The sequence below is a fragment of the Cornus florida genome, unplaced genomic scaffold, assembly GCF_030987335.1.
Source record: "Cornus florida cultivar Cherokee Brave unplaced genomic scaffold, ASM3098733v1 CherokeeBrave_3.0.0_Hap2_Chr02, whole genome shotgun sequence".
In the NCBI taxonomy this organism is placed as follows: Eukaryota; Viridiplantae; Streptophyta; class Magnoliopsida; order Cornales; family Cornaceae; genus Cornus; species Cornus florida.
In genome coordinates, this window is record NW_026775572.1 from 21,140,836 (window position 1) to 21,212,924 (window position 72,089).

At 31.8% G+C, this 72,089-nt stretch overlaps 4 protein-coding genes across 9 annotated transcripts; 2 read left to right on the forward strand and 2 right to left on the reverse strand.

Annotated features, from left to right (window-relative positions):
• Positions 1 to 5,950: 5,950 nt before the first annotated feature.
• On the reverse strand, positions 5,951 to 6,439 carry LOC132286083 (pathogenesis-related protein 1A-like). Its single transcript, XM_059788344.1, has one exon. It carries the CDS (start codon positions 6,437 to 6,439, stop codon positions 5,951 to 5,953), a length of 489 nt encoding a protein of 162 aa, XP_059644327.1.
• Positions 6,440 to 14,498: 8,059 nt separating this feature from the next.
• On the forward strand, positions 14,499 to 19,112 carry LOC132286086 (squalene monooxygenase SE1-like). The gene is made up of 8 exons (XM_059788354.1): positions 14,499 to 14,735; positions 15,880 to 15,991; positions 16,196 to 16,370; positions 16,975 to 17,143; positions 17,375 to 17,593; positions 17,964 to 18,239; positions 18,489 to 18,767; positions 18,920 to 19,112. The coding sequence occupies exons 1-8, from the start codon at positions 14,499 to 14,501 to the stop codon at positions 19,022 to 19,024; spliced, it is 1,572 nt and encodes a 523-aa protein (XP_059644337.1). The 3' UTR covers positions 19,025 to 19,112.
• Positions 19,113 to 26,303: 7,191 nt separating this feature from the next.
• LOC132294179 (uncharacterized) lies at positions 26,304 to 36,849 on the reverse strand. Of its 6 annotated transcripts, XM_059791942.1 has the most exons (11): positions 36,359 to 36,842; positions 34,511 to 34,932; positions 34,167 to 34,433; positions 33,734 to 34,075; positions 33,483 to 33,641; positions 30,622 to 30,982; positions 30,278 to 30,544; positions 29,832 to 30,186; positions 29,581 to 29,739; positions 28,377 to 28,494; positions 26,304 to 27,130 (listed from the first exon to the last, which is right to left on the reverse strand). In XM_059791942.1, the coding sequence occupies exons 2-4, from the start codon at positions 34,864 to 34,866 to the stop codon at positions 33,769 to 33,771; spliced, it is 930 nt and encodes a 309-aa protein (XP_059647925.1). In that variant the 5' UTR covers positions 34,867 to 34,932; positions 36,359 to 36,842; the 3' UTR covers positions 26,304 to 27,130; positions 28,377 to 28,494; positions 29,581 to 29,739; positions 29,832 to 30,186; positions 30,278 to 30,544; positions 30,622 to 30,982; positions 33,483 to 33,641; positions 33,734 to 33,768. The 6 variants fall into 6 exon arrangements, with proteins under 6 accessions (XP_059647925.1, XP_059647924.1, XP_059647922.1 ...); XM_059791941.1 differs by lacking the exon at positions 28,377 to 28,494 and having other exon boundaries at positions 30,622 to 31,043; positions 36,359 to 36,849; XM_059791939.1 differs by lacking the exon at positions 28,377 to 28,494 and having other exon boundaries at positions 36,359 to 36,848.
• A 6,275-nt stretch (positions 36,850 to 43,124) lies between these two features.
• Positions 43,125 to 43,774, forward strand: LOC132295800 (uncharacterized). Its single transcript, XM_059794080.1, has 2 exons — positions 43,125 to 43,434; positions 43,524 to 43,774. The coding sequence occupies exons 1-2, from the start codon at positions 43,125 to 43,127 to the stop codon at positions 43,772 to 43,774; spliced, it is 561 nt and encodes a 186-aa protein (XP_059650063.1).
• The last annotated feature ends 28,315 nt before the right edge of the window (positions 43,775 to 72,089 follow it).

Below are 72,089 nucleotides of genomic sequence, written 5' to 3' on the forward strand. Positions count from 1 at the left end.
AAATTTAAATAGTGGGCTCAAAGAATTAGCTCCTATATTTTATCCTTATCTAATCTTCTTCAATTTTTCGTCCTTCCCTCGATCACCTTTTTTTTTTTTTTTTTTATAGAGTAATGATAATCGTCACAAAAACTATTCAAATCTGAATTGGGCTATAGTTAAAAAAGAAAGAGTCCTCTATTACCTTATATAACTAACTTAAAGGGAAAATAATGAAAGAAAAAAAGAAAAGAAAATATGGTGCTTCCACCTTTCCCTCACAAATAAGAAACTAAAAACGTTCCAAAATTAGAGAAAGAAAGAAAGAAAATAATCACAAACTGGAAATTATTTATTCCAGTGTTTCATATTTCTAAATTCAGAAAATAAAAATTCATTAGGAAGATTGAAGCAAAATAAAATAATTACAAACCGGAAGTATTTGTTCCTGTATTCCATATTTCTAAATAAAAATTCATACAACTATAAAGTTTCAATATATCAAATCATTTTAGCTTATTTGGAGAGTTTTTAGTTTCTCTTAGATAATAATTTTAGAAATATGGAACACGGAAATTAATTTCGGATTTGTGATTATTTTCTTTCTCTCTCCCTCCAATTTTGGAGAGTTTTTAGTTTCCTATTTGTGAGAGGAGATAGGAAGCACTACGTTTTTTTTTTTTTCGTTTTTTTTCCTTTCAATTATACCATATAAGGAGTCATGCAATTTAGCCCGAAAAATAAAAACTTACTGTTTCACCGAATCTACCATGTGTCAAATATAATGGGATCCATTTTAAAATATAAGGTAATTAATTATTTAGAAAGTTTAATTCCTTTTCTACGTTTCATCTTAATATAGTATATTTATATTTGTAGTGAATTAAAGTTTCAACCATCATGTACATCAAATTGTATATGTGTTATATATATATATATACAGAATTGTTCACTTGCTCCCTGGTGTGCAAGAAAACGTATGCACACCTCAAGTATTAACCGTTATATTACATTAGACAGTTAAAAAGGTAGTTTATTATTTTATATCCAATGATTAAGATCACACCAGTGAGCAGGTGAACAGTCATATATATATATATATTACATTGCATCTTTCTAAGAACTCTTGAGATACTTAAGATTGCATCTCCTATGTATAATTAGATTCTGTATATCTCGTTATATATAAAAGATTGTATCTTTGGTCATTAATATCTATCTATTACTTTGATAGGTATTTATTCATTGCAATAATCAAAAATAATAATGTATGTGACTCCCATAAACAAAAACAAATAGAAGAATTTAAAGAAAAATTACAATCATTAATATCTATCTATTACTTTGATAGGTATTTATTCATTGCAATAATCAAAAATAATAATGTATGTGACTCCCATAAACAAAAACAAATAGAAGAATTTAAAGAAAAATTACAAAGCATTGAAAAATTGTAAAACATTGAGTTTTTGTTCTAAATTTTGTACAAATCAAATTCTTATATTTGAGTACAGTAAACGTTGTGAAAATTATACCACGTCAACTAGCCAAGTCGGGGAGTTTTTGCATTTTTAAACTCTATCATGGCCTAGCCAAGTTAAAATTTATTTTTTTATATTATTACTTTTATAAATTTTTTATTTCCTTATTAGACCCAACCAAAAGCAAAATTTAAATAGTGTGCTCAAATAATTAAGTCCGATTTTCTATCTTACCTCTACTTCTTTTATTCTTCCTAATACAAGAATTTATTAAGCAACTTAATAAAAAGCAAGAAGGATGCTTTTTAAATAAAAATAATTAATTATTATTGACATTACATATTAAAAAGTCACTTAGTCCCGGGACATAGTGGCATTGTCTGGGATTTAAATCGCACCCTTGATTTGAATAGTGCGTTTATTATGGAATCGATATACGTGACCTAAGAGAAAAATAAAATAAAATAATTAAAAGGTCACTTTATATATATATTTTTTTACCTAATGACTCAAATTATCTTAAGCCGCCCGAAAGATTATCTGTGTATTGTCAAAGGAAAGATTTATGAGTCTTACACGTGTCATGTGTGTATTTATATAAGCATTAGTTCTAGAACTAATAGAATAATTGCATTACTTCCTGTCTTTTTCCATAGAAGGTAAAAAAATAATAATAATAAATAATAAATAAATAAATAAAAATTGAAGAAGTCCCATTTTTTTAAATTTTTTGTTTATAAAAAACTGACAACTAATCCTATGCGATTAATTCGTGTAGAGAATAGAGAGACAGAATGTAGCAGAGAATGAGAGGAATGAAGGAGTGACCTAATAGAATAATTGCATTACTTCCTGTCTTTTTCCATAGAAGGTAAAAAAATAATAATAATAAATAATAAATAAATAAATAAAAATTGAAGAAGTCCCATTTTTTTTAGTTTTTTGTTTATAAAAAACTGACAACTAATCCTATGCGATTAATTCGTGTAGAGAATAGAGAGACAGAATGTAGCAGAGAATGAGAGGAATGAAGGAGTGAACTGTCTGTTTTGTTGCCCGAACAGCATGTCATGAAAGTACGCCTGTGATTGGTGAAGGGCAGCCACGCCATGCAAGTACCCAACAGGTCCAGAGGCACACACCTTCACGGGATACATAATTAAATAAATATACAAATAATTCTCGGGATCAAGAAAAAAAAATTTGCGCTTGTTGGCCCATTAAAATAAAATATTTTTATTTGTGTGATATAATATAATTAATAAATGGCACAGATAACAAAGTATTAAATGTGCAGGGAAGTTTTTTAAATCATCATCATCGATCTTGTGTCTTCTATGTATTTACATGAATACAACCTAAATTGTCTAGGTGAGTATTTTTTATGCAATTATTGATTTATATTTACTAATAATTTTTTTTTTTTTTTTTTTTTTTTTTTTTACAAGACAAGAAGTATTAGAAGTTAGAAGTATTAGAAATTAGATTAGTAAATGTAAATAGTCGAAACAGGAGGCATTAACCCATTAGGTTATAGAGACATCTTCAATAATTTCATATGCATGGCCTCTTATGAATATTTTAATAAAAATATAATTAAATTATATTAATGATAAATGTTATTAATATTATATCTATATTTATATTATATTTATGGTGATCATTATTTCAATCATAAATTTTATTATTATTATATTTTATCCGCTGCATATTAATCTATATCTATATTATTATTAAAAGTATACAGAATTTCAATACATTATTGTATTTCAGTACATTACATTAAAAGTGTTTCAGTACATTATTTTTTAATAACAAATTTATATGTTCTCTATGTATTAGCACAAATTAACTATTTATTAGGATTAAATGCAAAAAAAAACTCTTGAACTATTCGCATTTCTGCAAAAACCCCCCATGAACTACAGCAGTTGTAATAAAACCCCTAAACTTACAATTTTGTAACAGATCGCCCCTCCGTAGACACTCCGATGGAATATTACTCTTAAGGTGAACATGTGATGTCACGTGACCCTCTTTATCAAATTTAAAGATTATACTGCCCTTATAAAATAAAAGGACTATAATGCCCTTTTCTTACCGTTTGACCCAATTAAATACATTATATATATCGACACACACACCTAAACAAACCCTAAACTAAATCCCCAAATTCCCAAATTTTGTTCTCTCTCTTAATCGTCTTGGTGGTGTTTTGCTTTGAAAATCGAAAGATCTTGGTCAATTTTTGTTCCTATTCTTTCTTTATATCTCTCGAGAAAAGCCAACAGTTGCATGAGGAGTTCTAAGTGACGTGGGTTTTTAATGATAAATTACTTGTAATAGTACAAATTCTTGTAGGATAAGATTATGTTGAGAGTGTTGAACCTTAAATACTGTGATAGATTCTCAAGTATTCAATTAATTGCTAATTTAATTTAGAAAGATAAATTGTTTGTTTTGACTGTATTTAAATAATTAAGAAAAATAAAAATAAACAAATGCATCAAAGATTGAAATTAAGAGAAAAATACTTAGGGCTTGATTTCACCACGAATTTTATTAGATGGTCAATTACTTCAAGTTTAAAGGTTTTAAAATATTAGGAAAATTATATTTTGGTGACCAAAATTAAACATAATTGCTATATAGTGATCTTAAAGTCAAGAAAAGGTGAATAGTGACCAATCTTGAAACTTAATTAATATTAAGTGTCCATTTAAGGATAAACATTTTAAAAATAAATTTTAGATGACAAAATTGCCATCCAATATAAATAATAAGTCATTAAATTCATCATCCTCCTACTCTCTCTCTCTCCAATCCAACGTTTTCTTTTTTTCCTTTTTAGTTTATAATTTACCAATTTAAAAAATTAAGATTTCTTTACCAACATTATCTTTTTTTCACCCTTTATCTATTTTAAATAAGTATTTATTTAGGTTAATGTAGAGGGTAAATTTGTCTACTTACATAATAATATATTATAAAAAGGCTATTTAGGTAATAAACCATCAAATGGTCACTTAATATCAATTAAGTTTCAAAATTGGTCACTATTCACCTTTTTTTGACTTTAAGGTCATTATATAGCAATTATGTTTAATTTTTATCACCAAAATATAATTTTCCCAATAATATTTATGCATGATTAGAAAATAAATAAATTAATATCCAATTTAATTCAATTTCAAACAAACAAATCATGAATTTACATATGCAATTTTTGGATTTTTTTTTTAATTTTTTATTTTCTTTTGTTAGGGCACCTATACGTGGTTGCAAAGTCTTATATGTGGGTCCCATCCTAAGGACCGAGAATTACTACGTTCTTGAAATGGACGCAAATTGCACCACTCCATGAGTACACGCACCAACATTTATCAAAAGTAAAATTAAAATGCAATATTCTTATAAACATGAAAACACATGTTTACTCTGTAGTCTATCAACTCTCATCACGATTCCGGGAAAATAATAACAACAATAATAAATAAATAAGAAAAAGAAAAAACTCTCATCACTATAGTGCTATTAATTTCGCACATTTTTGTATGAAGCATCAACATTGAGTTTCCATTTTGTATTAATTTAAATTTTATATTAAGGCATTATTTTCTTCAATTTATATTAAGAGGTATTTTTGTCATTATAACATTAATTTGCAACAAATTGTATAATTAGGGGTCATCTCAAATGTATTTTTACAAGAGTTTAGTGCTAAAAATTAAAAATAGATAGAATTTTATGCAATTTTCCCTAAATAAATAAAAAATTATGTCATATTTGCTTTAGAACGTAAACATAAAGTTTACGCCATCATCTACGAGTAAGAATTTACTCTCAAAGTTTTAATTCGCGCATTGCAACAACATTGTGTTTAGCTTATAAATTGAGGGTTTGAAATAATAAGAAAAGCATGGTCAGATTACTTTCTTCCTACATTCAGTTTAATGAAAAATAGCACATTCTGAACTTGAGTTCTTTTAATATTACTTCTACAGTTTTAGGCAGTTATTTTTGTTTTACATCGTAATTCTTTTTAGTAACTATATATGCCAGTGTTACTAATTTTTGAACATTTTAGGAAGTGATTTTGGTTTTATATTGTAATTCTTTTGTCACAAAACTTTTAAATAAATTAAAAAAATTTCGATTTCAATTTCAATTTCAGAACTCCAATTTGATATTCCCAACAAAAGAGTTTCACACATATATCTCATGATCACAAGTCACAACACAGTAGTTTCTTCTACCCTATATTTTTCGGTATTCTTTCTCAACTCTATTTTGCTAATGACAAGGTAAATTTAATGAACATGTCAACCAAGCTTAATATAAGAAAAATGATAACAATTTTGCATGGACTCAAGCATATAGCTAGTCATACAGCATTTTATTTCTGGTCCATGACACATAGTTGCTATTACATTTTCACTTTCATCGGTCATCACACAGCTAATATATATCTTTATATATATATATATATATTAGTAAGGGCGCTCTCCTTCATAATTTCCTGGAGGATCATAGTTGCAAGTGACAAACCACCAACCATTGTGGCACTGAACTCTAGCACACCCAAGATGGACCGAGTTGCGCCAAACCACTTGAGTGTAGTGCAAGCACTCATCACCCACGCATGAATTGGAGTCATAGTCATAGTTTGCCTTCTCTCCCACCCAAAGCTGCACTGCCTCCACCGCGGTGAAGTCACCGGAACCCTCAGCAATGTTTTCTCCGTAGGGCCCTCTCGAGTGTTCCAATTCGCAATTACCCACCCTCTTGGTGGCGTAATTTCCGGCATAAGCAGCCACCGTGTCATTCCAAGCAAGAGGTGCCACCCCGACTTGGGCACGGACGGAGTTGTGGGCAGCAAGGTAGTCAAGGTGGGAGTTTTGGGCTAGGGAGACATGAGCCATGGTCAAGACCAAGGCCATGAAGTAAAGAGTGACTAGTGAAATTTTAGTGGGTCTCATTCTCACTTTTTGTGCAAATATGGATATACGGTTCACGGGTATTTATAGATTGGATAGTAAATAGATATTTTATTGTTGATTGAAAGAAACTATAGTGAGCCCGGTTCAATGCCGTCTTTTGTGGTAATTAACATTGAAAAGAAGAGGTAACAAGAATTAAATAACCAAATTTATGCATGAAAATGATCGAGGTGGTTCACATGTCTAGCTATAACCTAGCATGTTCTTGGAAATATTTTCTGTAGTAATTGTCAAAAGATTAAGACTTCTGTCATGTGCGATATAATGGATATCATTGCCATTGACATTATATATATATATATATATATATATATATATATATATATATAGTGGTGTAGCCACATAGGGACAAGTGAGGACAACTGTCCCCACTGAATTTTTAATTTTATATAGAAAGATTTTTATATTCGTATAATTGTCCCCACTAAAAGTTGACATTACACATAATCTTTTCAAAAAATATGATATTAAAAGAATATAATTTTTTCAAAAAATATGATATTTTTTTTCACTTTCTTAAAATATTATATTTTTTCACACTTTCTCCAAAAATACAATATATTCTTTCTAACTTTTGATTCTACCACAAACAAATGCGTTGTTAATTTTCAAAAATTTACAAAATCTAAACAAATACGGCAGTGGGAGACAGATAATCTAATATATAATTTTTTTTCATCTAAATTTACTATTATTATGCCATGAACATTTTTAAAACTCGACTGCGTGCTTTCAAAATATGAAAAATATTCTGAAATATTAAGTACTGTTTAATTTTTACATATATTATTTTGGTTCAAATAATATATATATATATATATATATATATATATATATATATATATATTATTGCGGTTAAAAATTGCCCCCACTGAAGAAAATTTCTGGCTACGCCACTGTATATATATATATATATATTTTTCTAGTTGGTACTCACTTACACTTGTCTCTTCTGAGACTTGAATTCCTAACTTCTCTTTAAAAAGTAAGAAACTGATGCTGCCCGTTGGTGTGTGCGCGTGTGTGCATGCGTGCGCGCGCGCTAAAACTTGAAAAAGCCAACAAATTCCTCCTGTCTTTTTCCATAAAAGTTAAATAAATAAATAAAAACATAAAAGTAATTATTTAAAAGATAATGCTTAACTACTCGTCGGTGAGTAGCTTCACCGTACTAACCTTTTATGTGTCCCAATAAAAAATAACATATCAACTTTAATAACAAAATCAGTAAAATAATAAAAAATAAAAAGAAAATCGGATTAACCCGTTTTAATTGGGTAATAACCCTTTTTTTTTATCCTTTTTTCATGGCTTCCCAAACCCACGCCCTCCTCTCTCCACTGTTCTTTTTCTTCTCACCCCTATGTGACATCATCAATATATCAATGAGCAAGTATGTTTAATTTGTATTTGAGTTATTTTTTTTTTCCTCTCGTGCTCTATTGAACATCATTACTCAACAGACAAACAAAAATTGTAAGTTCAACTAGATCTTGACATCATTACTCAACAGACAAACAAAAATTGTAAGTTCAACTAGATCTTGTAGTGGAAATATGGTTTATTTATTTATTTTTCTTAATTTCTGTTCTTGATAGGCCAGATTGAGTTTTATAAAAGAGGAAAGATTATGTGTGGTATCAAATGAACCAAATATATTAATTAATAGGCAAGCACGAGCTATAGGTACAACTGGGACTTCTTTTGCCAACTACATGATCAGAAGTTTAACTATTGATACTATTTGACCACTTTTACTCTGATTCATGGTTGATATATGCTTTATAGTATAAATTTTTTTTTATAGATACAATGGACCATTGAATAAAACATATAGAGTTTTTCAATTAAGATCGATCCAGCTTTTTTTGTTTTTTTTATTATTATTTTGCTAATTTTGTTATTAAAATTGACCTGATATTTTTTTATTTATTAGGACACATAAAAGTTCAGTATGATAAAATTAATTATCGGTGAGTAAGTAAGCATTGCCTTTATTTAAATAAGTAAGCATTATCTTTATTTAAATGATAAAAGGCTGATTTATTTATTCTTTTTAATAAAAAAAATTAGGTAATAACTTAGAGAACTAGTCCCATGTGGGCTAAGACTAAAGTCATGAAACTATGCCTGTGATTCCCTTCACGGGGTACATGATTAAATAAACAAATATATAATAATCCTCAGGACCATCACCATCTCGTGTGTGTATATATGCACATGTATTACATGAATACAACCTAAACTGTGTCTTCACGGGGTGACGTAGATTGATTTACACATGAGGTATTTTTCTGCAATTATTGATTTATATATACCAATAATTTCGTATGCAGGGAAGTGAACTTAAGTTATATAAATTTTTTGTAGGACAATGTTACTAGTATTGTTTCAATTTTCAATGTGTTCTTATCAGTTGACTGTTAAATCACAAATGAACTCTTTTCCTTTTTTTTTTTAATTTTTTTTTATAAAAAAAAAAAAGGTAAGCTTGTATTAGAAGGAGGAAAGAATTTATAAGGAAGTCCAAATAGGACAAACACTGACTGCCTAAGCAGAAACAAAGCAAAAGCAGATCAGCATCTGCAAGCTGAACGAAAACTACAAGCAGCTCAACAACTTTCAAGTTACATGCACGATTTTTTTGTAGTTACAACCATAATGAACACCAACTCTCAGTGGAAAGCCAGAGAGTGAGCATTTGCAAAGTAGCAGCCATCATCAGGGAAGGAGTTAGGATTTCAAGTTCGGAGGGCACCTTGCAATATATATATATATATATATATATATATATATATAAACATAATAAATATAAAATATATTCAAATATGAATGCTAAAAAGAAGAATTTTAAGTAAAAAAAAAAAACTTTAAGGCTCCGTTTATTTGGATGTGAAATATTTTTCAGAAAATATGATTTTTATTTTTTGGTGTTTGGTTGCCGTAAAATATTTACGAAGACAAAAAAATATTAAAATTTAATAAAAATAATTTATCTATTAATTTTCGACAAGTTATTTTACATCTTCCGCCCGATGAACTCAATCTTAACATTGCCTTAAATCTTTGTCAAATATCAAAAAAGTAAAAATAAAATAATATTTTATCTAAAAAAAGAAAATATTTTACTAAAAAAATATTTTACATCGAAACAAACCGAGCCTAATCTCACACTTCCATTTTTACAAATACCACTAGCTTATCTTTATAGTATCCAATATGTGTCTATCTATTTTCTATTCTCATATTTGGGATGACTGAAGGTAAAATACTTAAAAATAATTAACAAAACTCAAGTAGAATGTAAAGAAATAATGACTTTATTGCAACAAAGAATTTTTTTTCAAACTTGAAAATCTCACCAAAACGCATGGATTCTAATCTTTTGACTTCCATAATTACTACCATAATTAACTAATATGCTTCACGCCAGTTGCTCAACATGATGCCACATGACCCATGCATTATAGAGATACAAAATTTATATATATGGTGAATTGGCAAAAAAATAAATGAGACACAACAACATAAATCTACCTAAAAATTGAATTGATTTGTTGAAGCCCGTCATCTTTTAAAGCCCATCATCTTTGGTGGCGGGTGGGTGAAGTAAGAAAAAAAGACGGTTTGGAGATAGACATTAATTAGGGGTACTTTTTACATTTTGATTTTATGATATTTTGGATTAAAATATATTAAAAAAATGAGGGTGTATATAATATTTCGCATCTTTTTAATGGTGTCAAAAGTAAAATTGGATCTAAGTAATAATAATTTTCGAAATGTATTTATTTAGGGAAAAAAAATTCAAAAAGTATTTTAATGTGATATTTGGCCAAACTTTAAGGCTTGTCACTTAAATTAACCCTCTCTTTAATTGTAGTTGTTAGGGTTTCTTTCATTGTCCATTGAACTAAATGAATAACTGCCAATTGGGTATCATTCGATGGTCTAGTTACTAAAGCCATAACTTTTGAACTGACTGTGTCAATGTTAGAATTTCCTTTCCCTACTCTGCAAATATATATGTGTGTGTGTGTGTGTGTGATTCACAAGAATGCCAATATATAATAGGGCAAAGTGAAAGAAAAAAAACGTGATTTACATCCGAATTTGCAAATAACCCCTTTAAGTATATTTTATACATTTCTCATGAACTATCACATTTTGTTATGAAATGCCAAATGTCTAGACTATTTTTTTTTATTAAATGACCATAATACATTTTCTTAATGAATTGTATTTAATCTATTTTTCTTATTGAAATAAATTATATATATAAAAAAAATATATTAGTTTTGATGATATATTCTTCATTAAATTTGCAAAAAATTATCATTAACTTTTAAAATAAATTATTTAAATAAAAATCTTAAGTAGACAATTTTAAAACAATTTAAGTAATTTCTTAATTTTTCATGAATATATTGAATGAAAAAAAAGGTATCTTTTATTTAAGTAATTTTGTATGAATATCATGTATGAAAAATAAGGATTTTTTTAATTAATTTTTTACAGCAAAAAGGTTTAATCGGAATATAATAAGTTTTATGATAAATAGTAAAGCTTTAATAATAAGTTAAACTTACAAATATTTTTTCCATTTTTATGATAAATACAGTAGTTACTAATAATAAAATCAAGGTAAATAATATAATTAATGTTAGATGAAAGAAAAAATAATACAAGTAATTTAATAAGACGAAAAATTTAATGAGAAGGGTAAAATAATTTTTTGTGATAAATTGGTCTTTAATTATAACAAAATTATAATTTAAGAAAACAATTTGTAATTCAGAGAAATTATTTGCAAAAGAATAATAGTCAAGTAATTTTTTTATTTTTTTATTTTTTTTCACCCTACGTACTACTATATGCCCAACACAACACCATTTGGCAACATGTTCATTGGGCAATCAATTAAAAATTAATAAATCATAGTGGAAAATGAGAAAATCATAAAAGGGAACACAAATGCAGTACCTCGAAGCGAATAAGGTGACACAAATTCAGTAAAGGATTACGCATCATCAAACCATTAACATGGACTTTCATTTAATCAAATAATGAAAAAAATATATGTATATACACACCAAAAGTTTACATGTTGATTCAACCACGTGTTGAAAAACCAAACTTATCAAAAGAGTGACTGGATATGGAAAAATATATATTTACAGGGTAAATATAGGCTCTGATTATTTAGGGAAAAAAATATATATATATGCTCTGATCTTGTATGAGGTTTGGTCAATATACACTAACCCCTCTTGTTTGTTCTGACCTCTTATGTTAGACTTGTTGGGTTTATAATTATATTTTTATCCTTATACATATTGTATTTTATTGCAATAAATATGTCTTCCACGTGTAAAATTGCAATTTGAAAGTTACAAAATTGTTGACATGCCACTAAAAATAATCTAATTGTTAGATGAATGTACACCATCTTATTATTCAATTGTCTAAGAGGTAAAGTGATCTAGCCCTTTAGGGTAATCGAAGAATATTAATGATTCGTTAAAGCTAATTAAGTTGATCTTGTTCCGCTCAACAAAAATTATTTTGAAAAATTGTTTCTGCTTTATTTATTTCAGCCTACCCAACAATTATTTTACACACAAATCTCAAGGGAAATAAGTGTAATTTGGGAAACAAGAAAAATGTTAGTGTATATTTAAGAAACCTCTGGGGAGATTAGTGTAATTTATCCAAAAATATATTTAAAATAAACATTGTGGATGAAAATGGGAAAAAATCTAATACTCATTTGAAGAAACCTAAACAATTAATTATTCAAACATAAAAATTTTAAAAAGATAATTTTCAAAAATTGCCTTCTGCAGATAACATTAAGAGTATATCAGTGAAGGGCAGTAAGTGTAATTTTTTCTAGAAAAAAAAAAAAAAAAAAAAAACAATGATAGTTACAAGTATAATAAAATCAGAAGAAACTATTAATTTTGAAAAATCAGAAGAAACTTTTAGAGTTGTGTGATAAATTGTGAAATTTTTGTCTAACAAAGAATTGCGTTTGGATACTATATAAATAGAGAAGAATTTGGGTAGAGTGAGAAAAAAAGAAGTATGGGGCTGAAATAGTAAATTTTGTAGGGAGAGAAGAGTTTATGTAATCTGCGTCGTCTGTTGTCTTAATAGGCAAAAAGTGAGCCGTCTTGCTCATGTACCCGTAGCTCGGGAAAAACAGAGTGAATGAGTGAAAAAAAAGACTGAATATATATTGTTCAATGTGGTCTGGTTTAAGGACCAGGACCAAAGTAGTATGGAACAATAGGCAAATGAAAAAAATAAAAAATAAAAAGAACTTCAACCAATCTGATTTTTTTTTGACCAAGTGCTTACTTGACACAAGCTCACCTAATGTCAACTATACAGTTGTTCAATGATTTGTTTACTAGTGTCTTAATTTGGGGATTGTTTTTCTTTCTTTTGTCCATTTGTCAATTCAACCTTTCACTGCCTCTGGTTTGCTTCCCCTGTTTTTGAAAACCTTGAAAGTATGTTTATTGATGATTATTTTAATATATGTTAAGCCCAAATAATCAACTTATTAATAGTATGATTAAGCAAATTTTTTTTTATTATTTTTTTTTTGTTAATAAGTCACCAATACTATATGACATGTACACCTGAAAAGAGGTTTTTGTTGTAGATTATATTAATAAACTCCTCCCATTACCATATTGATAGGCATTATAAGTTTCACAACACCCGGTAAATTCATGGACCACTATATTTTTAGAGATTACCTATTCAAATTTGATATGGGCCAAATATAAATAAGTGTTTGTAAAACTATTTATAAAATAAAATAAAATATTAAAAAAGTATGAAACACCACAATTAATTTGGTATAAATTTATATAACTACTTAGGTAAAGAATTGATTATAATGTATTTCCAAACGTTGACTTGACCTTACCTTCTTCAAAGTGTTCAAGCCACCACTAATGCACTTATTCTGTAATTTATGACTATTTATATGAAACTTGTTTTCTAATTTGTTTATCACCCCCAGTTTCTTTCCCATGGTTTTCTTTTTGTCTTGTTTTATGCCCCAAAGGACCAAATTATATTGACCAATCCAATTCTAAAATGATTATTTTCTCCAGCGCAATCTTTTGACTAAACAATTAATTATTCAAACATACAAATTTTATAAAGATAATTTTCAAAATTGCCTTCTGCAGATAACATTAAGAGTATATCAGTGAAGGGCAGCGAGTGTAATTTTTCCTAGAAAAAAAAAAAAAAATGATAGTTACAAGTATTATAAAATCAGAAGAAACTATTAATTTTGAAAAATATAGTGAATCAATAGTGCTTAACTATTTTTTTTTTTTTTCAAGGCTTATTAAATGTTGTAATTACTCTGTTATCATGTTTTTTTTTTTTTTTATTGTTTTTTTTTATGTGGTTGATCCTCACTGAATTAAAACTCTACATATAAATTATTCTGAATCATGCTTACATAATAAGAAATTAATTATACCCAATACAAATTCTCAAGAATTAGGTTGAATTGCGTTTACTAGGAATCAAAACATGAGTCAAAAAATATATTCAGTTAATAAATAAACGTTTATTATTCAATATTAAAATTGTTTATTTTGAATATACGGAATAAAAAAATCAACGAGCTTGTGGTCTATTGGTTTTGAATTCTTACCTCTCAAAGAGAGGTCAGGAGTTCAAATCTTTGTAGACGCAATTGTGTAAAATAATTTTCATTGTTATTTATTTTTATCACTTATTTTGTGAAAAATGGGTAACAAGTCAACCTTAATTTTTATTATTTTTTATGTAAATGAAGTTGGTTGAAAATTGACTCTTTCAAAAATAATAAAAAATACACAGCGGGCATTGATGAATATTTGTACCACACTAAATTGTCACATTACCATTTTATTTTTTTGGCCAAGAGAGAGAGAGTGGTGATGTCTATAAAATGCGCCATTCAAGTTGAAACATTCACTCGGCCATTGTGAACTCGCAAGAGAAACAAGGATCAATGAAGATGATTGATCAGTATGTTTTGGAATTGGCCATTGCTTCTTTAGTTGGCTTTGTTCTGCTTTACATTTTACAACGAAAGAGAAAGAACAAGAGAGCTTCAATGAATTTTCAACGACATGACGAACGCATCTACCACTCTGAAAATGGTGAATGTCGGCCGGAGGACACTGCAAGAACCGATGTCATCGTTGTCGGCGCCGGCGTTGTTGGTTCTGCTCTCGCTTATTCGCTTGCCAAAGTAACTCTCTCTCTCTCTCTCTCTCTACTTAACTGAATTTTGAAATTTAGTGTTGGATTTATCAAGATTTTAGGTGGGTGGCTCAATCATGTATGTATATGTGCTAATATGTGCATATTATATGAGTTGCATTCTCATTTTTGATGGATGAATATGGCAATTGTTGTTAAAGATTTTATGATTATATAAAAATGCATAATGAGTTGTTCATTTTAAGGTTCTCAATTGTTGTATGTGCGAAATTTGATAGTATAATTATTAATTGCTGGGGTTCTAACTGTTGTGAAATTTAGAAAATAGATCAAACACACAAAAAAATAGACAGACTTTACTTGGTTCGCCAAAAAACTAGAGTTATGTTCACTGGTTGCAAGGATTTCACTGTCTTCACAAAAAGGGTGTGCTAGGACAACATAACAAATGCAGAATATACAAAGATACTCCCCAAAAATTTCGGGTTGGGGGCAAGCCCCGAACCCCCACCTTCGGGCAAGGGGGCGTTGCCTCCCACAAACCCCATCAAACTTTCCGCCAAGTTGGGCTAAGAAGTTGGGCTCCACACTACCCATTACCAACAGTGCCCCTTTTTAGGTTCTATTATGTTCTCATAAATTCATTGAACTGTAATGGAAACTGTCTAAAGACTTGCACAATTCATTTGCCCTAAGTTTTAGCATTTTAGGATATCCAGCGCCCATTATTATTATTCCACTTTTATTGCTGGCGTAGTCCTTTTATTCAATTAGTCTGAATTCAAACCCTTAAATATGGATCAACTGCACATACATTCGAGTTGTAGTCAATCTCATAACCATAATTTAAATCTTTCATAAATGGCTTTATTTTGGGTGGTGATTAATTTTGAAAGCTTTAACATGTGAATTATCTCGGGAAGGGAATCTCTCTCTAGCTTTTGTTGTTGTCATTAAATTTTTTCTAAGTAGTTGACCATTTAGGGGCGAGTAAACATTCACAGTATCTGGTATATATGACCATCAGTTCTAAATGTAATCCCAGAAGATGGGTGGAATCAAAGCTAGGAAAGCATTATGATCAGCCTTGTTCTGATTATGGTCTATTTCATTTTTGCCCTGTTGATTTTCTCTTTGTAATATGTAACTTTTCCTTCTATTAAATGTTTAAGGATGGACGCCGCGTGCATGTGATTGAGAAAGACTTGACAGAACCTGACAGGATTGTTGGTGAATTGCTACAGCCCGGGGGTTATCTGAAACTAATTGAGTTGGGTCTTGAGGGTAAGAAAACTGTTGTGAAATGAACCTTATATTTGATAATGGCAACTTTATGAAGTGAAATATTTGAACTACTGTAGTTAATTTGTTACATATAGTTTCAATTTCATACCAAACTAGTTGATATCATATATGAATTTATTAGCTTACTCCTTCTCTTCGAATTATACATTGGTTTGATACACAAAGTCATGTATATTGCTGCAGACTCTGTGAATGAAATTGATGCTCAACGAGTGTATGGATATGCTCTTTTCAAGGACGGAGAAAATACTAGAATGTCATACCCCTTGGAAAAATTTCATTCAGATGTGGCTGGGAGAAGCTTTCACCACGGGCGTTTCATACGACGGATGAGGGAAAAAGCTGCTACTCTTTCCAAGTATCTTCTCTTCCCCTTCAAGGATGCTCCTTTCACTAAATTAATTGTATTATATCCGTCCAACAATAGGCCATAAGTCTATAACTACGTATTCTATGTTTCTGATAAATTTGGAGTTCCACGCAAACCTTATCCAAGCTTTAGTACTCCAATCTTCTTTAAAATACTGCAAGTTCTGGCTGTCAAGTATTGCCAGTGTGTTTGGTCAAAAAAAGTTATTTTGTTTAATCTATTGGTATCCTGCTTCACACATTGATTTTGTTTTAGGGAATTATGTACATTTAAAGCTTCAACACTTTCACTTCTTAGTAGCTCACTGGTACAATTTCTCTTTGGCTTGCCACTATCTCTAAATTAACTGTGAATTTCATTTAGCTTTAAAAAATAAAAAATTAAAAAATAGGACTCCAAAGCTATTGCATTGAGAGGCAGGGCTTACCGGTACAATAAAGCAAGCACTTGATATTGACATGAGGCTGCCTCTTTTCAATGTTGGAAGCGAATGTTGCGTGAACCTGTTCCTTGCTTTGTTTGATTCCTTAGGCACATAATACGAGCTAATGGAAAAGCTAATTCATGTTCCTGTTTTTTATTTTGTGTTCAGTGTAAGACTAGAGCAAGGCACAGTGACATCTCTGCTTGAAGACGATGGGACCATCAAAGGGGTGCAATACAAGACTAAGACCGGTCAGGAAATGACCGCACATGCTCCTCTAACAATTGTTTGTGATGGTTGTTTTTCAAATTTGCGGCGCTCTCTTTGCAAACCAAAGGTGAAGCTGCCATCTTGATCTTCTCACAACAACATGATTTGTTTACTCACTCTAGTCAGCCCTATGAAATAGAATTTATTGGATAAGCTATTACTATGTTCTGTTGTTGCTTATATGGAAGTCATTCAAATTTGTCTGAACCATATATTCTGCTGCAAATTTTTAAGCATGCATAGTGTTCCGTTTTCCTTTTTTTGTATGAGACGAACATAATGGTGTTACATTCTACAGGTTGATGTGCCCTCTTGTTTTGTTGGTTTGGTCTTGGAGAATTGTCAACTTCCATATGCAAATCATGGGCATGTTATTCTAGCAGACCCTTCCCCCATCTTGTTTTATCCTATTAGTAGCACCGAGATTCGCTGTTTAGTTGATGTACCCGGACAGAAGGTACCTTCCATTTCTAATGGTGAAATGGCTCATCATTTGAAAACTAAGGTGGCTCCCCAGGTATCTATAATTTGCTCAATCTATTAACTTACCTCTTGTTTTGCTTTGACCATGATGCGCGTTTATTCTTCATCAAGGATTCCGGGGCATCAAAGGAAATTTAACCCATTCTACCTTATTCCTATCTTGTTTTACAATGGATACGTTTGCTTGAAAACTTGAATTTTAGGTTTTCATGAAGCCATCAAATTTCATTTATTTCAAATAACTTTTGGTGATTTGGGAATGACTTTAATTCACATAATGATCATGTTCACTCTTCAATCGTCTTCTGTATTTTGTTTACCATTAATTCTTTCATTTGTTCCTCTCATCCCTGGATTAAAGTGCGTTGATATCAATGTCTGAGCAAAGGATTTATGTATTTCAGATTCCCCCTCAACTATATAGTGCCTTTATATCAGCAATTGACAAAGGAAACATAAGAACAATGCTCAATAGAACTATGCCAGCTGCTCCATGTCCCACTCCTGGTGCCCTATTGATGGGGGATGCATTTAACATGCGGCATCCTTTAACGGGAGGAGGAATGACTGTAGCTTTATCAGATATTGTTTTACTGCGGGATCTTCTTAGACCTCTGCGCGATCTAAATGATGCATCTGCCTTGTGCAAATATCTTGAATCTTTTTACACGTTGCGTAAGGTATGCATCTTATATACATTCCCCTTGTGATATTGTCCTAGTTCATTTTCCATCGTACATCTGATTATATGTCCAGATTTTATGGTATTATTTATGGAAGTAAAAAATATGAGCATTTGTATGGACTAGCTATACACATGAAATTAACAAGGAGGTTGTTTAATAAATGGACAGTGTGGCTAATGAAGCCTTATTTCAACAAAGATGGTAAAATCATAAAGTTACTAAATGGAATGGTACTGTTTGCAGCCTGTGGCATCTACAATAAACACATTGGCAGGTGCTCTGTACAAGGTTTTTTGTGCATCACCAGACCTAGCAAGGAAGGAAATGCGCCAAGCATGTTTCGATTATTTGAGCATTGGAGGCATTTTCTCAAATGGACCAATAGCTTTACTCTCCGGTCTAAATCCTCGCCCATTGAGCTTGGTTTTGCATTTCTTTGCCGTGGCTGTCTATGGTGTTGGGCGCTTGTTACTTCCATTCCCTTCTCCCAATCGCATGTGGCTTGGCGCCAGATTAATATCAGTGAGCATATCTTCTTTTTGCATAACTATACTTATAATTCCTGAATTTATTTGCCAATAATATTTTCTTTTCATTTGCATATCCTTTTCTTATTTTAAAAGATCAAAAGTATCTGATGTACGCATATCTTACTTGTCATTTATTTTCCTCAGGGTGCAGCATGCATCATTTTCCCCATTATTAAGGCTGAAGGAGTGAGGCAGATGTTCTTCCCCATAATTGTTCCAGCATATTATAGAGCTGCTCCAACAAATTAACATTATCGGAACATTTTATTTCACTCTTTTGGCTGTATGATTGATTGTTTTTGTCTTTCAAAAGCTAGCTTGTATTAGTAGATCCAGCTGCGATTAGGATTAGGATATATATATATATATATATTGTGCCGTGTAGTATTTACTGCAGATTGCTTGGTTTTGTTTTTGAATTGGGAACAAAATTCCCTTTGTAGTTGTACACAATATATTTTCAACAAAATAAACAATTCATTCCTCTCCATCTTATCTTTGATAGAAACATTACCAGCAAAGGTAGGAAAATGACTGCCAAATTTATTTCTGTTCATTTTTTGGTTAGTGAATGATTTCATTAGCAAACCATACACAAAGGAACAACACTGCAAGTCTGCAAGCCACAAAACAAGAATGATTAAAATGTAAAACAACACAGTAACATCTTCTTGATGACACATTGAAGACAAACACAAAACTTTGAGCTAGTATGATGTAGGAGTCTGACTAGACCAAAAGTTTTCAATATTTTGTGTTTGTTAATTCCTTTCTTTTTCGTTTTAAATAATACTCTGTTTATATTAATAACAGCGTGCTAAGTTCGTTGATGACACCATTTCAGTGATGTTTCCACATTCAATCTCAGTGATTCAGGGGATTATGAGGGATATGAATATTCTTCACACATTTTTATGCTGACATGACTTGGGAAGTGAAATTTTGAACTAAAAGTGGGACATCATTCATCAAGTGCATCAACCAGAAGGCAGATCAGTGGTTGACAAACTGCCCACTTGCCCACTCCACTAAGAGTTTAATCTTTATCACGGATTACCAGTCCATTAATTGTCTTTTTTTTCCCCTATCATGCTAAGATTCAAATTAACTGGTTTACTTGTTTACTTTATTTTTTTCACATGATTTACTTATTTACTTTATTATAATTTTTCAATATATAAATTAACTGGGCTGATGTGAAGAAAATGATTTTCTATTTATAGAGTTGGATGTTCTTTTCTGCCATCAAATTTGAATTTTTTCTTGAGGTGTTTGATTTAGCCATATTCATTGGCGGATTTGGGATCTATTTAGGGTTTTACAGGAGTAACATTGATCTACAACTATGCTATATATCCTGCTTAAACAAGGACGAGGAAAATTCCACCACCATACCCCTTCATATATATATTTAATTTAATTCTCATATGCAGCTTGCCTTACACAGATTTTTTTTTTTTTATTTTTATTTTTTTTTTAATTACCTATGTCCAGCTTGAGGAGATCTTAGGATAGTTACACCAGAGGAATTGAAGTACTTGGTAGTGGTGAGTTTCTTTTAATGAGTTCTAGATATCATGCTTTTGCGGTGTTATGTTTTTATTCTCTGTTATTTTTTCACATTTTCAGTAGTTTTTAAGTTTTAGTTGAATGTAGAAAGCATATTTTGTACATTAATACATATATCACTACTATTTTGCTTAAATCAGTTTTTGCACATTAATACATACACGACTACTATTTTTGCAGACTAATACAAATTAAAGTTTCTTGTATTCAATGAATATGCTTGGTTGAATCTAGAAACCATATTCAGTGAACGCGTGCCAAACTAAAACCAAGTCATTTAAATTTGAAAAAATTTAGTGTCAATTTTACTATAATTTTTTTAAAATATATTTATAATATTAAACATCGTAATTAAATTTGAGCGTCACATTATATCATAATGATACATAATGAATTGTAGTTGTAAAAATTTTGGATTGGTGCGCGCCCATGATAGCTTTTTATAAAATAAAATAAAAAGGGGTTTTACAGAGTAGCAATTATCATTTGGTTAAAATAAGGACAAGACGGAGAAACTTGGGCAATTCAATTCATGCTTTAGTTAAAATGAGGACAAGACGAAGAAACAATTAAGATAGAGAATAATTTAATTTGCTTGTATGGAGATAAAATTGACTAACCATGTATGGCACACAAATTGCAATCGGAAACCGATTATCCTTTGTTAAGTCCCATTTGACCATCACTCTCGCTTCAATTGGGAAAAGGAGAAAGAAATGAAATACAGGTTACATTAGGTTGTGTGTTTCAATTTATCAGAAATTAGCTTTTCTTGTAGGTAGTTTATTTGCATGCCTGTTTTAATAAAGAAAAGAAAATTACATACATATATTTACATTAGCTTTTCTCGTAGATAGTTTATTTCCATTTTAGTTGTGAAGCTTTTTCATTTTTGATTTGAAGATTTCAAGATTACTACATTCACTTTGAAAATTTTTGGTGTCTGTTTGAAGACTTGTTAGGTTAGAGTATTATATGCAAGTATATTACCATATACATGCATCTACAATTTTTGGTTTTGAACATTTCAGGTTGGGGATATATATATATATATATGATCTCTTGGTCAGAATGTGCCTGCAAAAAAATATGGCTGTGGAAGACTGGAGATAGCACCAGTACTGTTTGATTGCATAACTTGCACTATATTATGGCAAATGATGTACACATCAAATTTTAAAGGAAACTAAGGAATCTCTACTTTTTAAAGTAAAAAAAAGTAAGAGAAATTTGGAAAACAATTCCGTTAGCCAATTATTGAATTTACTACTATAAAGTTTTATATTTCATATATATTCAAGTTTGGATCAGTATGAATTAATAAGTATATTGTAGCCGTTAATATCCATCCCTTTTGCATACCATTCACACCCTGAAGGCTAAAACTGGCATTCAATATAGTAGTAAGAATTAACCACTATACAAAAAAAAATTGATTCTATCCTAATGACCTTTATTGAGCATCAGAACTTGGTCAACTTACTTTTGGAAGACACCAAAATTGCCGGCTACAACTTTATATATATATATATATATGAATCCCTAGACAAAAACAAGAATTTTTTAAATATCAATATTGGATCAGTGTTTCTCAATCACCATCTCTGAAATTTGCCCATGGAGATAGCAAGCAATGCAGCATTAATGCACTTGCACTATTGTAGCAAATGATGTGCACACGCATTTTGAAAAAAACTCGTTTTCCTCTTCCTAAAGGTTCGAATTTGTGCTCAGCAGGACATAGCTGAAAGGTTTTTGAAAATTGTTAGAAGACAAAATTGGTATAGTAATGATACATGAGAACTCCCTCATGACAATTTGACTGATTCATGGGATGAATATTATTGCGATATTTTGATTATATAATTATCATGCAATATTCTTCCAAACTTTTAGATTCGTGTTTCAATATCGATCATGACAAAAACACAAAGACCTCATTAGAAATGTCATGAGGTACACCTAATTATATCACTCCACTGCACTATTTGAAATTTTTCATTAAACTTTCTGGCATTTTTCTTTTTCCTCCTCCCATTTGCTGACATAGTAAAATTTACTCATCCAGCCTTTTCCTTTATTCCTTTCAAAAAATTTTACTAAATAACATTTCTCAATCAATGGAAAGGTTTTATGATCCAGATGAGTACGTAGAGAATTGAGTATTGTATATTAGCTGACTTCATCCATAATAGTATATTATATGAAGGCATATATATTTTTTAACCATTGAGTAAACATGATTCCTAAAAGTGCATACAAAAACATTAAAGTGGAAAAGTTATTCACTTGTTGATTAACTTTCAAATTGGATAATATTACAAGAGATATGGTTTCTTCCCGTGTGCGTGCCATGTTATGCTGTGGGGCAGTTCTTCCATTTTCAATGTATACAATCTATAGAGCCAAACATCCTGAAAAACCTCTCTTCCCCTTCTCGAAGCAGGCGTGCAATGTCGTCTGCATTTGGTGAGCGTTGGTACTGCTCCGCATACACAACAATTATAGCATCACAAAACCTCTTCAAGTTTTCGATCGCAATGCACTCAGAAATCTTTATATACTCGTCACAAAAATCAGCTGAAATTCCATATGCGAGTATATGGATTGCAGCAATCATCTTCTATATAGGAATGAACCCCATATATACAACCGAAGGCATCGGGTTTCTGGATGAACCATTTGTCATATGTTGTAACACCGTTCAAAATGTGAAGAAACAACTCTCGTCGCTACCGAAACCTTCTACGAAACATTTTTGGTGGATAAATCGGATTTTCAGTAAAGTAATCTCAGAATAGCCGTTGTGCTGCCTCCTCAATCACGTTTAATATAATTTCTCTTACGAGGTTGAAAGAATACTCGCACCCTATCAGGCGATAATAATCTCCTCAGATCGTTCATCCTTTTTCGATGGATTTCAAAAATATCTTCCCCATTTGAAACTGACGTATTCAATGGAGAAATAGACTCGGAGACCGGTATATCTCATGACGATGAAGCCATTGTTTTTTTGTATAAGAAATATGAAGATTCAAATAATAGAGAATGAACTTAGAATGCAAAGAAGTGGACTTGATAATTGAAAAAAAGATAGAATAAGTAGTTTATATAGAAATTGAAATAACAGATAATGGACTTGAGAATGCAAAGAAGCAGACTTTATAATTTAAAGAAGATAGAATGAGTGATTTATATATAAATTGAAATATAACCGTTGGGAATATAGCCGTTAGGAAGAAAACAAAAAATTATTAAATTCAAATTCAAATTTTTTATTTTATTTTTAAATTAAATTAATAAAATAATACATAGAGAATGAGATAATTGGGTTCCATACCATAGAACATGTGGATAAAAAAAAAAATAGGGTACAATATCATCACTTTTTAACTTATGTTGCACTATACTTTTTAAAAAGTAGATAGATAAACTTCTATGCTCACACCACTTACTCTTACTCTCTATTCATGTTGGGGTTGTTCTCCCTTTTCTGGCCGTTTTCTCCCCATCTCCTCCATTTCTTCACATATTTCATCTCTAAATCTCTTATATCACTTCATAGAAACACACACAAATATGTGTGTGTGTGTGTGTGTGTATCTTCATCCTTTCCTTCTTCTTTTTCCCCCCAAAAATTATTCGAACAACCATGTCCTTAAACGGTGTCTCGGCATGTTGGATACCGGTGCAGCGACCCTGTGGGCCGTGTCGGTGCTTCAGAGGTACCAGATAACATATGCGTATAGCACAGCAATAAAAAAGGGCTGTTTCATTTACTCCTCCTCTCTCAAAACCTTTCCAACTCTCCAACTCTCTGTTACTCATCCTCCGATTACTGTTCTTTATTAATGATGGTGTTTGATATTAATCCTTTTGATATCAAAGTGACCAATTAATTCCATGACTATTGATAAAATTAATCCTACTTGCATAAGCCTTTTGATAATTGTTGAGGCTGAAATTCGCGCAATCCGATACGATACCGTTTTCCTGTAAGGAAAGAGGAGAAGATCGATAAACTTTGACGGCACCGGTGTGGTGCCTGCCAAGAGCTCTCCGACGATCAAATTAGTCACGGAGGTCTAAAAAGAAGGCAGGGAATAATAATAGTTTTTACGTCGTCCCTTCTTTAATGGCTTGGTGCCCTATTTATGGTTGTCGATTGGAATCAAAATCGTTCCGCCGATGTCGATGGTTGATCTTATCTTCCGCTTGTGCGAAATCATAGGAGATTTATTGCCAAATTTGTCGGGGATATGATTTAATCCTTTTGAACTCCTCCAGTTATAGTAGGATTATTCTTACCTGTGGAATCACGTCAGATTTGATTTCATTATCCTTGATAATGAAATCTAATCAATCTTATCGAATGTAGGGTAGGTTGATAATGTATTATTTATTACATTCCCAAAGCTTAACGTGCAAGCTTGGGAATGGGGGGCAACTGATAACACAAGAACTAGTGTCAAATATCCCAATCTTTTTACTAGCTTCACAGTGCTGCTAAAGGGGAGAGGGTTGGATCCTGATATGTTAGAGCTGACGGAGTGTGAGTGAGATAAAGAGAGGAAAAAAGAGAGTTGTTGCAAGAGGATAAAGTCTAATGGGTAGACGAAGATACTAAGCCACAGGTAGGGCTGTAATCGAGCCGAGCCGAGTATTGGAGTGTTTCGAGCTCTGCTCTAAGAGATCGATAACATCCATCAACCGAAGGCATATTGCTCGCCAGCGTAGTTGCAGATATTTTCATTCAACATCGATGAAAATTTCTAAAACAGAGAGTATATGAGAAAGAGCACTTGCATGTGCGATTCACAGCTTTGAGGTCTCCGGCGTGTTCGCTGGAAAATATTCGTTTTGCGGCTAGGGCTAGAGAGAGAGAGGAAGAGCCGATTAGGTAAACTATTGGGGTTTGGTGGATTATAAATTCTAGTACTTGGGCTTGGGTTGCATTAATTTTAAGATGAATCGATTGAATAGAAATATGTCATGTTTTTAACTGATCAAAGGCCCAAATTAATTTTTCTATTACTATCTATATGTACACAGCATTTAAGTGATATGCTCAGGAGTGACTAGTGACCTTCTTGTTTGGCTAACTAGTATTTTCATCCACCGGTGAAAGAAAGGGAAACAAAGCGGAACAAAATCTTTTACGTGATATCATTTACTCCATCAACTGAATTTTGTCTTGTGTGTATTTGGTAGCAAGAAATTAGTGGCTGTGAATTCCCACTCTCCTTTTTGTAATAAAAAAAACCTTAAAATATTCGATTCCTTTTTGTAATAAAAAAAACCTTAAAATATTCGATTATCATTGATATAACCGGCTACTCACAACGTATAGAGAATCCACGATAGTATGTGAATAATTGGCTTCTGACATCCACGACGGTATGTGAATACTTGGCTTCTGTATTATATAGCGGAGCTCACTCGTTCAATGGCTATAGCTGACTCGGTTTACTAGTGTTTCAATCTTAAATCAGGGTTCAGTAAAAAAAATATTAATTGAGCATTAATTGGGTTAGCCCATCATGGCCCAACTCATTCACATTAAAGATAATCCATGGTCATAATACGCCGGTAAGCACTTACACAGAAGGTCCACAAGCCCAATCACACACAATTGACTACTCATTTGGACACGTCATCGCGTACACATCATCAACAATGCGTACGCACTACACATGCAGTGGTATTAAAGTTATAAGCAACTCAAAACTGTATAAAGATGTACCTGAACCTTCATCAACAATGTGTGCACACTACACATGCATGTGGTACTAAAGTTATAAGCAACTCAAACCTGTATAAAGATGTACTTGAACCTTCATCAACAATGCGTACACACTACACATGCATGTGGTGTTAAAGTTGACATAAGCAACTCAAAACCGTAGAGAGATGTACTTTAACCTTCGTTGTTCATTGTTTGCTTGAGAAACTCCAGAAATTATTGTATCATCGTAATCATTGGTCCCCACCAATTATTATTAGTCGACACACAAACAAAACGTTAAATAAAGTTTATACAGTTCATTCATTCTTTGTGTATCAACCTCCTTGGATTGGGAATAGGTTCTCATGAAGAATCACTTACACTTACTTTTCCACCTTTACCCACTTCAAGGCGCTCCTGGCCAACAATGTGGGGTCCTCTGATAAGATAATTATCAGTCTAGGGCACTTTTAGGCCCAATTTTGATTAAACCTGAAAAACTCCTCTACAAAATCCTTGATAGACATTCCACCTGAGAAGCACCTGTTTCCACTCATTGCACGGACAACCCCAGCAAGCAACTCATCAAGATTCAAGACAGGCTTCCCTCCAGAAGATTTTGAAGTTTCTTGTATACCTCAATGCAGGATTCCCAAAGCCTCCACATCTAAAACCATTTTCTTTTTCTTTGTCAGCATTTTCATCAAGAGGCAATATGAGACCAGAGATAAAAACATCAACTTCCAGCATTTCAAAGGGTTGTTGGAGACCACTTGAATAGTGAAAGATGAAATCTGTGAGTCTACCATCATCTTGACCAGCAGTCATCCCTACAGCTACAGCCTCCTCATCTATCAACTGGTCCTTCTTTGTTTCAGTAACTGAAGACTTTTTAGATATATGAACAGATTTCTCCTTGAAATCCATACAGGAAGCAACGCGTTTCGGCATTTTGTGAGAGCTAGCAGACTTCTCACAGCTATCAGACGCATTTCTCTTCCTTCCTTTTCGATTCTTTGCTGCTGCTTTTTCAGTCACTTTGCTTTTGTTCTTCTTCACTCCTATGACAAAGGACTAGTGAAAATCAGGTTGAATAAAAGGGGGCTTGAGTTTTATCAAGGAAAATAAAGCCCCACATAAAATACCAAATTCCCAAAAACCAAGCAATTAAGGCAATCAGTTCATCCAAGGAGGACATGAAAAAGGCATGACCAGTTATTAAAGATCACTGCTATATACAACCACACAAAATGACAAAAGGCTAACAAATGACAGAGATGAAACCTTCAAAAACTAATCATGTTCATAAGGTGTAATGTTCAATAACACGACAATTTGAGTGTCAAAATATAACATTCTGCATATAATATTGTAAAGATTTATTCTTGAAACATGACTTCCCATTGATTAATGAAAATATTTCCAATGTTTCATTTATATATATGATAAAAAAAGTTTGCAAAAAATTCATGGCTTATACTTAATAACGTATAAGACAGTGTGATATTCTACAATGATTGTCAACTCTCAGTGCCTTCAAAAATTTTGGTGGGGGGAATACTTTTGCTCCCACTAATATAGACGCCATGAAAAAAATGGTATCAGATGATAAAAACTCTGGAGAACTAGAGGCGGCAAAAGAAAGCATGAGTAAATGTTATGTTTAATCTAATGCACCTTTAAAACAACATTACACTTTTTGTCAATAAGAAATGTTTAAAATTAACACTTCTCAGAAAAAGAAACAAAATCAAAGCCACTCCAAGTGTGCACATACCACGTGTACTATATGTCATTTGTATCACATCATAAAAAAACAATTAAGACAGGGTACCAAGAATAGCTGTCAAATTAGCTCTAAAGCATACTGAAACATATGTATCATATTACATATTGAAAGATAAAAACATCTGTTATGTTGAATATAAGGGGAAGAAAAAAATTACAGAAAAAGTAGATACAAGGGGGAGCCTCATCATATCAACTATAACACAGAAAATTAAATGTCAAGCTGTCAGAAATCACAAGATCAAGCTTACAAAATCATAAAATTGGTTATGGACAATGAAAAAAGACATTAAATTGGAAAACAGATCATCGGCATGTAGCTGTAGCTGTAGCAGTAGCAGTAGCTGTAGCTGTAGCTGTAGCTGTAGCAGTAGCAGTTAGGCATAAGACACACATCACCCCTTACCAAATCACAACTACAGAACAAAGGCATCTGATTGATAACTCTAATGCAGAGACAAGGGATGTGTTATTTTATAAATAAATAAAGACGATATATACATTGGGTAAAATAACCACCTCCATTGGTCCACTTGATAGTCATTCAATAAAAAGGGAGGTCCGTGCTAAGAAGTTCCATTTCCAGGGAGGCTAGAGTGATTTTTGAAATCACAGGGGAGGTCCGGTGCAAGTTACCCTATTATTTAAGTATGAACATCAAAACAAGAGTGGTAACATATTAGCCGGTATCTCTAAATTAAAAGCACCAAGTTTTAAAAACATCTCAGAAAAATCAACAAACCGCATTCATCACCAAACAAACTAAGGTAACACTCAATTACTAGTCCTCTAACAAAGAAATACCAGAACATAACCAACAATACACTATTTCAGCCCTCAAATGACACTGCCCATTTATCAGATTTGAATATCATACATCTCAATCCTAAACGAGTGTGTCGTCCCATCTTTTTTTAACTGGGGATAGATCTCCGTGTTTTCTAAGTTTCTCAAAACTCTTAGAACTACCTATTGTAGTTCTCTAAAACCCTGAACTCTTATAACTCTGTTTAGCAAAAACTGTGTTTTGAAGACGCATCCAAGCAAATCAAAAACAGTTTTTTTTTTTTTTTAGTTTTGTCACTTTCACATCACAAGCAACGCCCAGTTACTCACTGTAAGTTGCCTCGCACATTTGCAAATTATCATACCACACAATACGCAATCAAACTTGAACAAAATATAACCACTGTCATTGCAAACAAGTATGTTCATAATCCATACATAAGGCATATCCATTGATCAAATACACTTGCACATTCATATCTAGTGATTATATACATCTACCCAAATTTACCAACCCACCCAATTGCACCAACTATACGACACAGAAAATTATAAGCCTACACAAACAAAAAAGACACGGCATTTCCTTCACCTTCCATACACATTTGCAAATTTACTTAATTAGTAGTAGTTAAAACCCACAAAAGCAAAAGACCGGGATTTCCATCAACTGTGTGCATCCAAAAAAGACACTGGACATTTCCTAATTGCCAAAATCCCCAAATTTAGTGACCTCCAACTTGGACTGAAACCAATTCTCAAATGATGATAACGCTAAAAAAATCCACAAATTGAAACAAATTATCAAACGACAAACCTAATCTTCAAAGTACGACATGCAAACAACATACTGTTCAAAAAGAATGTACAGGTTCAATAAAGGTTCAGAACTTGGCTTACAGGTTCAATAAAGGTTCAGGTTCAGAACTTGACTTACCAATAAAGGTTCAGAACTTGATTGGCAGCACAGGTCATGTCAGAGTAAGAAGGCCTTAACAACTTTCTTCTCCCTCATAACATTCTGAATCATTGATATTGAACGTGGGAACATCACCGATATGGCATTGTCAATGAACACCGCTTCCATACCCTCACGCTGTATTAATATAAACCATATATTATTTTAAAATAAAATAAAAGAATTAGCCAAAAATAGAAAAATAAAAAACACAAAAATTGTGAACGTACACTCAAATTTTGGCCTGCCCAAATGGATGTTGTAAATGGATGTTGTAATCAGACAGAGACGAGTGCAGACGGAAGTTGAGCATGTAGCAACAGTGGGACAAATTGGATTCTGCATAGGTGCCTGTTTCTTTTCTTTTTTTCAAATGTATAGACATTATGTGCATCAGAATTCAAAGGAATACAATCGCGCCAAGGTTTGTTGTACCCAAAGTCCCATTTGTTCAGTTCATTGATGAAGCTACTCCTAACAATCCTTTCTAGTGCGCGCGTCTCAGTAACCACTCTCATCAAGAAATCTATTCTTTGTTGCGCATTTGAAACTGCAGCATGCCTTTCTAGCAAGTACAATTTGCTCCTATTTAAAGCAGGTAAAAGAATAAAGACAATGTTCACTAAAATAATTTTTTTAAAAAAAATAAATTATTAAAATACTACGGAGAGCATACTCATCAACTCTTTTGTCCTCCAGAGGAAGTAAAAAAGAATCCATGTCCTCTGGTATTGTGCATCTTCCAAATATAACTGATCTAACAAATTGGCCAAACCTTTTGTAGTCTCTTATAAGATCATCACTTGGATGAAGAACATGGATCGATGTAGTCTTGATCAAGAGCTCTGGAGAATCAACAAGCATCCAAACATGATCACTAGTTAATTCTTCCCCCAAGCAAAATCCCTTATCATGCATTGTCATAATGCACGATAAGAGACCCCTGAAAAAGAACACGAACTGTCACTATTTGAACAAGATAATAAATAAATTCAATAATTATTTAAAGGAACTTCATACTTGACCAAAGCCTTGGTGACTTCTGTTGTTCTCCAGGCTGACAAGTTTTCATATGTTGCCTCATATACTGGCTCATTTTTTAACTGCCAGATAGAAAGAGGGATTGAGACTTCCTCGTATAAGGCATATTTATTCTCAACATCTAGTTGATAAAGCCTTCGCAAATTTTCATGCGTGACGAAGAGATGAGCTGAATGTTCATCAACAGATTCAGCTGGAATGGCAAGCGCACGCTTTGCAATCCATGGGATCAATTTTACTTCATCGGGAGGAATGTCGAGAGCAATAAGCGGGTGATGACTTGAAAACTTGTACGGGAAACCACCCATAAAAGGAGGAGGATCCATATCATCCATTTGACCTGAAATTATATGACATTAATAATCACAAACAAGGAGGAGGATCCATATCATCCATTTGACCTGAAATTATATGACATTAATAATCACAAACAGAGTTTAAGATGACAAATGCAGTAAACAAGACGATTAAAATAAATTTAAAAAAAAGCCTAAACAGAATGTAAAGCCTGCTACAATTGTATAAAAATCACATAAAAGGAACAAAATGGAAATATGGAAAAAAATAAAATATATCACCAATCACAATTAAATCTCTCATCTTGAACTCAAAAAACAACTCTTCAACTCTCATATCTTTTATATCTATATATATAAATAAATAAATAAATAAAGAGAAAATTAACAAACTTCAAAACCACCAAAAAGGCATCCACTGGCTGCAATGAATACGGCACGATCATAGCATATAAAGAAGAAAATGAGCCAATTCATTTAAGTTACAAAGGAGTGCACGCCTTTAGAGGGGCCAAAAGTCTAAATTAAAAGAATCAACCAAAAAAAATGTGAGATCACTTGTTGATTAGTGATAGCAAAAAGCTTGCATGGGCATCACACCAAACAGTGGCAGCGGCCTGTTCAATAACTACAACGTCCTCACCACTCTCAGCATTAAGAGAATGAATGTTTCTTGACGGGTGTTGCTCAGCATTCTCATTGTTCATGTCCATCTGATTATTTTTAAGTAAATTTCACAATTTAGTAAATTTTATATATTGCAAAGCTAAAATTGAGGGATTGTAAACATAATCCATATTCGACTAGATTCTATGTAGAACTACAGTGGCTTAACACATGTACTGCACAGAAGCAATTAACACCTTATAACCATCAAGAAGGAAACATTTTCTTATTAATATTACAAAGATGCAATATTTACTTTATTATGAATATACCAATATCTCTATGTAAAGTCACCAATACCATAAAAAATTTGCCGATTTATTATGCTGATCTTTTTAGTCATAAACAACCAACATGAACTGCATAGTTCCAAGTAATTTGTAGAAGGAAATAAGTTCATCCAAAATGAACACATTTGAATTATTCCTGGTATTTCATTAGCATATTGACCATTGAATAAATATCTGCAAGCAATGCCATCAATAAGATCTACTATCAATTCGATCTACTAACAATTATACACATACGAAGCTACTTTTTCTTTGTTTATTCATGTACTCTTCTACTATCAACAAGCATACTGTATTTTCCACTAAAAAACTAAAAAAGGGCGAGACTTGAGGTTACAGTTAAGGAAAACAATATAAAACAAAAGAAATTGGAATATAACCACCTCCATTGGTCCACTTGATAGTCATTCAATAAAAAGGGAGGTCCGTGCTAAGAAGTTCCATTTCCAGGGAGGCTAGAGTGATTTTTGAAATCACAGGGGAGGTCCGGTGCAAGTTACCCTATTATTTAAGTATGAACATCAAAACAAGAGTGGTAACATATTAGCCGGTATCTCTAAATTAAAAGCACCAAGTTTTAAAAACATCTCAGAAAAATCAACAAACCGCATTCATCACCAAACAAACTAAGGTAACACTCAATTACTAGTCCTCTAAAAAAGATATACCAGAACATAACCAACAATACACTATTTCAGCCCTCAAATGACACTGCCCATTTATCAGATTTGAATATCATACATCTCAATCCTAAACGAGTGTGTCGTCCCATCTTTTTTTAACTGGGGATAGATCTCCGTGTTTTCTAAGTTTCTCAAAACTCTTAGAACTACCTATTGTAGTTCTCTAAAACCCTGAACTCTTATAACTCTGTTTAGCAAAAACTGTGTTTTGAAGACGCATCCAAGCAAATCAAAAACAGTTTTTTTTTTTTTTTTAGTTTTGTCACTTTCACATCACAAGCAACGCCCAGTTACTCACTGTAAGTTGCCTCGCACATTTGCAAATTATCATACCACACAATACGCAATCAAACTTGAACAAAATATAACCACTGTCATTGCAAACAAGTATGTTCATAATCCATACATAAGGCATATCCATTGATCAAATACACTTGCACATTCATATCTAGTGATTATATACATCTACCCAAATTTACCAACCCACCCAATTGTACCAACTATACGACACAGAAAATTATAAGCCTACACAAACAAAAAAGACACGGCATTTCCTTCACCTTCCATACACATTTGCAAATTTACTTAATTAGTAGTAGTTAAAACCCACAAAAGCAAAAGACCGGGATTTCCATCAACTGTGTGCATTCAAAAAAGACACTGGACATTTCCTAATTGCCAAAATCCCCAAATTTAGTGACCTCCAACTTGGACTGAAACCAATTCTCAAATGATGATAACGCTAAAAAAATCCACAAATTGAAACAAATTATCAAACGACAAACCTAATCTTCAAAGTACGACATGCAAACAACATACTGTTCAAAAAGAATGTACAGGTTCAATAAAGGTTCAGAACTTGGCTTACAGGTTCAATAAAGGTTCAGGTTCAGAACTTGACTTACCAATAAAGGTTCAGAACTTGATTGGCAGCACAGGTCATGTCAGAGTAAGAAGGCCTTAACAACTTTCTTCTCCCTCATAACATTCTGAATCATTGATATTGAACGTGGGAACATCACCGATATGGCATTGTCAATGAACACCGCTTCCATACCCTCACGCTGTATTAATATAAACCATATATTATTTTAAAATAAAATAAAAGAATTAGCCAAAAATAGAAAAATAAAAAACACAAAGATTGTGAACGTACACTCAAATTTTGGCCTGCCCAAATGGATGTTGTAATCAGACAGAGACGAGTCCAGACGGAAGTTGAGCATGTAGCAACAGTGGGACAAATTGGATTCTGCATAGGTGCCTGTTTCTTTTCTTTTTTTCAAATGTATAGACATTATGTGCATCAGAATTCAAAGGAATACAATCGCGCCAAGGTTTGTTGTACCCAAAGTCCCATTTGTTCAGTTCATTGATGAAGCTACTCCTAACAATCCTTTCTAGTGCGCGCGTCTCAGTAACCACTCTCATCAAGAAATCTATTCTTTGTTGCGCATTTGAAACTGCAGCATGCCTTTCTAGCAAGTACAATTTGCTCCTATTTAAAGCAGGTAAAAGAATAAAGACAATGTTCACTAAAATAATTTTTTTAAAAAAAATAAATTATTAAAATACTACGGAGAGCATACTCATCAACTCTTTTGTCCTCCAGAAGAAGTAAAAAAGAATCCATGTCCTCTGGTATTGTGCATCTTCCAAATATAACTGATCTAACAAATTGGCCAAACCTTTTGTAGTCTCTTATAAGATCATCACTTGGATGAAGAACATGGATCGATGTAGTCTTGATCAAGAGCTCTGGAGAATCAACAAGCATCCAAACATGATCACTAGTTAATTCTTCCCCCAAGCAAAATCCCTTATCATGCATTGTCATAATGCACGATAAGAGACCCCTGAAAAGGAACACGAACTGTCACTATTTGAACAAGATAATAAATAAATTCAATAATTATTTAAAGGAACTTCATACTTGACCAAAGCCTTGGTGACTTCTGTTGTTCTCCAGGCTGACAAGTTTTCATATGTTGCCTCATATACTGGCTCATTTTTTAACTGCCAGATAGAAAGAGGGATTGAGACTTCCTCGTATAAGGCATATTTATTCTCAACATCTAGTTGATAAAGCCTTCGCAAATTTTCATGCGTGACGAAGAGATGAGCTGAATGTTCATCAACAGATTCAGCTGGAATGGCAAGCGCACGCTTTGCAATCCATGGGATCAATTTTACTTCATCGGGAGGAATGTCGAGAGCAATAAGCGGGTGATGACTTGAAAACTTGTACGGGAAACCACCCATAAAAGGAGGAGGATCCATATCATCCATTTGACCTGAAATTATATGACATTAATAATCACAAACAAGGAGGAGGATCCATATCATCCATTTGACCTGAAATTATATGACATTAATAATCACAAACAGAGTTTAAGATGACAAATGCAGTAAACAAGACGATTAAAATAAATTTAAAAAAAAGCCTAAACAGAATGTAAAGCCTGCTACAATTGTATAAAAATCACATAAAAGGAACAAAATGGAAATATGGAAAAAAATAAAATATATCACCAATCACAATTAAATCTCTCATCTTGAACTCAAAAAACAACTCTTCAACTCTCATATCTTTTATATCTATATATATAAATAAATAAATAAATAAAGAGAAAATTAACAAACTTCAAAACCACCAAAAAGGCATCCACTGGCTGCAATGAATACGGCACGATCATAGCATATAAAGAAGAAAATGAGCCAATTCATTTAAGTTACAAAGGAGTGCACGCCTTTAGAGGGGCCAAAAGTCTAAATTAAAAGAATCAACCAAAAAAAATGTGAGATCACTTGTTGATTAGTGATAGCAAAAAGCTTGCATGGGCATCACACCAAACAGTGGCAGCGGCCTGTTCAATAACTACAACGTCCTCACCACTCTCAGCATTAAGAGAATGAATGTTTCTTGACGGGTGTTGCTCAGCATTCTCATTGTTCATGTCCATCTGATTATTTTTAAGTAAATTTCACAATTTAGTAAATTTTATATATTGCAAAGCTAAAATTGAGGGATTGTAAACATAATCCATATTCGACTAGATTCTATGTAGAACTACAGTGGCTTAACACATGTACTGCACAGAAGCAATTAACACCTTATAACCATCAAGAAGGAAACATTTTCTTATTAATATTACAAAGATGCAATATTTACTTTATTATGAATATACCAATATCTCTATGTAAAGTCACCAATACCATAAAAAATTTGCCGATTTATTATGCTGATCTTTTTAGTCATAAACAACCAACATGAACTGCATAGTTCCAAGTAATTTGTAGAAGGAAATAAGTTCATCCAAAATGAACACATTTGAATTATTCCTGGTATTTCATTAGCATATTGACCATTGAATAAATATCTGCAAGCAATGCCATCAATAAGATCTACTATCAATTCGATCTACTAACAATTATACACATACGAAGCTACTTTTTCTTTGTTTATTCATGTACTCTTCTACTATCAACAAGCATACTGTATTTTCCACTAAAAAACTAAAAAAGGGCGAGACTTGAGGTTACAGTTAAGGAAAACAATATAAAACAAAAGAAATTGGAATATAAATTTTATACGTTTCAGTATTTTTAAAAAAAATATATCATAAAAAAGATGGGTTTGGCTCATAAAGGCAAAAATCCTCTACTAATGCTGTAAAATTTCAACAGGCAGACAGACCTGAGGTTACAGTTAAGGAAAACAATAGAAATTGGAATATGATTAGTAAATAGTGCATATAATCACGCGAATAAGAACACATACCGCGAATAGGTGTCGCTGTTGCAAGATTTCCAAAGAAATACCTTCGATGTGCTCACCACCGAGCTAGGCTTTCAGATTCGCGTCGCAGAAGCCGATAACAGACAGAAAAGAGAGGAAAACCAATGGATTTGCAGAGAAAACCTTCGATCCGTGCAAGCCCGAGATGAAAATGGTAGGGTTTTTGAACGATTTGCAGACAAAAATGCTTGATCTGTGGTCTACCAACCACGATCTGCGAGAATAGAGAGAAATGAGAGGCGCAAATGAAATCGCCTCAACCGAACTGCGAGAAGAGAGAGGAATAAGAGTCGAAAATAGTATGCCAGATCGGTGGTGGAGGAGGTTGTGTATGGAGTTAGCTACACTGTATTTCGCCCCATGAAATCGCCTCCAAGGAGTTGCGCGAAGAGAGAGAAAATGAGGCTGAAAAATTAGGGTTTTCTGGCGATATTGTATCCTTGTTATGGACGCCCCCAAACCAATAACAAACGCAGATCCAAACAGGCCCTAAAAAAGATTTATTAAACTTGACGTAGGACAATTTAATCTTATTTAGTTATTTTTCTTAATTAGGTTTTTATTTATTTTTTAATTTTATAATTTTTAGAGAATGCTTAATTTTAGGTAGTTTATTTTTATTTTAGTTTCCTTATAATTCATTTCCTTATTACTTAAGCAATTAGTTATATTTTTAGGATTTTTCTTTATTATAAATATATGTGTAATGCAAGAGAAAAATTTATTAAATAACAAATATATTATTTAAGCACTGCTTGTCTAAAAATAAATTTAAAAACTTTTTTCCCCCTTTAAAAATTGATTTTTTAAAACTTTTTTGGCTTTATTTTTTAAACTTTGCACTTAAGACTATTAAGGTACTACTTGGCTGACAAAAAGAGTGCTTTAATGGTTATAATTTTAATAATAATATAAATAAATCAATTTTTAAAAACTTTTTTCAAAAAATTAAAAATTCATTTATCATCTATAAATAACCTAACTCCTATCACCATTTACCTCATATCTAACCCATCTCTATTATCTACCATTTAAGCCACTTTATATTTTTATCTATAAACCTTAACTATTATTTTCAAACTTAATCTAATATGAAAGTATGCTTACTGGAACTAGGGATGGCAACGGGGCGAAGTTGAGACGGGTTTGGCTAAATCCTACTTCGCCCCGTTAAAAAATTTATCATACCAACTCCACCCCTACTCCGGAACGAGTTTATAATTGTTATACCATCTCCACTCCTATTCTGGTAGACTCCGCCCCATTTACTCCATTGAATTACGGGGTGGGCCAAGTTATGCCACTTTTATTATGTAAAAAAAAAAAAAAAAACTAGCCCAGTGTGCTCAAATTGGGCTGATAAATAAGCTGACCCTGACCCAAAAATTCTAAATAAAATTCCTCAATTTCATTAAATCAAAATGCTTCAATATACACCTAGGATCTCAAAAAGAAACTCTCTCTATTGATACGACATCAATTCCTCAAATAAATACAACATCTCTAAATAAAATAATTAAATCATCAACACCAATTCTTCCACCTAAACCCACAACTATGAATCCACGTTCATTCTCGGTACCTGAAACTAGAAGAAGGTGAGACGGGAGAAGTCCCAGTAGGAAAAACCATAACAAGAATTTTAAGAAATTGTATAACACAACATATAACTATTGTCAAAATATAACTTTGCCAAATGTTGTGCCAAATATAACACAGCATATAGCTATTGTCAAATCTGCTATTGCTCTTTTCCTTCTCTCTTCTCTCTTGAATAGGCTACCAATTTGGTGTTGGGCTTGTATATATATATATATGTCAGTGTTGTGTGTATATGTATTTATATGTCTATTGTGTGCACATATATATGTCTGTTGTGTTTGTATATATATATATATATATGTCAGTGTTTTTATTTATTTATTTTTAATAAGGCAAATAAGCTAAATAAAATACAAACACTTAAAAAAAAAAAATGGTTGGTGAAAATTGTAGTTGGAAATGGTAGTTGAAAAATAATGGTTGTTATGTCAAAAAATTGTATTTGGATGAAATGTACAATTGGAGCAAAATTGCTAAAATATAACATTTTGACATTGTAACTCCTCTCAAAATATAGATTTGGCATTCAAAAATGGCATTTTGCATTGAACATCTCCAATGCAATGCTATATAGGCTGCTATTTTTAAAATATAGCAAATGAGCTTAAAATGGGCTCTTCAATGGGTTGTCAATTGGGCTGTCAATTTTTAACTTTGTCAAAATTAATGTCAATTGTAGCACAAGAAATAGCAATTGCTATTTCTCTAGGGCTACAGAAACAAAATGGATCGACTCTTATTTCGCTAGGGCAACAGAAAGAGAGAAGAGAACGGCGGCAACAGAATGGGAAGAGACCGGCGACCAGCTACAGAAAGAGAAGAAAATGGGCGTCCTGTATTTTCTCTTCCCATATATGTGTGTGTGGAGAGAGATGTGGAGCTTAATCTAATTTTTGTGTGCGACAAAAAGAGAAGAAAATGAGCGTCTTGTATATGCGTGTTACACCAAACTTGTTCTCTTTCAGGTACTCTTTCTTTTTTGTGTGGGAGTGATTCTGTTACCCAGTTACTCAATTAATGCTTACAGATATGGAAAATTTGATTAATTAATATTATTATTTTTTAAAATAATCGTAATATACGCGAGGAAAATTTTGGATGAATTGGGCCTTTGAATTTGCTTGATATACAACAAGAATTTTTTAGTTAGATTGTTGATGAGAATATAAATTCAAATATTTAATTGTTTTTACAGACTCATATGCTATCAATATCATCATAAAGTAAAGTATTAAGAAGATGTTAAGCTTTTATGCTAGGAGCAAGTTATTTTTGTTTGTTTTTCTTCTTCCCTTTTTAATTTGTCTTCTGTGCATTAATGTTTACTGTTTGTTCTCATTTTTTGTTTGCTTCTTATAGACGACATTCGAGGATGTCTTCCCTACCGAGGCAACAAGTGTTAAAAATATCTGTAACAGGCAATTTTCAATAATTTAGATGTTTGGGGACAATATAATATTAGTTGATGCTTTATCTCTTGTTATCTTGCACCATTTTTTAGGGGGCTGAAATTTTGAGCATATTGTTTTCATCGCACTTGCCTACCAAAAAATTAAATATCAATTCATATTGATCAATGTCAAGAAAGTAGCATGTTTTCTGTTTAATTATGCGGCATATCCCAAAACACCTATATATTTGGATTTTAGTTCATTAGGAATTATAAAGACATGGAATAGAAGAATTTTATAATTTTGATGGTTTAATTGTTGTGAATTGCATAGAAAAAGTAGGAAAACAACTATGTCATTCACATCAATGTAGCTTGTTGAATATTCACACTTGTTTAACATCACTGCTAAAGTTCCTTTCAGATACCTTAGGGAAATTCTTTTTGTAACGATGTATTGTAGTTAGTTATTTATCGGCTTGTTTTAATGACTTTTTAGTAGCATCCATTATGTGAATGTTTTTTCTTTTTCTTTTTCTTTTTTTTTTTTTTTGAAAGGATTTAGTTTTATGCTTTACCTTTGTATTTGTTATAATTGTGGCAAGGATCACTTAGGCACATGCTAGGCAATTTTTATAATTCTTTGTACTTTTCTCGATTTTTTTTTTCTAAAAATAACATTTTTGATAAAATGTATCACTAGAGCAGAATTACTAAAAAATAGCATTTTGACACTGTAATACCTCTCAGAATATAGCTTTGGCATGCAAAAAGTTATTGGAGATGCCCTAATGGGTGATTTTTTTTGTACATGCAATTGAACTGTAAGAGGTTATTTTTATTTATCTATTTTATTACATACAACAATAATTATTTTGTATACTTGGTACACCAGAATTAGTGCTATGGACACTTTATTTTAGTTACAGCTGTGTCTTTTTGTCAGCCAAATAATAGTTTTGAATAGGCAAACAATGAGCAAGTATTAATAAATATTTTTAAAAATATATATATTTTCGACCAAAATAAACAAAATAATTGATTTAAAAAAAAAAATTTCCACCAAAATAAACAAAATGACTGGTGAGCCGTCACTGCCGGTAAAGGGCATGGCAATCAAAGTGATTAGGGTATTATCGTAATTTTAGAACAAGAGTGCTAGATGCTTTCAAATTTCAGTATAACAAGGTTTGTACGTGACCGTGTTTATTTGGAGAGTAGGAATTTTAGATCCACCGTTTTTTTTTTTTTTTTTGGGAATTTAAACAACTGATATAAATATTAAAGTAATTACACAAGGCACATTGGACATGTGCACTCACGTGATCATACAAACCATTTACACAACATCACATAAATTGCATATACACAACATATAAATATACTGAATTGCATATGAGTTCCACTGCTGTTTGAACAGAGTTTTTAAGGCAGGCCTAAGCAAGCAAGAAAGATTAATAATGGAGGGAAGAGAAAACAAAAGTAATCAGAAAGGACTGAAAAAGGTAACGAAGGTAAATCAATTCGATTGTGGGCTTGGTCTAATCAACAGAAAGGCGTGATGGGTTTGATCATTAAAAAAATGGCCTGGTGAGAGAGTCAGTGACCAAAGCTGCAACTCTGAAACCTTCCAAAAACAATGAAGTAATCCTCTGTACAATGAATAAGCATATACGGAGTAGAAACGAATCTGATTCTCTAGTACTGTATTATATGGAGTATACAATATACTAAATTCATATTGTATGTTTATAATATATTAGTATTATAGTATTACATTCTTTCCAATTTTTTTATTTTATTTTATTTTTATTATCCTACCGTATTACACAGGCAATTTTTTTTCTTTTATATATTTTGAGTTTTACTAAAAATATAAATTTCTTATATTATAAAATTTCATTTTTATTCATATTATTATTAGGACAACTGCATAAAACACCCTAAATATTTTTATCTATATTTGAAAAAGTTTGCGAAAAACAACCTTAATCTTTTCACGTTGTGCAAAATATACTCTTCAATCAGAAATCTAACATAAATTAGTATTGTAATACCCGTTTTGCCATTTTACTCTCCCAAAAATGCTCAAGGGAATATAAATATTACTAATCTTATAGTATAGGGGCGTTATGTGTACATTATCTAATATATATATATATATATATATATTGAAACTTGTTTCTCTATATATATATATCTTTAAACATTTCTTATTTTGAGAATTTGTAGAAAAATAATTTGAATTTTTAAGATTTCAGTTTACTGTTTTCTATTAAAAAAAATTTCTTTATTATTATTTTTTTTTTACTAACATTGTTAAAAAAAAAAAAAAAATCTCAATATGTGTATTCGTTTTCGGAGTTTGGAGCAGATTTATTTTTTTTAGTTTGCACTTTATTTTATTTTTTTATTTTTTATTTTTACTTTTACTTTTCTTGTGTACTTTTACTTTTTATTTTTATCTTTACTTGTCCATTATCGGTGTTTTCTAATAGTGTTCTTTTCGATCATTTTTTTTAATTATTTATTTTTAAATATTTTATAAAATAATTCAATAAACCCTCCCTGTAAAATAATCTCATAAAATGATTCAATATTTTATATTTTAGCACACTCTTTCCCTCTCTAAAACCTATTTCCCCTTCGATGGTAAGCCCCCTCCCTGTAAAATAATCTCATAAAAAATTGTAATCGTAACAGGGACATTAATGGTCAATAAGAGTTGCCAATAATTTCATCTCAAATATTGCGTTACTACTGAATAACAATTATATTTAAATTTGGTCACTAGAGTAATTACACTTTAAATAACTCACTTCCCTTTTTAAAAGCAAATTTGCGCCCTGTATCAAATTAAATATAAAGGAAAATGAACCCACAGCAGCCTTCGTTGGCTTCCGCTTCCCGCTACCAGATAAAAAATTTAATCTCTCTTTATTGAAAATGACATTTTATTTTGAATAAATCATACCGACCTTTTTAAGATTTTGTCCATCATTATTAACCTTACCGGACATCCGTCATGGATGATGGAACCTACACTTTACTTTATACATGTAAATTAGGAGAGGTTAATCATAATCACAAATGCAAATTAGGTCTACCAAATACTCCGTAATTCAAAAACTTATACGACCAAATTTTACAAAAATACAAACAAAAGCTTTATATAATACTAATAGGAAAATTGTTATATATATATGTAACCAAACATCTTTTTATATGGTTATATGTAATAGTAGAATTGTTATATACATGTAACCAAACATCTTTGAATTATTATATCTGATGCCAAACATCCTTAAAGAAAAGATTGTAATCGTATATCCTCTTTATCTTCCCACATTCATTCACCTCTGACAGTATCCTAGTAGGTACCATCAGTATCTTTATCGCCATCTACATCAGCCTTTTCGAATTTTGGTTCTTTAAAAATGCAACATTAGCTTTTTCAAGAGCCACATCAGCAATTCCAAGAGCCACGTCAGCAGTTTTCGCTCTCCAGAAACATATACTCCATCAGGCTCTCCGAATTTTCGCCCTCAAAAAAAAAAAAATAATAATAATAATAAATTAATTTTTTATTTTTATTATTTATTTATTTAACTTTTCCTAAACGGCTATATTTTTAACAGTTATATTTTTCATCTTATAAATTGAAACTTATTTGCTCATCTGAAAATCATCACTATATTCATCTCTCACCATTGTAGCAAAATATCATCATCCATCTTTTTCAATTTCGAAATTCGAATGGCTTCGTCATCACAAGTTTTTCCTTTAACTTACTCTAATTCTTCATTTTCCTCGTCGTCCTCTTCGGAAGATGATCCTTTTGGGGCGTTGATTCAACAAGATCAAGACGAATTCTATGAGATTATGAATTCTGTGAGGCCAGAGATAGTTGAGCAAGTATTTTCAGTCCGTAAAAAGAAGTGGTACATTCATCGTGACCGAAAGGGAAGCCACTATCAACTAATGAAAGACTACTTCAACGACAATTGCACATATCCACCTGAGTACTTTCATAGGCGATTCAGGATGCGACGAGAACTTTTTCTTCGTATCTTTAATGATGTCAAAGCTTATGATGACTACTTTGTCCAAAAAAAAAAGGATGCGACTGGTCGTCTGGGGTTGTTTTCTATACAGAAGATGACAACTATGATGAGTATATTAAAATCGGCGAGAGCACTGCCATTAAATGCTTGAAGGCATTTTGTAATGCTATTGTTGCTGTGTATGCAGAGGAGTATATGCGCCCACCCAACGAAGCCGACATAGCACGGCTGCTTGAAGAAGGGGAGCAGAGAGGATTTCCGGGTATGCTTGGTTCTATCGACTGTATGCACTGGGAGTGGAAGAATTGCCCAGTAGAGTGGCAAGGCACACATAGGGGATGATCTGGTAAGAAAACTCTCATATTGGAAGCAGTTGCCTCACAAGATTTGTGGATCTGGCATGCATTCTTCGGAATGCCGGGTTCACACAATGATATAAATGTGTTGGATCATTCCTCGGTATTCAATGGTATTGTCAATCACCAATTACCTCCGATTAATTATGTAGTGAATGGACATCACTATAGAATGAGGTATTACTTGTTTGATGGTATATATCCTAAGTAGGCAAATTTGATGCAAACCATCCCGCATCCAACAACTACAAAAGAAAAATTATTTGCTCAGCGACAAGAAGCAGCAATGAAAGATGTGGAACGGGCTTTTGGGGTATTGCAGATCAAGTAGGCAATAACGCAAGAACCAGTGCGTTACTGGGAGAAAGATGACTTGCGCTTCATAATGAAAACGTGCATCATCCTTCACAATATGATCATCGAAGATGAGCGTCACGCAAATGTTCAAAGATGGATTCCGCCACCGGAGGATACAATCCCGATTCTCATTTTAAGTCAATGCCTATCGGTTTTAGCGGCACACATATCCTCTCGCCAAATTCAGATTCGTAACAGAGAGACAAATACGCGGTTGAGGAATGATTTGATGGAAAATTTGTGGAACTGCTATACTTATGAAGATGTTTAATTTATGTTGCATTTTGTTTTATATTAAGATGTATGACATTTCGTGTACTAGTATTTTTTTTTATGTAATGGTTTTTTAAGATTGGAATAAGAAAATAAGTATTTTATTTTAATTTTTTTATTTGAATAAAGTTAAAAAATTTGAATTTTAAAACTTTTTTTTAAAATTATAGCCATTAAGGCACTGTTTGGTACTATAGAAATAGTGCCTTAAAGGCCAAATACACTATTTGGCCTACACATTTAAAATTTAAAGCAAAATTTTTTTTTTTAAAAAAACCAAATTTTAAGGGAAAAAAACAAAAAAAAAAAAGGTAAAATTTGAATTTAATTTTTTTTAAAAAAAATTATAGCCGTTAAGGCACTGTTTGGTACTGTAAAAACAGTGCCTTAACGGCCAAATACACTATTTGGCCTACACATTTAAAATTTAAAGCAAAAAAATAAATAAAAAAAAAAATTTAAGGGAAAAAACAAAAGTTTTTTAATTTATTTTTGGGCCAATTTTTTTTTTTTTTTTTGGACAAACAATGCCTAAACAATATATTTTTTATTTAATGAATTTTATTTTGTTTTATTCCCAAAAAAAAGAGCTCTAAATAACCTATTTTAAGGTTTTTTTTAAAAAAAAAATTCCTGCCAAACAGTGCCTTAAGGCACTGTTGGCGCACTGTTACAGTAGCAGGAGAAAAAAACAAAAAAGCTTTGTTCCAAACGGCGACGTTTTGGGGCAGAAAAAACAAAAAAAAAAAATTTCACGATCGCTGGCCGGCTCGCTGAATACCGCGAGCCGGCCCGCGAGCAATATTGGGCCCCACCAATTTAGCCACACCGGTGCAGCGAGTCGGCCGGTGATCAAAATTGGGCCTCACCAATTTAACCATACCGCTGCACGCCCAAAGGCCCTTTACGCTCGTGGAAATTAGGCTTTGGCTATAGCGCTGCAGATGGCCTAACACCACTTTCTCCCTTGCTCTCTTATTCATCGCTGTGGTGGTTCTCCCTTCTCTGGCCGTTCTCTCCCTATCTCCTCCATTTCTTCACATATTTGATCTCGAAATCTCTTATTTCACTTCATAGAAACACACACATATGTGTGTGTATATATATATATATGGCTCAACAGTATTGTTGATACTACCACCAATACTTTCACCTCCAAGCATCAAAGATACATACTCAAATCAATCTGGCACCGAGCCAGACTCGTTCAAAAGATTGATATTGTAAATGTACATGCTTATAAATGTATAAAAGACAGATAAAAAGGGTATATTATTATTGAACATTTTACGTAAATCAAAACAAATTTAGAATAAAATGGAATTGTAAAATATATTTTGACATTCAAAACTTAGAACTTTTGAGAACACTACAAACTGGATTTGCTTTTCAAGGTTGTTATATACGAAAATTAGTCCTATTTTTACATTCTGGATAAACAAGTCTTAAAAACAGTTTTCTTAGAACAATGAAGTCCTACCTTTTATAAAAATTCCCAGTTATATAACTAATATAATTCTTCTTTTACCCTTTTCATATCCAATGTATGTTGCTTAATTAATTTTTTCCAAATAATTTTGCTAAAAATTTCATTGAAAACAAATAATTGAAGAGAAATATATGTTTTTAATAAAAGAAAGATGAAGTAAAAAATGCAAAAATAATTAAATTAATTCATAAATGTAACACATGATAAGTATTTCATTGAATTTTAACTTGTGAATATTTACAGAAAGTGGATTTGAAATAATTTATTAAATGTTTTAAGATTTAATTGACATTAGTTACAAATATGAAATAGAGAAAAAATTTGTACTCTCGACTCTAATGTAATTCATTTGGAAGAGATAGTGTAACTGTGTAAGTAATACCTAAAAATAAAAGGAGTATTTTAGTGAAAAAAAAAAATTACTAATGGTAATTTAGTAACAAAGGACAATAATGAAAAATAGTTCTATTATTTATAAATTTTAAACTCATTTGAAAGTGTTTTTCAAAAAATAATTTATAGGACTCAAGTCTAAATGCATATGTGAAAAAAAAAGAAGAAAAAAGAAAAAAAAAAACGAACGAGTCTGAAAGCATCCAATGTGTATGATGATGAATTTTTTTTATGTAATTTGGTTAAAAAAAAAAAAAAAAACGAATTGTTTTATGTAAGATCTTAAGTTTAGATCACAATGTTTGGTCAAAACAGAAATGAAGAGAATACCGGAGTCCAGGCTGGAGTGCATTTAATTTTTTTTGCATGAGTTCGAGGTAAATAATGAAGAGTATACAGGTGAATAATGTCAGAATACCGGAGGCCAGGCTGGAGGGCATTTAACTTTTTTTGATTGTGAGACGGAGGGAGGACGGTATGAAGTACGGCAAATTACACAAAGTGCCCATGAGATTGTCATTTTGTGCAGGTACATAGAAGGTGTCGCGAATCGCGATAAAGCAAAAACTCCCAAATTGACTGTTTGATAGTGGTGAATTAATATGAATTTACGTTTTTGACTTTAGAGTTAGATCATTTGTTTAATAGAAAAAATTAGAAGAAATTGTGTATTGATAAGTTACTTTTTTGCCCTCCTTTAAAAATATCGTTGGGAGTGGGCTCTCTTTCTTCCCTCTCTTACATATCTACATATATGTATATGTATATAACTACACACACACACACGTATATCTCGCCGCCTCTCTCTCTGTCTCTCTCTCTCTCTGCTGAATCCAAACAACTCCTCTATTTGCCTTAGAAAGTTAAGGTTTTGTTTTGATACAAATATTTGTAGAGATATATATATATATATACATACATGTATATCTATAGATCTGAATACTTTACCGTCTACACATATATACACACTAATACACTCATACACTTACTTGCCCTATTTGATTTTTTTGGTATTTTTTATTTGCCACTTTTGCGATTTCGGTTTGCAATTTTGGGTCAACCTCACCCTTTACTTCATTCACAACTCAGAAGCTCTTTGAAACCAAAGTAGCTCATGAGAAAATTACTAATCACAACCAAATAGAATCCCAAACGCCACCTTCCATAGCCTAACAGATTTTTGTAGCTAATTTTTTCCCAAAGGCACTTTCAAAATTGGTGGTTCTTAATTCATTTCTCACTATCAAGTTCAAATCTATTCTTTTAATATAGATTAGATATTTTTGGTTACAAACACAATTGTTACATCACAGAGATTCAGTGCTTTTGAATCCATATATATATATATATCAATTTTATTTGCTTAAGAAAGAGACTATATACTCTTTCAGAAATTTGCGCATAAATTTTGTATTCACATTGATTTTTTACAAAATTAGAAGATAGATATTGCCTTGTTCTGTCACCTATTCTAAACCTCTGTATTCATATTGTAAACACAATCCAATATACTCTCTCTTCTCCCAAACGATGAAGAAAACGATGAGAGTCTTGAAAATCACTTTGAAAGTTAAGATAAAATGACATCGAAATTGAGAGTTGCGATTAACTTTGCTAAAGTGAGCGTCATGGTGCATTTACTCGAATGAGCGGCGTCTGGTGAACATGACTCTGGTTTGCAAATTGCAATCCCTCCGCTCACGGAACTTATAACGCTTCAATGATATGTGATCCATTAACAGACCCTTCTCTTTGATGAATAAATAAATGAGAGATTTCCTGAAGTATCAAAGAGAAGGGCCTGAAGTAGAGGGAGAGAACAACGTTTTGCAATGAGAAAGATGACAACCACTGTATTTGACATTCATTCAACTGGCCGGTAATGGCATTGATGGTAAGTCGGTCACAGTAATCTATGGGGTTTCACATTTAACAGTTTTTTGGGATTTGTTAAAAGTTGAATTTGTAATAAGTCCAATTATAAATTGGCGCATTGATTTAAACACTTTAAAATAAAGAGATTATATCTTTATTCATAACTAATTAAAAGTTCTAAAACATGATTGTCAAAAACCCCGATTAAATATGGATAGGTGGTGATGATTTTTTAATGACCGTGTAAATTAATGGTGCTTTTTAGCATTTCAAAAGATAAAGTGGAGGGTTCGAGTCCTAATAAAAAAGCCGCCCCAACTCCAAACCCAATTAATCAAATCTTCTCTCCTTTCATACAAATCCCATTGATTATTTAATGGCCTTTCTCTGTTCCACCTTCAGTAAAAAGTATGTTATGTGTTTGGTGAACTCCAAACCCAATTCGGCATTTTATCATATAAAATAGAATATTCTCAAATTGTTGTCATGAAACTGATTTTGCTGTGCAATTCTCGCCGGCCTCTCAGGATTTTGGCTCTCTAAAAATGCCACATCAACTTTACTAAGAGTCACGTCACCAATTTCAAGAGTCACGTCAGCAACTTTCGCCATCTAAAAATATACACTCCATCAGGCTCTCCGAATTTTCGCTCTAAAAATAATAATAATAATAATAAATTAAAATTAAAATTTTTTATTTTTATTTTTTTAACTTTTTCTAAACAGCTATATTTTTAAATAGATGAATTTGTAATTTTAATTATTTTTTTTACAAAAAGTTTTAAAAAAATTAATATATATATTTTTAAAAAATTATAGCTGTTAAGGCACTATTTGTGTCGGCCAAACAGTGCCTTAACGGCCAAATGCGTTATTTGTGATACACATTTAAAATTTAAAGCAAAAAAATAAAAATAAAAACAAATTTTAAGGGGAAAAAACAAAAAAAACAAGCTTTTTAATTTATTTTTGGCCCAAATAAAATTTATTTTTTACAAACAGTGCCTAAACAATATATTTTTTATTTAATATATTTTATTTTATTTTTTATTTTTAAAAAAGAGCTCAAAATAACTTATTTTTAGGTTTTAATAAATAAAAAAAAAACTGCCAAACAGTAGGCACTGTTCGGCGCATTGTGGAAGGAGCTGCTGGAATAAGATAAAAGAGCTGCACCAGAAACGACATTGTTTTGATGCAAAAAAAAAAATTCAGCGATTGCGGGCCGGCTCGCTGAATACCGCGAGCCGGCCTGCAAGCAAAATTGGGCCCTACCACTTTTGGCTAACCCGTTGCACGCCCAAACAGTCCATTGGCTCGCCGAAAATGGACTTTGAAGAGCCCGGTGCTGCTGCCTTAAGATGACTCCGTATCGCTCTCCATCTTGAGAGAGACAAACAGGAGAGAAAAAAGGGTGGGCATTGTATGGGTAAGAATTGTGCGGTTGTGTGTATAAGGGTAAAATAATTATTTAATATTTTTATATATTTTAATCGTTTTAATAATATAATAATGAGAATAGACAAGTAAAATTATTGATTTTCTGTTTCAATTTTGCAAGAAACTCTTTTGGTGATTGAATTTTTGTGCATAATTGTTACCCTAACTGGTCTGGATGTAACTAATATGGTGACCAATGATATTGTTTTTGGAATGTAATCAAGTAGCGGTCAGTTGCAATTATCTTTGGGGCTTTTATGTGGTAACAGTGAGATGACTCCTAGTTGTATATGCTTGATACAGTGTGTAATTGTAATTGAAAGTGAAAGTGAAAGTTATGTGGTCTATGTTTATTGTGTGTTTTCAATTAGTTGCCTTTAATGAGTGAATTTATTTGTACATGCAGATGAACTGTAACAGGTTATTTTTATTTATTTATTTTATTACATACAACAATAATTATTTTGTATATTAGGTACACCAGAATTAGTGCTATGGACACTTTATTTTAGTTACAGCTGTGTCTTTTTGTCATCCAAATAATAATTTTGAATAGGCAAACAATGAGCAAGTATTAATAAATATTTTTAAATATATATATATTTTTGACCAAAATAAACAGAATAATTGATTTAAAAAAACATTTTTTCCACCAAAATAAACAGAATGACTAGTGAGCCGTCACTGCTGGTAAAGGGCATGGCAAACCAAAGTGATTAGGGTGTTGCGTAATTTTCGAACAAGAGTACAAGATGCTTTCAAATTTCAATGGTACAAGGTTTGCACGTGACTGTGTTATTTGGACAGAAGGAATTTTAGATCCACCGTTTTTTTTTTTTTAATTTAAATTTAAGCAACTGATATAAATATTAAAATAATTACATAAGGTGGGCCATTTGACATTGGACATTTGCACTCACGTGATCATACAAACCATGTACACAACATCACATAAATTGCATATACCCAACATATAAATATATTATAAATTGCATATGAGTTCCACTGCTGTTTGAACAGAGTTTTTAAGGCAGGCATGAGCAAGCAAGAAAGATTAATAATGGAAGGAAGATATAACAAAAGTAATCAGAAAGGACTGAAAAAGGTGACGAAGGTAAATCAATTCGATTGTTGGCATGGTCTGAGGTGTGATAGGTTTGATCATTGAAAAAAAAATGGCCTGTGAGAGAGTCAGTGCCCAAAGCTACTCTGAAACCTTCCAAAAACAATGAACTAATCCTCTGTACAATAAATAAGCACATAGAAACAAATCTGATTCTCTAGTGCTGTATTATATGGAGTATACAGTATACTAAATTAGTATTGTATATTTATAACATATTAGTATTATATTATTACATTCTTTCCAATTTTTTTAATTTTTTATTATATTACCCTATTACACGTGTGGGTGTTATTTATTAAAAACTGACATCGCACGTTGACAAGTCAATACGACGCTAACAAAATCTCCCGTGGCGATTTGAAAAATCAGAAGTCTCGAGAGACCAATCCTTAAGCACCTTAAGTCTTGGCATCGCTTCAGGCCCATTAAGCCTTAAGGAACCAACTCTCAAGCATATTAAGTCCTGATATCGCTCCAGGCCCATTAAGTCTTGAGAGACCAACTCTCGAGCATATTAAGCCCTGATATCGTTCTAGGCCCATCAAGTCTTGAGAGACCAACTCTCGAGCATACTAAGCCTTGGCATCGCTTTAGGCCCATCAAGCCTTAAGGGTCAACCCTTGAGCACCCTAAGCCCTAGTATCACTCTAGACTCATCAATTCTTGAGGGACTCTCGAGCACCTCAAGCCCTGGTATTGCTCCAGGCTCATTAAGTCTCGAGGATCTAACCTTCGAGCATCCCTAAGCCCTGGTATTGCTCCAGACCTATCAAGCCTCGAGGGACCAACCTTCGAGCACCTTAAGCCCTGGCGTCGGTCCAGGCTCATCAAGCCTCGAGGAACTAACCTTCGAGCATCTCGAACCCTTGCATCGCTTCAGGCTCATCAAGCCTCGAGGAACTAACCTTCGAGCACCCCAAGCCCTGACGTCTTTCCAAGCCCATACAAGCCTCGAGGAACTAACCTTCGAATACTCTAAGCTTTGGTATTATGCCAGGCAATATTCACTTTGAATGATCAGAGCCCTAAAAGGCTCGCTATCAAGATTCGCACGTAGCACGAAACAAATGTAGGGTCTTCGCAATTATAAAGAATTTAATCTTAGGAAACTTAGGAGGATTTTGGATTGGTGGATGAGAAGTCCAGAAGTGCCTTCACTTTCAGCAAGGCCCAATTAACAAGGTGATGGGATTATATATATTATGACAGGAAACCTTAAAATCACATTTAATATTGTGTCAGGCTTGACTAACCGGCGGTCAAGCAACATTTAATGCCTTTGATTGAGGGAGAAATGACATGGCAACATAGTGCAAGGCACGATGAAAGGATTAGACATTTCAGACCCCTAAACCTCCATAATTACCCACGTAATCCTGATTGCGAACAATGCATGCGAGAAACCATGCACGAAAGGGACCATTGGATAACAACCAATGGAATCCAGGCCTATAAATGGTACTATCCCATGAATGAATAACTAACCAGAAAGGGGAAACTGTTATAAGATATTGTATACTTACCCTACCACCATCTTAATCTTGATAGTTGGTCTCTCCTCCTCCTCCTACACTGAGTATCTCCTCTGTTTCCTTCATATTTGTATTTCTGATATCTCCGTTGTATAATTATTTATTGTTTTATAAAAAAGAATCCCTACAACAGGCAATTTATTTTTATATATATATTTTGAGTATTAGTAAAAATATAAATTTCTTATATTATAAAATTTCACTTTTATTCATATTATTATTGGGACAAGTGTACAAAACACTCCTAAAGTATACTCTGCTTAGTTTTTTTTATCTCTATTTGAAAAAGTATGCAAAAAATATCCTCATTCTTTTCACATTGTGTAAAAATACTCCTAAAAAATCTGATCCGTTTTGCCCTTTTACTTTTCCGAAAATGTCCAAGAAGGTATATATGCTACTAATTTCATAATATAAGGGTGTTATGTACACATTACCTTATATATATATAGATTTTTTTTTAAAAATTTTTTTTTTCTCTTATGTATTTCTAAACTTTTTTTGAGAATTTGTAGAACAAGAATTTGAATTTTTTAATATTTCAGTTTACTATTTTCTACTATTTTTTATTTTTCCATACCAACGCTGTTAAAAAAAAAAAAAGGTGCACTGGTTTTCGGGGTTTGGAGCAGATTTTGTTTTCTTTAGTTTGCACTTTATTTTTATTTTTTATTTTTATTTTTACTTTAGTTTGGAACAGATTTGCGTCCTCTAATAATATCATTTTCGATCATTTTATAAAATTATTTATTTTATATATTTTATAAAATAGTTCAATAAGCTCTCCCACTAAAATAATCTCATAAAATAGTTCAGTATTTTATATTTTAGCTCTCTTTCTCTCTCTCTCAAACCTCTTTCCCCTTCGATGCTGGTAAGCCCTCGCTCTAAAATAATCTCATAAAAAATTGTGATCCTAACAGGGACATTACTGATCAATAAGAGTCGCCAATAATTTCATCTCAAATACTGTGTTATTGACCTGCCCTCACATCCGTTAATTGGTGATGGAACCTTAACTTTACTTTGTGTGAAAAGACAATAATAAACGCCTTCCGACAAAAAAAAAAAAAAACAGCAAAAAAGAAGACAATAATTAAGCTCATAAAGATCATAAAAATAAAAAATTTATCATCTCAATCTCATAAAATTACAATATAAATTTTTATGATTACATCTTTATGAAACTGGGCCTCTTCAAAAGACCCCAGCAACCCACCTCCCACCACCACAACTCTAATCTTGCGCCAAATCGCGGCCGCCACCACAACCTACCATGGCCAACAACCCACCACGACGACCAATCTTTTACCATTGATGGTTCTTATACATATAACGCATATGTCTGTGAATAAAAGAGGATAATACGATTGATGTCGAAAAGTAGTAGAAATCAAATCAAATATATAACTAGGGATTTAATTAAAATTTAATTTTGATTACAAAGTTACATGGTTTAAAATATCAGATTAAATTAAAATTGAAAACAAAAGTTAAATTAAATTATATATTACAATTATATTTTATGTAAAATTGCAAAAAAAATCCTGAACCTCCCGTCATTTTATTTTGAATTAATGCCCAAAAACAAAGTTCCTAAATGACAATTTAACCTGGAAACAAATTTAATACTTAAGTATTGCAAATGGTTAAAAGTCCACGTTTTTTTTTTTTTTTTTTTTTTTTTTTTTTTTTTTTTTTTTTTTTTTCGTTCTTTTGCAGATACCTATATGCCTGTGAATTTTTAATATTAACATTCTGAAATTACAATAATAATAAATCTCCCCATTGTACCCCACACAATTTCTTAGGTCCCCGAAGTGGCCATAAGTACCTAGACCTAACAGGATACACCTCAAACCTTCATAGCCAGCTATGCATCCCGATGCATATACGCTCCATAATCGACATACTGACCTAAAAACCAGAGTCGTCACAGGTGGTATCAGAGCTCTTAGGTTCGAAAACCTTGGACGACGGGTTTTAGGTGCATATCATGATCAATAATGAGATATGCGCCGTTAGTATAAACTTCGTGAACAACATATGATCCATTGGGTGTGACACTCGAGTTACATATATAAGGATTTTGAGCCATTTTACACATATACAATCTTAAGGAGAAAGGAACACAATACAAAAGAGAGGTTGGAGGAATTTTGGCTCTTTAAAAATATCACTTCAACTTTTTCAAGAGCCACGTCAGCTGTTTTTGCTTTTCAGAAACATGCATTCCATCAAACTTTCCAAATTTTCATTGTCCAAAACAAAATAATCCAAGACATGATGGATGTCTTCAAACAGGTAAAAGTCAATATTCCTCCCCTAGATACGGAATAAAATAATATATATTTTATTATATATAAAATTTTAATTGTTTTTTCAGGAAATTTTTAAATTTTACTTAATATTTAATATCATAATCACAAATGTAAATTAGATCTACCAAATAATTCAAAAATTTATACAACCAAATTTTATAAAGATACAAACAAAAGCTATATCTAATAAGAAAATTGTTATTTATGTAACCAAACATCGTTATATATACTTTGAATTATTATATCTGATACCAAACATCCCCAAATAAAAGATTGCAATCTTCCACCCCCTTTATCTTCCCACATTCATTCCCCTCTGATAGTATCCTAGTACTATCGGTATCTTCATCTCTTAACATCACTTTCTCCCTCTCTATTCATGGATGTGATTGTTCTCTCCTTATCTCCTCTATTTCTTCACATATTTGATCTCTAAATCTCTTATATCACTTCATAAAAATACACAAAAATCTGTATAGATATATTATTATGAAAAAGGATCGAATAGGGGATGTGATTGTTCTCTCCCTATCTCCTCCATTTCTTCACATATTTGATCTCTAAATCTCTTATATCACTTCATAAAAACACACAAAAATATGTATATATATATTGTTATGAAAAAAGGATCGAATAGGAGTTTATGAGAATAAAGAGAAAAATAATGACAAGAAATTAAAATAGCACACACAAACGAGATAAAAATTTACGTGGTTTGGCTATGCTTACATCCACGGGGAAAAGACAGAACAATATTTCACTATAGAAATAAAGAGATACAAGGCAAAGTGGCTCACACCCAAAACTCAATTACACCCAAACTCTCCCACCCACTAACTGATATTACAAACTCACTTAATTAATTTGGGATACTTCAACACCATGGAGGGCAAGGCTATTTATAGCCAAAATGGGACACCAAATGAGACTACTTGGTGACCACTCAAAAGACTTGCTAGGCACATATTCTTGGAGGTCAAGAATAAAGCTTGATGAACACATATACTTGGAGGCCAAGAAGATGACGTCCTGGGTGATGCAAGCCTTAAATTGAGCCACGTGTTCAACAAATCTCCACCTTGATGAAAATTCAAATGAGCCACTGTATCTCTGTAAAACAAACTGTCTTCTCCACAAAACAAATTAATTAAGAATTTTTAGTTAAGTTTGAGTCATCCTCAAACTTAACCATCGGGCTCCCATTCTTCAACCCATGCATGTCTTGCGCAGCCACAAGCATACCTCCAGTATTTCTGTCAAACTCTAAATGCTTATCAAAGATACCCTCAGAAATTCCAAGTTTAACATCTTCTTCAGCAACCTTCTCCAACAGCCCACAAACCACCTGCAGATAATGAAAAGTCATCTTCTCACCCTTGTGGAGAATATGACGTCCTTGACTTTTCCTCGCATCTCTGTTGTGACCAACTACTTGCCTCCCACGCATCTTAATGACACTCGAATGGACTATCTCATTACCACCAAGATTATTGCAAGTCAATATCACACTTGTCCTCATGGGTCTGCCTCCCTGTAAGGACTGCTACAATTTCGGTTACCATCTGAAAATGGATTTCATTCTCCCACCATGTTGTGTAGTCCCCTCATAACCCTTTTGAGAACTAGGATCGTCGCTCCTTTTTCTAACTCTTCTTTTGCCAACCCAAACGCAGATTTCTGCTAACTATAAAAGACCCTGTAGAAGCTCCACCTGTTATTGTATTCCCTTGGAGAAGATACAAAATTTTCACCTTGGTGCCCTGTAGCACCACAAGAGAATCCATCACAACCATCATTGCTTCACCTTCTGTTACAACCTTGTAACCATTGGAGTCTAGCACACTTACTGAAATAAGATTCATCTTCAAATCCGGTACATGTCGCACATCTGACAATGTTCTCACCAACCCATTGTGCGTCTTGATCTTGATTGTTCCAATTCCCAAAATTTTGAAAGCTTTCTTGTCCGCCGTCAAAATCGAACCACATTTCACCTCTTTATAGGAAAAGAAAGAATCTCTACTGGGACACATATGAACGGAGCAACCAGAATCAAGAATCCAACTGTCATTAAATGACATACCTGAACACGAGGTTATCATGAGAACATATTCATCACTTTCCGAATCACTCGTTGTAACAGTTGTCACAGAAGCTGTTTCTTGAACCTTTTATTTGCCATTCCCATTCTTTGCCTTTAGTTTAGGACAGTGCTTGATGTTGTGCCCTATCTCGTGACAGTAGTAACATTTCACATTTTTATGAGATCTACATTTGCCCCTACTAGCAGAACTTTTGTCCCACTTTTGCCTTTTACAAATAGACCCTCGGTCTGTTCATCTCCAATATTCTCTGACACCTTTTTCTTCAACTCCTGAGAGTTTAATGAGGATTTAACATCTTCCATACTAATAGTGTCTTTTCCATAGAGCAATGTGGTAACAAAATGCTCATAGGAAGGAGGCAAAGAACACAATAAAATAAGAGCTTGATCCTCATCATCAATTTTAATATCAGTATTTTTCAAATCCATAATAATAGAATTGAAATTATCAATATGCTCCTTAAGAGGCATACCTTCTTTCATACGAAGGGTGTAGAGTCTCTGTTTCAGGTAGAGTCTGTTAGTGAGAGACTTTGTCATATACAGACTTTCTAATTTCAGCCATAACTTTGCCGCCGTGTCTTTATCAATAACTTCACGCAGCACCTCATCAGCTAGATTCAAAGTAATCACACTGCGCGCCTTTTCATCGACCTCGTCTTTGTCTTCATCGGACATAGTTGTTGGCAACTTATCCTTCCCAAACAACACCTTCTTTAGACCTTGCTGAGTAAGCAGGGCCTGCATCTTAATGCGCCAAAGACTGAAGCTAATTTTGTCATCAAATTTCTCAATCTCGTATCTAGTCGACATCTCAAAAAACTCCCCAAAAAATTACTCGGTGAATAGTATCATATTTGTGAACAGTACCCGAATAGTATCTGTGAACAGGTCAAGTTTTGAATCCAAGACAAACAGTGTTCTTATTACCTTTAAGCAAATCATGTAATTTACTTTTTTGCTTTGGGTAGATTGCAAATATTGTTTTTAAGGTTTTGTCACGAAATTGCCAAAGGGGGAGATTGTGAAATATTATTTATTTATTTGCAATTATCGTAGATATAACAAGTCCAAGTTGAGTTGTAATTTATATTATTTGTCCTACAAGTCATCGAGGTCAACATGAATTACACAACTGGGAAGGAGTTCAAACTTACCATACTTGAAGAGTTTATGATGAAAAGGGTAAGGACACTACATTAAGAATGAATATGAACAAGGTTGGACATTCTACACTTTCCAAGTTAGTCTATACTTTCCGTAGAATGAACCAAGGTTGAAAAATTCGAAATTCACAAGTCTGCCAACTTTGAACTGGTTCAGCTTCCTTGAATCGGTTCAAGATGTTTAAGTTTGACACACTGCTTTCCTTGAACCGGTTCAACTTTCCTTGAACCTGTTCAAGATGTCCTGTATGCAATACAATTGTAGTTTCCTTATTCTGATTTATTTCTCAGTTGGTCTAGAATTCTACCAAATCCTATGCACGAAATTTACCTTATTTTCAGAGGGATTAGGTCATTCTATAATCTATATAAACCATGTCATATACATTGGTTTATTTACGGCTTTTATATTCTAATTCAGATATTATTCAAAGCCTTAGGAAGATGATTTGTGCAGAAAATCAGAGTTGATTTTTCTGATATCTTTTTAGAACACATACACATATTCTCCTAGATAGGTTAGAGTTGTGGTTTTCGAATCCTGATCGTGATCATACAGTTGTATTAACATCGATCAGACGAAGCAGATCTTCTTCTACATCATTCAGACGATTGAAGAACAGAAGTAAACGCAGTCACACTTTGGAAGGATTGGAGCATTCGTGGAGTGCTGTCTGATCTACCTGCTACTCTTCTACAAATATCAAGTGTAAGCCTGAGATCAAGTTGCTGTTGGACAGGGAGTTGCAAAGCCAGATGATCGTCAGCAGTTGGTGTGGTGTAGAACGATAGGGTGTGAGCCAGAGTCAAAGTCCAATATACTTTATTCCAAGCATAGTGGATTGGTTTACTTTGGACTGCACAAGTCCACGAGGTTTTTACCACAGTTGACGTATTTTATCAATTGGGGTTTCCTCGCTAAAATCCTGATGTCATCTCTAACTTTATATTTTGCTTTATTTTGTCTGCATGTGATTAACTGTTTAATTGCTAAAACATAAAATAAGTAAAGTAGTTAATGACACATATCTGTTTTTTAAAACAAACAAAAACTTTCCTATATACATTCCGCTGCTGCGTACGACTCACAAGTCTTACTCCTCCAGCCTCCTTTATAATGGGGAAAATGATACTAGATGCACCCTGAAATGAAAGAAATTTACAGCTCAAAAATATATAATGACAGACAAATCAAGGAGAGAGTTGTTTTTCCTTTTTACCATTAAAAGGAATGAATTATTTTAGTTCATGGCGAAAAGATAAAGATACATGCTGAAATCGATCTGGCTCCGAGCCAAACTCGTTTGGGTAAAGGAAATGGAAGTAATAAGTGGCACCATAAACAGCCACAACAATGAAATGGAGAACCAAGCTCATCACTCATCAGACGGGGGTTTGGACCAGAGAGTAGAGCTACTGGTCCATTTGAAAAAATGCCTTCATGGATCAGATAGTTCAAACATGCTTGGCGCATTTCTTTGTTTTACTTGGTCTGGTGATGCACAAAAAAACTTTGTACAAGGCACTTGTTTTTTGTAGATGCCACCGGCTGCAAACAAAATAGTGCCATTTCATAAGTTGATGACTATATTCTTTCTTAAATTTAGCAAATTACTCAACATTGGAAGTAATTTGTTAAAATAATAATGACAATAACAATCTCAAACTAGGAAAAAAATAAAATAAAATCAAACTCATTATAAATCACAGTTAGTTTGTTTTTTTTTTTTGTTTTTTGTTTTTTTTTTTTTTTTTTTTTTTTTTAATGTGTTGTGAAGTAAATGAACCTAAAAAACTTCACTGATTACAAGGGGAACCCATGCGCCTAAAAAAAGGCCTAAGACAAAACACGTTGACACGCCCAACACAAACATAGCCCATGTGAAGTAAATGAGCCTAAAAAACTTCACTGATTGCAAGGGGCACCCATGCACCTAAAAAAAGGCCTAAGACAAAACACGTTAACACGCCCAACCTATGAAGCACGGACACGGATACAGGACACGGGTACGATACGACACGGATACGGACACGGCGGGGATACGCCTATAAAATTATATATATATATATATATATATATATATATATATAATTATATATTCAAAATATAATTACTAGAATCTTGTACAGATAAATAAAATAACAACAAATAACAGAATCAATTTTAATAATTTCATCTCTGTTATAAGAAAAATATAGACAAGACAAAACATAAAATAAATGAAAAATAAAGTTGATCCAAATTCCAAACCAAAATGTGCAGAAGAGACATAGTTATAATGAACTAAATATGTATATGAATAAACATGTATACTTTCAGTCTTTCACAAAGTTTTGTTCATGTAACTTAAATATATATATATATATATATATATCTTGTTCATGAAGAGAGATAATTGAAGAATAGGAGAGACTGAGAGGAGTGAGAAAATACATTTTGTCTCACAAAAGTGTCAGACCGTGTGTCCGAGCCTCGGACACGCGTGTCCAATAAAAAATAATATTTAGACACTTTATAGAAGTGTCGGACACGTGTTCGAGCCTCGGACACAGGTATCGATGTCAGAAAAGTATTCGACACGGGTATGGAACCCCTGGGAGGAGTGTCCGTGCTTCATAGCGCCCAACACAAACATAACCCATGTGAAGTAAATGAGCCTAAAAAACTTCACTGACTGCAAAGGGCACCCATGCGCCTAAAAAAAGGCCTAAGACAAAACACGTTGACACGCCCAACACAAACATAGCCCAAGAGGTACCAAACAAGAAAACAAACAACAACTTTTAGAATTAATTTCACTAATATCCTATTAAATTTAGCCAAATATTATAGTAAAATAATTTTTGAAATTACTATTACTCATACTATAAATGTTTCCGTTTTTTATTCATATCCCAATCGTAACACGTAGAACTCTGACACCATGTAAATTAACTTAAATACCTTTTAACTTTGTCAAAAAAAAATTATTTAACCTACAAAATTAGATTAAAAGACTAAACTATCCCTAAATGCTTTGCAATTTACAATTATATTATACATATATATATAAATGGGAAAGCTATGGTATAAAAGTAACCTCACTAAAATCTCCTACCTCATAAAATTTCTGGGTGTTTATGTAATTTTAAAAACTAAACCACGCCAACTTCTCTCACGCACATCTCTCTTTTCCTTTCACATTGTCTGCAAACCCTCGAATCTCTGTACGTGATGGTCAAATTTGAACCAAAATAAAATATGATTGTGCCAAAGTAGGAATGTTGTTCAAATATCATATTAATTTCACTGACATTAGGTGCCGAAGTAGGAATTTAGTTCAAAAGGGCAGAATATGATTGTATCAAATTTGAACCAAAATAATAAATAACAGAGGTGCTTTTGAATTTCTATTCTTAATTTTGTTTTTGGGACAACCTCGAAGAGAAAAGACATGGGTCGTTTTAAAATTTTGAAAATCTTGTTGGACAAATTAATTAGAAAATAAGAGGATTTTTTAAATTTGAAAGTTCATTTTTAAGGTTTTATTTATTAAAAAAAATTAAGAGGTTAGTGGGGCATGTTTATAAATATCAAAGTTTATGAATAAAAAATACAAACAAAAGAAAAAGACTGGACCTAATGTGACTCCTGAGTCCTGATTCTAATGAATCAACAATGGTGATAAGTTTAGCAACATTCGGACATTTCTCTCTCTTCAAATATGATAGACAAAACTAGTAAAGCGTTAAAAGTTGCCAATGCGGTAGCTTCCTCGCACGATTGATAGTGCTCACAACGAGAATTCATTTTTTGTCGATCATGATCTCATATAGCATATAAATATCAGTGTAATTTATTTTAAAATTTTAAAGCAGAAGATATCTTATTTGTCTTTTATTTCATTCTAGCCGAAATAGGCTTAAAAAAAGAAAAAAGAAAAAAGAAAAAAGTGTGGATCTTTTTAATTTATAATATGCTTCTTGAAAACAAATAATTTAAGAGAAAAATATTTTTTTAATAAAGAAAGATGAAGTAAAAAATGAAAAAATAATAAAATTAATTCATAAATGTAACACATGATAAGTATTTCATTGTATTTTAACTTGTTAATTTATAGAAAGTGAATTTGAAATAATTTGTTAAATGTTTTAAGATTAAATTGACATTAGACTTTAGTTACCAAAATGAAATAGAGGGAAAATTTGAACTTCAATCCTAAGGGTTTAAGTGGGTAAATCACTTGACATTGATGTAATTCCTTTGGAAGAGATACGTGTAAGTAATAACTAAAAAAAAAAAAGGAATTTTAGTGAAAAATAATCACTAATAGTAATTTAGTAACAATAGACAATACTGAAAATTAGTTCTAATATTTATAAATTTTTAATTTATTTGAAAGTGTTTTTCAAAAAATATTTTATAGGACTCAAGTGTGAGTATCTGTGAAAAAAAAGAGTTTGACAGATAAAGAAGAAGATACACATGATTATTATCAGATCTTAAATTTACATCACATCCATCATTGTTCGAGATAAAAAATTGAACAATATTTAAGTCCTTACAATAAAGAAAAATGTACACCGCAGAAACATAAAAATATGTTCTTTTTAATTATCAAATAAAATAATAGGTATACATTAAGTCACATAAAGCGAGAGAGAGAGCGGGGACGAAAGCGAATTCGAGAGCGGAAGCGTAAAAGCGGTAGAATTATGTCATAAATAGTGAGAATTTGAACTAGAATACGCGCGGAGACCACGCATTCAGAAGAATTGTATGTATACACTCATTTATCAAATGAAAGATGTGTCCATTTATTATTAATTTTATATTCTCACGTGTAAGAACTTAAGTATTGTCAAAATTTCAATATGTCTTTTACCGTGCAACTCATATAAAGAAAAATGATTGCCTACACCCCAAAGCGAGAAAAAAAAAAAGGCCCAAGCAACAATGAAACGAACAGAGAGAGATAAGAAAGAAAAATGCATATATAAAGAATTAAAGAGATAAAATACTTCGAAAAAACCTACAACTAATATAATATGCATATATATATAAATGCACAGAAAAATATATATAATTGGTTTGGGCTGTCCTTTATTGGACCGTTCAACTTTGTTCTGTTAAGCTGTCTGGGCCATCTTGGCCCATTTGTTTTTCTCTCCTTATACAAAGTATGTTGCTTGGGCCTTTTTATATGCGCTTTGTACAACTTTTTTTTTGCAGAAGCATTGATTGTTAGAGAAGAAAGTGTTGAGACAATGGGGCTACACTGATGTCGACGTGGTCAGATCTCAAAGCGTTCATTTTCTTTCTACCCTTGTTTTGAATGATGTGAAACTGTTGCTGAAGGATAATCAAGGGGTTTGCTTTTGGTTGGATTTCTAGAAATAGAAATAAGGTTATTTCTATGAGACAATGAACAAGAAAAATAGGTAGAGTTTTAATTAAAAAAGGATTACCAACAAACAAAAAAAACTTTTGTTTGTTTTTTTTTTTTTTTGTTTATATATATATATATATATTGAATTTACTATAGTACTAAACAATACATTATGGAAACATATAAAAACATTAAATTAATATTACAACTTTTTGTCACTATTCATAAAACGTTTTAATATGGTATAAAACAAAACAGTTTTTACCAAATACGTTGTCACAATACCTCACAAAACCAAAAACATCAAAAACAAAACACATTCCCTAAATTGATAATTATATTCTTACTTAAAATTAGCAAATCACTCAAACTAGGAAATAATTTGTAAAAATAATAATAAGAATAAAAATCAATCTCAAATTAATAGTAATTATAATAATAATCAATCTCATCATTATCAATCACAGTTGCTTTTTTGGTACAGTAAATGAGCCTAAAAAACTTTATTTACTATTTTACAATTTTACACTCCCTACTGACAAGAGATTTTCCTATATATACTGTGTCTCGTATTAGTTGTTGTTTCAAGTGGGATTTGTCCGCTTCAGATTTGGATGGAGTTGAAGGGTGTATAAATAAGTGAGTATGTAGTATTATCCAACAACTTAGAGCTTTGGATAAATGAAAAAGCGCTCACCTGTTACAGTTGGTATCAGAGCCAAACTCAACTCTTAATCCGGTATCACGCTAAGCGCCCGGCTTGGAGGGTATCCGGGTCTGACCCCTAGTAGGCAAGGTGGCCCAACTGTAACGATGGCGTTGCGCGGGTTTGGATCGGATTTGGATGGAAGTTGAAGTGTGTATAAATGAGTGGGTATACAGCACTACCAAACAGTTTGAGTTTTTGAATAAATGGGTAAGCGTCCACCCGTTACCGTTGTCCATTTTAAATATTAGAAATATATTTTTTAAAGAAGGAATGCAACTAATGAAAAATCGTATTAGTTATTTATGCACAATACATGTAAGTGGATGGCCCCACTTTTTAATTTATGCGATTTGTTGTAGTGAATTGCAAACTTATTTCTTTTAATTGATTCATTTATGCATAAATAAATAAGCAAGCCATCCACTGGCATGTGTTGTGCATAAATAACCAATTAACAACATTCGGTTAAGTAATTTACTATAACAAATCAGTACAAATATCATTACTCTTTTAAAATTATCAAGTCTCGAATCATTTAAATGAGAGAATTAATATTGAAAAAATAATTCTTACATTGATTTATTAAAGTAAATTGTCAAACCTTTTAAAACACACACATATATAAGCATTAATTTCTTACTTAACTTTTGAATATGCTTTCAAGCCCCCCATTATTTAATTTTTATTTTTCCAAAGTTACAAAGCCTATTTCACACGCACAGCATCCTTGCACTTATCTCTTTTGTTTTTGCTATATACTCTTTTCGTTTCATATTAGATGTCTATATTTAAAAATTAGATAATGCATTATTTCTTTTTAAAATTATTAATTTATTTTTTTTAGTTTAAATATATTTAATTACCAAGTTTAAATTTTTTTTTTAAAATATAAAGAATAATTATAAAAAGATAAAATTTATTTATTTTAACTTTTCAAAATGAATAATAAATTTGGAACGTCTAAAAGTGGGATAGAAGCCATATTTCAATAACGCAATTCAAAGTTGTGTAAAAATGATCTGATTAACACTGTTGCAAGACCAATCAAATTCATTGTCGAAGGAATCCAATGTTATAAAATATACTATACAGTTATAAGATATCGAGATATATATATATATATATCCTCTATTTGTGTCACCGATATAAGATCTCATCATTCACTTCACAACCACAAAAGATCTCATAAATCAATTAGCCATTTCTTTATCAACACGTTACAGTAACACTCCACCACGTCAATCTCTCTTATCTGATTAGTGAGATCATGTTCCACAAAAGAACAAATGATCCCATAAATCAATGAGCCATTTCTATATAAAACTCCCTCTCTATTCTTGTTTTATTTCATTTCATAACTTATTTGGTCCTACAAACCTGTTAAACAATCCAATACTATCACCTTAATAAAATTTCTTACGTGTTCATGAACTAACGAGCAAGGGTTATTTGAGATTGGCTCGTTTTTTGATAATTGTATTTAAGTTTGATTTATTTATTTAATAAATAATAAAAAGGACACTTTTGTTTTATAAATTAATACTTTAAATTTTCCTATGGTATGAAACATTTAATTAATTAGCATGTAATTTTAATAATTCTTACCAATTAAAAATACGTGCAAAGACAATCACGACTGCAATTAGCACCCATCTGACTGTTATCACTTGATGATTGTTCTTTATGAAAAAAATTTGGTTGCATCCTACCTCATTTACCGGTCCCCTTTCTATGAGTGAAGATCACGTGGACCCGGAGCAATAAAGTTTTTCTGGTTATTTACAGGACAATGTGAAAAATATTATTATTATTTGTATGTGCATGTGCACATGCTTATAAATGTGTAATGAAGATAAAAAGGGTAGATTATAAAAGAACATTTTATGTAAATCGAAACAAATTTAGAACAAAATGAAATCGTTGACATTCAAAATTTAGAACTTTTGGGAACACTACAAACTGGTTTTCCTTGCAAGGTTGTTATATACGAAAATTAGTCCTATTTGTACATTCTAGATAAACAAGTCTTAAAAACAAATTTTTTTTTTTAAGAACAATGAAGTCCTACATTTTATAAAAAATTTCAATAAAGTTATATAACTAATATAATTCTTCTTTTACGTTTTTCATATCCAATGTATGTTGCTTAATTAATTTTTTCCAAATAATTTGGCAAAAAATTTCATTGAAAACAAATAATTTAAGAGAAAAATATTTTTTTTAATAAAGAAAGATGAAGTAAAAATTGCAGAAATAATTAAATTAATTCATAAATGTAACACATGATAAGTATTTTCATTGTATTTTAACTTGTGAATATTTAAAGAAAATGAATTTGAAACAATTTGTTAAATATTTTAAGATTAAATTGACACTAGTTACAAATATGAAATAGAGAGAAAATTTGTACTTTAATTCTAAGGGTTTAAGTGGATAAATCACTCGACTGTAATACCTCCTAAAAAAATGTTTCGGGATTAGACTTTTCTTGATATAATTCTTTTAAAAGACTACGTGTAAGTAATAACTAAAAGGAAATTGTATTGTAGTGAAAAAAAAGAATTCACTAATGGTAATTTAGTATCAAAGGACAATACTGAAATAGGGAGTATTTTATAGGACTCGAGTCTGAAAGCATCCGTTAAAAAAAAAAAAAAAAAAAACAGAAACAGAGGTCTGAAAGCATCCGATGTGTATGATGATAATGTTATGTCAGATCTCAGTCAAAACAGAAATGAAGAGGATACAGAAGATACAGAGAGGCCAGGCTGGAGAGCATTTACTTTTTTTTTTCGTGTGGGTCGAGGTAAATTTTTTAGCCGGAGGGTACAGATTTGAAGTCTACGTCACATTGTTTAATGTGATATACTCATTTACCCGATCTGAAATGATGAGTTAATTACTCTCTTTCTCTCAAAATAAATTTTTACATTAATGTAAGGACAGTACTTTCTTCGTTCTATAATAGAAATTCATATTTAAAAATTAAAGTTTTTAAAAGAACATATAATTAATATATTGCCCCTTTTAAAAATTATTAAATTATTATTTTTAATTTAAATATATATAATTAGTATAAAGTTTGAAAAATTTTAAAAAGATAAAAGACAATCTTTGACTTGTCAAATAGGACAACTAATTTGGAACATGTAAAAAGAAAAAAATAAAATATTAATATGGAAACGGAGGGAGTATCATTTATTATTAATCTACGATCAAAATTGTAGAGAGTTGAAACCTGATATTCCAAATTTCATCGGCGTAACTAATCCATTGATGTATCGAAGCATTTTCTGAATTGTCCAAATCCTTAGTGGGAACTAAATATTGTCAAAGAAAGTATTAAGAGTAACTAGCCTAAAAAAGATAAAATAGTGACTTTGATGGAGAAATTTGTGATACAATTTTGAATTTTATTTTTTCATGAAGCTTAGCGATGTTCTTTTTTATGGGAAAATGATATCACAAAATTAGTTCGAAATATATATATATATATATTATAAAATTAGTCATAATAATTATTTGATACATTGTAGAGGGGTACTTTCCATTTATTATTGGTCTACTATTAGAATTGTCCAAATCTTTAGAAAGAATTAAATATTGTTAAAGAAAATAATGAGAGAGTAACTATCTTAAAAAATAAATAAAAAAAAAAAAAAAAAAATAGTGACTTTGATGGAGAAATAGATATTCTATCATTTACTTTTCTCTACCTTCTGTTTCATTTTTCAAGTAATAAAGTGACAGTTCTATCTCTTTCTTTCTAATATTAGTTTTCTTTTCTTTTTAGTTTTATTTCTGAAAACTCATACGTAATAATAATAAAGAGAATATCACAGATTATTTGGTACTCCTATATGTTTTGTATTGTATAATATAACCCAATAATTAAATTAGATATTAAGATTTTTTAAAGAGAAATGTAATTAGTGCATTTTTCATTTTAAAATTATCAAATTGTCTTTCCAAATTTGAAAATGCATGTTACTAGGTTTTGAGATTTATAAAAGTTTAAAAGATAATTATAAAGATATTATATAGTTTTACTTTCTTTTTGAAAAGTTAAAAAGGTAATAATGAAAAAATGACATTTATTTTGTATGATTTTTTAAAATAGACGATTAATTTTGGACACTCTAAAAGGAAAAAATGAACTATTACGTAGACACAGAGGTACTTGCTTTGTTTTAATTTTTTAAATGGGACAATTAATATTGAATACAAAATAATTAAATTTAAAAATATATATATACAAGCGTCCCATCATTTCATTTTTATTTTTGCAAAGTAAAAAGGCCCCTTTTCACACGCACAGCACCCTTGACCCTTGCACCAATTTGTAGTCTTTTTACCCCTGCGTTGTCTCACTGTGCACTGTCTATATATGTAGTTTTTCAATCGTTCTCTGACCAAAAAAAAAAATGGTGATTCTCTGACGCAATTCAAGTTCTGTAAAAATAATCTGGTCAACACTGTTGCAAGACCCATCAAATTCATTGTCTTTATGATGTGGAAGGAATCCAATGTTATAAGATACTACGTGTGTGCATATATATCCACTATTTGTATCACTCGCGACAACTTGCCCTCAATATAAGATAAAGCTAATTTATGTAGAGTACAGTTGTAGGCTTTTAGGCTGTGCAAGTCACGTTTTTCAAATAACTTGTGTCCCACATCGGCTAGAAACTGAAAGTCTTTGCACTGAATATACTTTCGGTGCACAGTAGACAGCAGTTTAGATGTCTCCGTTTTGTATTATCCATATTTTAGATGCATTCAACCTCTATCTCTCCATTTTGTATTATCTTTCCACACGAACAATTTTTATTTTGGTTTATTTCATTTCATAACTTATTTGGTTCTACCATATATGCACACTCCAGATCACAAACCTATTAAACAAATCCAATACTATCACCATAATAAAATTTCCTGATACCATTGTTCACTAATCCCAAACAACCTAAACCATATAACCAAATATTGCCATAAACCAATTACACTTATCCACAAATACATTAACATAACAAAGAAACTAGTTAAACAACCGAATTTAGGGCCTACCACAACGGGATAGGAAAATTGTCACCCCTAAGCTCTCCATATAGTAAGCCAAGCATCCACGCACAGCATTAAACTTGTCCTCCAAAACAAAACAGGCAACCCAATTATCTCAACAAAAATAATATTATATATATATAATATTGATTACATTTAACGTATAATAGCATAATCAATCAAGAAATAAGAAAGTTGAGTATTTAAGCCCAGCAGTGCAAAATATAGATATGTATTTGTTTTATCATTCAAAAATAAATAAATAAATTATTGTGAACAGAACAAAAGGTCGTTGTCCGTTCTTTATGTAGTAAGCCAAGCAAAGAGTATTAAATGCTCAAAATTCAAAGAACAGTCCACTCAAAAAAAAATAAAAATAAATAAAGATTGGATCAAAGAAACTACTCATTAATGCTTAATGTATAATAAAATTGCAATGCAAATTGCAATACCCTGACGTGATGACCATACATTGAAAAAAGTGCAAGTCTCATGTGCCAAAAACTTGTCTTGAACAAAACAGAATTTACAAGGCCAAAAAAAAAAATTGTGACGTCAGTCATTTGATGGTCAAAGTTGTTAAAAGACCTAGCAAAGTGCAGGTCAAATTTTAACTATTGAGTAAACATGATTCCTAAACGTGCGCACATACAAAAACCTAGCAAAGTGCAGGTCAAATTTGTAAAAAAGACAAAAAAAAAAACCAGCCACTCAAAGTGCAGGTCAAATTTTAACTATTGAGTAAACATGATTCCTGAACGTGCCCTCATACAAATATACTAAGAATTAGATTACAAGAAAACATAAAACATGAGTACTTTCTCAGTGAACAATAACTATATATGTATATTTGATTTTACCATCAAAATGATGTAATCGTAATATATATATATAGCAACATAACATACCAAAAATAGTTGAAATTGGGAGATCCAAAAGTATTTTTTTTCACTTCATCTACTTAATCAATTTTTAAAAAATAATTATTTAACAAATAACAAGTATGACCAACTAGTCGTCGACACTATTCCCGGTTTGTAACTTGGGGTGGGTCCCGAACGGACTCTACCCAGATGAGTTCCAGTACCAGCCAAAAAAAAAAAAGTATAACTAACTACGTCAAATTCAATGTTAATTTTTGTGAATTCCTTTTCGATTTCCCTATCTACTCAAAGCAATTAAAAGAAACTCACCTTACAATCCACCCCCTAAATTCCATGGTATTTATTATTGGTCTCTTCATTGTGCAAATGATAATTAAGAAAGACGTGCAAGGCAAGCTCTCTCTCTCTCTCTCTCTCTATATATATATATATATATATATATAAATACTCTAAAACAGCCACGGATGTTAAGCCCCACTTGAAAAATTCATTTATCGCGAAGGGCGCATAAATTTTTCAAAATAAGAATTATATATATATATATAAAAGAGTGTGAATTCCTTTTCATTCCCCTATATACTCAAAGCAATTAAAAGAAACTCACCTTACAATCCACCCCCTAAATTCCATGGTATTTATTATTGGTCTCTTCATTGTGCAAATGATAATTAAGAAAGACGTGCAAGGCAAGCTCTCTCTCTCTCTCTCTCTCTCTCTCTCTATATATATATATATATATATATATATAAATACTCTGAAACAGCCACGGATGTTAAGCCCCACTTGAAAAATTCATTTATCGCGAAGAACACATAAATTTTTCAAAATAAGAATTATATATATATATATATATATATATATATAAAATAGTGTGAATTCCTTTTCATTCCCCTATCTACTCAAAGCAATTAAAAGAAACTCACCTTATCCACCCCCTAAATTCCATGGTATTTATTATTGGTCTCTTCATTGTGCAAATGATATTTAAGAAAGATGTGCAAGGCATACTGAAAAACAGCCACGGATGTTAAGTTCCCACTTGAAAAATTCATTTATCGCGAAGGACACATAAATTTTTCAAAATAAGAATTATATATATATATATAATAGTACATACCATTAAACTTTTGTAACCCACCCTCCAAAATAATTAGAGTTGCAACATCATGTCACCATCAACAGCTACATATATTCATAAAAAATGAAACAGAAAATAAAAAATGAACACATGACACAACTTACTCTTTTTTAATACTAAACCCATTTAGCTTTCACCATTTGCAAGAAGTAACCTATAAAAAAAAAAATATATTACTTTCGTCCTCATTTTAAACTTCGACTTCGAAAATTATGGCTCACAATTTAAATGGAAAAGGAGTATATATATTATTAAGCTGTGCAGAGAATCTTTGAAAATTTTGGAAAGTCCAACTAAATATTTACGAGCATTTTCATTCACATCATACCCAAAAAAATAGGAGGGGAAAAAACTGTTTTTGCATTCTTTAGCTCACGTTGCTTTATATCTAAAGAAACAAATAATTGAGAGCAAGAGCAACATAAACACTATTAGTGATTATATGATTAACTTAAACACTACTAGTGAATATCATTTTTTTAGTTTCTCTCTGAATTACTGTTCTGAACAATAACTTGTGAGTCTACTGTATGACGGTAGACTACGGATTGAAATAAATAATTCAGAGCAAACAAAACACTTTGAATCAAATGATAACAAATACAACTTAAAAGCAATACCATTTTCTTTTTAAAAATAATAATAATAATAATACCATTTTCTTGTTGTAAGCCTGAAGATTTTTTATATTCAGTCTTACATTTATATAACAATAATATTGAATTAAAATGTTATTTTTATCCATAAATAGTAAATCTGGACAAGAAATTAGAATTATTCTTATTTCCCCGATAAATTACTCACATCTTCTGACAATTTCCTTTTATCTCCGCCAGTTTTACCAACCTAATTATAGGAAATAATGCATGATTACAATAATTAGAAGGAAAAAGAATTGATTCAAAACTCAGAAGTCAACAAAATTGAATTAAATCTATAGGTTTGAAAAAATAATGACACATTCAAAGAAAAATACGAAATGCAATCAGCCTTCGCCTTCAATTCACAGTGGCAAATCGCTAGATATAATACACACAGAAACAGAATACACAATCAAACTT

What these genes read in the sequence shown, in the direction of transcription:
- LOC132286083 (XM_059788344.1), bottom strand. Translation starts at nt 6,439, where the DNA reads ATGAGACCCACTAAAATTTCACTAGTCACTCTTTACTTCATGGCCTTG.
- LOC132286086 (XM_059788354.1), top strand. Translation starts at nt 14,499, where the DNA reads ATGATTGATCAGTATGTTTTGGAATTGGCCATTGCTTCTTTAGTTGGC. An exon ending in AAAGCTGCTACTCTTTCCAA is followed by an intron (nt 16,371 to 16,974) that starts GTATCTTCTCTT and finishes TTTTGTGTTCAG; the next exon opens with TGTAAGACTAGAGCAAGGCA. An exon ending in CTTTTTACACGTTGCGTAAG is followed by an intron (nt 18,240 to 18,488) that starts GTATGCATCTTA and finishes TACTGTTTGCAG; the next exon opens with CCTGTGGCATCTACAATAAA.
- LOC132294179 (XM_059791941.1), bottom strand. Translation starts at nt 30,977, where the DNA reads ATGGATGATATGGATCCTCCTCCTTTTATGGGTGGTTTCCCGTACAAG. An exon ending in GTCACCAAGGCTTTGGTCAA is followed by an intron (nt 30,545 to 30,621) that starts GTATGAAGTTCC and finishes GTTCTTTTTCAG; the next exon opens with GGGTCTCTTATCGTGCATTA. An exon ending in GAGGACAAAAGAGTTGATGA is followed by an intron (nt 30,187 to 30,277) that starts GTATGCTCTCCG and finishes TGCTTTAAATAG; the next exon opens with GAGCAAATTGTACTTGCTAG.
- LOC132295800 (XM_059794080.1), top strand. Translation starts at nt 43,125, where the DNA reads ATGGCTTCGTCATCACAAGTTTTTCCTTTAACTTACTCTAATTCTTCA. An exon ending in GCGACGAGAACTTTTTCTTC is followed by an intron (nt 43,435 to 43,523) that starts GTATCTTTAATG and finishes TTTTCTATACAG; the next exon opens with AAGATGACAACTATGATGAG.